Consider the following 72,089-nt stretch of genomic DNA (forward strand, 5'->3'; position numbering starts at 1 on the left):
TCCTATGCAGTTGTAAGGTGTCAAAGAAACGAGCAGGTAAAAGTTACTGCTACTTTATTACAGATCCAGGCAGCTTATATTGCGGCCGACTGACGCCGGGCCGCGAGACAATGGAATTGACTGTGACCTGAGGTCGAAACAATAAACAATAATATGCAGTGAACGAGTACAAATTACAATACAAAACATACAGAGCTACAATATGGATACAGTCTTGATGCCTGTGAATGAAGAAACATGTGATATACAATGTGTGACATTTGTATAAATACGCATAAAGTAAAAATGATTAAAATGCGTGACCTGGCACGTTTTAGGCGTGACTCAATTGAGCTTGAAGAAAATGGGAAGTCACCAAAGAAAACAAGCTCAGCGGAGACTTAAGTCAATGGCGCCGCCGAAACACTATCCTGGCGCCGATGTGGTGACTTTACACAGTCAGATGTTAAAGTGGACCATAACACATTGCGTTCGGTATTAGGAGCTTGCCATGTTTCAATATTTTTTTTTTAATGTACAGCAACGCAATACTTGACAGATAAATAGATAGAAGTTTACTGCCACAAAATAATACAATTAAAATTACAAGCTCTTGGGTATGGTCCAACAAAAGTACATCAAAATGGACATACAAATCTTTAGAATCAAAAATACATCTGAACTAGAACGCTTGAAACCATGCTATATAATATTTTCAGCATATTAATTTTTACAAATGAAACTGTAGATGAAGCTAAATAAACGAAAACCTTATAACCATTTAAGCAGAACCTTATAACTACAACAACTTTCCTTGCAAAGTATAAAACTAAATATTCTCTAGAAAAAACAAAAACACGGAAAACAAAAACAAATCATATCATCCAACATGCGGAACAACACCTTCTAACAATTCTCAGTACTTTTCTGATACACAACAAGACAGAATTAAATGTATTATTTTATTGTGAATAACCCAAATCAAACTCGATGAGGTTATGAAGGGCTTTTGTTCCTCAGTAACTTGGTTTCTTATTTCGAATGACTAGACGTGTTTATAGTTGTTCCCCTTTATTATCAGCAGTAAAGTTTTATAGGTACATGTCTGTGACTGCTGAATGATTTAACCTTAAAATATACTTGGCAGATTTCGATGTTAAACCGAAAATTACTACGGCGCCCTTCAGGTTCGGTAACTATCAGTTGACGTGCAAAATGGGCCCCCCGTGTTTAGTACCAGTCCCTCGGGGATGAACGTAAAAACGTAAACAAAACTATTAGGATCATAAACACAAACAAAAGGCGTTAACATGAACAAAAACATAAGCAAAAAGTGGTAACTATTACGCAGGCCTTCCAGCGGGAGGGGGACCAGGCTGCGGCTGTAGTCTTCAATTTTCCGATTTTCGCCTTGATACCAGGCTCCACGAAAAGCCGAGTTTGCCCTCAGGTTTCGCTCACACGCGTTCTCTCCGAAACGTAAACTGCATGGCAGGGTATTATACTGGATCCTGTCGCCTGCAGAAATGAATCCATCTTTTTCTAGTTTCTGGTATTTTGGAATAGAGTGGAATGCAATGCCCTTCTCCTTTGGTGACGCTTGAAAAACATCCGTACGCAGCACAGACTCGGCATTTTTATAGTCACGCAGGAAATCGGAACTGGAATTAAATCAACAGTGATAGCCATGAAAACTGAAATAACGCGGGAGTATTTCTTGCTGATCTCTACACTGCAAGTGTTTGTAAACAAATGGTGACTCAAGCTTTTCGTATAAAGAATATTAATCAGAGTCAAGAAAAAGCCATATAAATAAACCTCCCAATATCAAGAACTTGTTTTGCAAAATAACACCATACAGTTCTTGCTTACTTGTAAACTGTACGTTTACGTGGCCCACGTCCAAATCTGGTGATATTTTTCAAATGTCTGTACACTCTAAGGCGGAACCTCGTGGTCAGAATGAATTTCAGAATCCCATCCTGAGCGTTCATGTTCCTAACAATGTTGTACATTTCTCACTATATTTAACTGTTGTTTTTGTTAATACTTCAACACTGAACTTACTGAACATTAGGAATGCAACGGCCCATTTCAGGGCAGAGAGATGGCGATGTTTACCTACACTTTGTCGAGTCTTGGATGCCCGGGCGGATGCTTATTTAGTTTCTAGTAAATTGAAATCGGATGATCTACAACTTCAGATCTGCTGGTACCTGGCCAGAGGTAATTTTGGTGAATGGGTTAGATCTGTGCACTTATAATGAGTATCATGTACTTTATGTAATTCAGGTAGTTCTTAAGTTAGGAATTTTGTCCTCATGCAATAACGTCTTGGAAGTTCTGCCAATCACAACATTCTTGAATGAACAAATAAAAAAAAACTTTTCTGCTTCAGTGAACACAACACGGCATTCCTATTCGACTCGTCAAAAATTAAAAACCGTGGCGGGATAATATCACCTCTAGGGATACAACTGCGAATCCAAGAATTGTAAACTGGCAGTGAAACGGGGAACACAGTTTTCTAATACCTTCACAGCCACATAAGTGACTGCCGAATTAAATGTTCCCAAATGATGATGCGAATAACTTATTCTCCCACAACTTCTGCGATATGGTCTCCAATTTGTTATCTTACATTGGACGATGAATGATTTTTCCTATCAAATATATTTTACGAAGGGACTGTATCAACACAAGGCAATAAAGCCTCCTATCAATGATAGTTTTCATAACAGGCCTCTCAATAAAAATCACTAAAAAGGCAAGTTCCTTGTAGCTTAAGAGTGCCTGTGGCCGCCTACTGAAGTCACCTCTAGTCGCCTCCACAATTTCGTGTTACTGTTGCAGTTTATGGATTTGTAATTCATTCAGAAATTGCTTGATCGATTTATCTAATCTTTGGATGAATATGTTTTCCTGACAGCTCAATCAAGGACTTGTCACACTGACAAATTTTCAAAAGCCTAAAACTTGCATGCCTCAACTCTTAGTCGTCTTGGTCATACAACTGGGAAAAGAGATTTAAGTTTGTATCTTACATAACTCAGAACTTACTGTGATGTTAATATTAAGAAACGTCTTCTCTTTCAGTTGGTTGAATGAGACTTCAAAAGATAGTCCTAATAGCAGACATTAAGGGTATAGACTACCAGTTCAACTGTGTATGCCAATGCTGATGTCTGGCACTCGAAGGAAGTAAGAATTAAACTGCCAAGTCCTGTGTGAATAAGGAAACCTATTTCGGTGCCGAATGTTAATTTTTTTTCTAAACTTATTACGATTTCGAGTTTTCTTCCACGAGTGAGAAACGCATGAAATTTTAGCGATCTTTCGTGGTCTTTTTGTAAACTAGTTTTTGTCAGATTATTCACTGGGGGGCGACTAGAGGTAACTTCAGTAGGCGGCACTGGCACTCTTTTAAGCTATAAAGAAACTTGCCTTTATTAGTGATTTTATTGGGAGGCCTGTTGTGAAAACTATCACTGAATAGGAGAGGTTCTTTGCCTTGTATTGATACAGTCCCTTCGTAAAATATATTTGCCGGGAAAAATCATTCATCGTCCGATGTAAGATAACAAATTGGAGACCATATCGCAGACGTTGTGGGAGAATAAGTTATTCGCACCATCATTTGAGAAATTTAATTTACGTGGCTGTTAAGGTATTAAAAACTGTATTCCTGTTTCGCTGCCAGGTTACAATTCTTGGATTCGCAGTTGTATACTAAAGTGATATTAGTCGCCACAATTTTTAATTTTGACGAGTCGAATAGGAATGCCGTGTTGTGTTCATTGAGGCAGAAAAGTTTTTATTTATTGCAGTGGTCGTACACACTTGTCTGTGGACAATATTTCTGCGACTATTCCTGCCAGTTGTACTTGAAGTTTATTGTGCCTTAGCAGTTCATTTCAGCCACATAATATTCGTTTGCCTCCGGATTTGCCTCTTTTTGGTGATTGACACTCGGTGTTAAAATGATTGTTGTTGTGTAAAACAAGCAAAGTGCCTAGTCTTGTCAGTCAGTCTGCTGTTTTTGTTATTTGTTCTGTGTATGCAGTTATGAGTAACTTACAAAAGATTCGATATTAAATACAGAAGCTTAAAAAAAAAAATTAGATGGAGATCATTCTAATTCTCAGCTGAAGTGTGTAAAATGTGGATTTTCTCGATTCCCAAATTTAAGTGTCGGCTGTATCTAGTAAAAATGTTAAGAACGTTCCCGTGGCACCAAGTTTTAACATTGTCATTGCTGTAACAGCGGCTGAGCTTTCATGATTAACTGGGCCGCGCTCCCCAGTTTCTAAAGGAATCAGACTAACGGATGAGTATCATCCTAATTATGATCTGACCTACTGTATATGTGTATGAAAAAAGTAGAGGTTAGCTATCTCCCGTGTCGTGGTTTTGTTTCCTTTGGGAAAGTCACAGACGAACCATGATTAAATATTCATAATGATATTTTAGTTTTGAAGCGATTATGTAGCATGGGCAGAGAGAGAGAGAGAGAGAGAGAGAGAGAGAGAGAGAGAGAGAGAGAGAGAGAGAGTAGCATGGGGAGAGAGAGAGATGCCACTGCAGAAGGCTTTGTAATGATGTGAGGTCGTTATTGTACTTAATTCGTTTTGCCGGCTGATGATTTTGCATTCGGGTCGTTTCGGCCGTAAGCACGTTTACGTGCAAAATGGGCGCCGTGTTTAGTACCAGCCCCTTGGGGATGTACGTAAAACTTGAAATAATAATGGTAAATAACATAAACATAACGTCTTACATTGTTTTGGATGTTACGGCCTAAAGTGACTTACGGCCGAAATGACCAGACCGATGATTTTGATGTCATCTTGTAATCTCATATATTATGAATACTTTATTTTTGTTGATGTACGATGCATTTCCGAGTGTAACCTCCTGCTGACAACATTTCATTGGACTGAATAATTTTCTTGGCTCAGTTTAGTCAGCACCTCCCTCTGAGACAGGATTCTGTTTACAGCTTATGCTGGCACCTTATCACATTAGTTGAGAAGTGGAACTGTTGTATTAATATATTATGATTGGTAGTAGCGTATCGACAAAGTTACAACGTAAATTATTTTTGTGTATATATTGCTATTTTTCTTTTGTGTACTTAACGTTAAAATTGGCTTTTGTGACATTTTGTACATAAAGTATTCCTAAACGTCATTTGTGAGAACAATCGTTGGCAGATTGTTCCCTTGTTGCCGCTCTATTTGTTTTTTCTCTTGCCATGAGCTGACGTCTGTCATGAGGTGTTCAAAGTGTCAGTCAGGTCCAGGGCAGCAAGTGTCAGGTATGTGCACGTATAAAAAAAAACTTTCGCCTAATAACTAGCGTAACTTTGTATTAGTTGTTAGTACTATCGACTGATTATACACAATGCAGTATATTGTATATAGAGATAGTTATTAATTTAATAAAGGATAAATTTTAAAAGTATTATTAGTTGAACTGTTGTAGACTCAGAATCAAATTCAACTATCCTCTTATAGACTTTGTTAGTGAATGCAAACCACATCTTATGGGCAGTGTGTGTGGGCATACGAAAGTGATAATGTGGGTCGATAATTGATAAAGGCAATTGACTAATTATAGGAACTGGCCACAACTATTTATCATTTAAACAGCATGCTATAGTCATGTATTCTATTAAAGAATAGATGCATGTTATTCCATCTATGGAGTATACCCGTGACTTCATTTGAAGCTTAGTGAATAAAAAGAAAAAGACATGAAAAAGAAAGAATACACTGCCGTGCTTCTGTATTTAATTCATTATGTGCTTGAGAGAAGCTCTTTTCCGAAATGTCTTGATCAATATTAAAGTTTTCCTTTCCAGGAATTTCTTGAGCATTGATGGAGGTTTACATCGACAATTACGGATTTGCCCGACAGACAATTGACGACAGACCGACAGACAATTGGCCGACAGGACAATTGGTCGATAAGACAATTGGCCGACAGACAGTTAGCCGACAGACAATCAGCCGACAGAGAGGTGGTCGATAAGACAATTGGCCGATGACAGTTAGCCGACAGACAATTTGGCCGACAGGACAATTGGTCCACATAATGCGTACATTAAATTTATTTAAAAAAAAAAAAAGAAAACATCCAAATGAAAGGAAAAAAAATTCAAAGCTAAAACATAATATTCATGTTTACTATACTATACTAAAAGCTACTTATTTTTGAAATCATTATACTAAACTACTTATTGTTAAGATTGTTATTCTAAACCAATTATTCTGATATCGTTATGCAAACTACTACTTGAGATCGTTTGTTAAACCACTTATTTTCAAATGCTTTTCCAGACCAAACTTTCATCTTGTTTTTACTAGGTTTATTTTCCAAGCCCTTCAGTATCAGTCATGGGTTCATCAAAACGGAATCAGGCGGCAAAAAACTTCTTTTCGGGGATACGCCTCACATTACTGACAGAACCAGAGAATCAATAACGTATTGGAATGTGCTAATCGTAATAACTTGCAATGCAAGATTGATACGATCGACAAAGTAATTAGCAGAACCCGCTCTGAACACTCCATCCACCAACCTAATTGAAAATCGAGCTTTAAAGTTAAAGAATTACGATTTAAACTAATTTATTAAAGAAGGAAGAAATAAGCTCTAACCAATTAGTGCAACTTCAGATATCCCTGTGACCATTGCTGGGCTTTGCCAAGGACTCTCTCAAATGAGTGCGAGCAGAAGCTTGAACCCGGTCTTAATTTAGAAGATGAGCTAGTTCGATCCGAAGGTGATCATTTTTATTTTGAAAATGAAAGATGCAGATTTCTATTTCGGACATTTTAAAAATCTTGAAATCTTGCCAAAAAAGTGAGTGGTTCTGCGACAGGACTTTTGACTCCTCATCAAATTAATTCAAAAGACTGTCTGAAACATGCGCTAAGAAATTCTAGAACAGGCATTTTCACTCCTTGCGTGACAAACACGTAAATCTATTTTTTGTTTTCCCTGAAACATCGCCTTAAAATGAAGGATTAGGAATGTAAATGTGCTTGATTGTTCAATAGACTTTGAATTAATTTTGCATTTAGGTGATGGACATTTACTCTTCTACTGAAGGCGTAGGTGCCACCCTTCCAGCTGAGTTGCCTTTTAGTTTTGCAGACAGTTCAGCACTCTTTAGATGACACGACCATAATGAAATTTTAAAGGTTTCTTGTCTTACCACGCTGCACGGTTAGGAATCGTGTACACTAAAATAAGACAAGAAATCTTCCAAAATTTTGTTATGGTTGTGTCATCTAAAGAATTAATAAATTGTTCAAACTAAAAGGTACAACATCGCTGGAAGGGTGGCACCACGCCTTCATAAATGCATCTTCAAAGTCTACTGTAATTGTCCATCACATTTAACTTTAATGAAGTTTAATTCATAATCCGATCAGATTTATTGAACACGCAACAAAGTAGCGGCACTGTTTTATTTTCTAATAGAAAGGCATGGATCGAGATACTGATGTTTCGCAGAAACAAAAAAATACTTTTCGTGTTAAGGAAGATTTTCAAAGACTGAAAAAACTTTTAGGGTAAAAATGATCACCTCTCGGAGTCTTTTAGCAATTTTTAAGACCGGGTCGCTTCCGTCGCTTTGAGAGAGTCCTTTTTTTTTATCAATGGTAAATCGTTTTTCTAAATTTTTTGAATCAATATTTATTTCTCTTTTAATTTAAAGTTCGATTTTATAGAGTTTGGATGGGAGTTTCAGAATTCTACACTACTTTGTCGATCGTAGCCAATCTTGCATTGCAGTTACGATTAGCACATCTCCAATACGTTTTGATTTTTGGTTCTGTCAGTAAATGTATGTATTCGAAAAGAACCTTTTTTAGTTCCGTTTTGATGAACTCCATGACTGGTACTGAAGGGCTTGGGAAAAATAAACTTAGTAAAAACAAGATGAAAGTTTGGTCTGGAAAAGCATTTGAAAAATAAGTGGTTTAGCATAACGATCTCAAAAGTAGTTGTTTAGCATAACGATATCAGGAATAATTGGTTTAGAATAACAATCTAACAATAAGTAGTCTAGTATAATGATTTTCAAAAATAAGTAGTTTAGTATAATGATTTCAAAAATAAGTAGTTTAGTTAGATTTCAAAAATAAGTAGTTTGATATAGTTTCTTGAATTTATGTTTTTAGCTTTTTTTTTTTTCCTTAAATTTAATGTTTTATTTTTTAATAAATTTAATGTACACATTATCGACCAACCCTCCTGTCGGCCAATTGTCTGTCGGCTAACTATCTGTCGGCCAATTGTCTTATCGACCAATTGTCCTGTCAACCGGAAAAACTATCTATGTCAGTTGCTGTCTGTCGGTCGGTGCTTTGCGCATCGATGAGAGCCACTAACAGAGCGACGTGAAACGACGGGCATGGCGCCTGGAACCGTTGTAAACAGAAGCTGGAAGCTTATAAACACCACGGATGACTTTGGGTGAGGAGGGCTTTTTGCATACGGGGCTGAGGACCAAGCTGTAACGCATTATTTATAACACCATAGACAACATACAATAGAGCATATTAGCCGAAAAGGTCTGTGAGAGGTGCTAAAGAAAGAGCAGAAAACAGGTACCAACACTAGTTTATTGATATTTGTAGTTGACTGTTTCGAATTTGGCTGGCGCTTGTGCCAGCCATAGTCTTGCTCATGAAACAGCCCGTAGCTATGTTGATGATCTGCAAAGTGGGTGGTTAGATGAAAACCTTACCTTGGTCATAGAGAAGGGATTTTATTGGGGTAGTTTTATCTGATAAACGACCGCTTATAAGCGGCGTCTTGGGGCGTCGGCATACACACAGGCGTCGGTACAAATTTTACAAGTGACCGAGGTCAAACTATTTCTCTACACAAAAGGACAGGTACATATAGACGACAGCATGATTAACAACAGCTGATTGGACACAAAAAATACTCTTGACACATATACTATGTATAAGGGCAAATGAACAGGTAATAAATGTACAAATCACAGTAATGATAATAAGGTTGTGTACTGCGACCTCGGGTCAGCTGTGAAGGCGCCGTAGAAAACGGGAGGTTCATCAAAGAGAACCCGTTGAGCGGGGACTTTACAGGTCCATCAGAGCACGGAGTGGGATACGCTGCAGTATCCCCAGAGAAAAGGTACCAGTTCTCTCCATCTGACAATGCCTCAGTATTTATAACAGAAATTATGTGCTATAGCATCAACCATAAAAATATTTAAAGCGTGTAAAGTCCGCTCACTTGCGTTCTCTGTGTTTATCCATTCTGATTGCCTTTCCCGACCTAAATCGTCGAATATATATTTATCACCACAACTGTAAGCTTCCTTGTATATGTCGTCTTTCTAAGTAATCATGTGTGTGTACAGATGGCAAGTTATTTATTTCGTGTAATCAGGCATTGTTTATCACTATGGCCGCTGTGTGAACCTGTCCTGTTTTGAAGGAACTAGTTTGACCTCAGGTCACCTGTGAGTCTTTGTACGGCGGTCTCTGCAACTACATGAGCGTCCTCCAACAATAAGCAGTTATAGTTTTCATGAATAAATCAGCAGTACTTGTCCCCCTGCTCATTACTTCGCACCTCTCTCACAGCCTCGTGTAATAATTATGTGATTTTTAGAAACTTTAGAAGCGCCACTGAAGCCATTCGAAGTGACAATCCAAAAAATAATGTTGTACAACAAATTAGGTTTTCAATCCATAAGTTGAATGATAATGGAAAAAATACTGAAATATGTTGGATCCCTGCCCACGTAGTGTGGCGGAATTTAAAAAAACACAAAAGCAATACACCGAACATATAACCACATACAACACTCACTCTGATCCTCGGCTGCTGGGAGATGGATGAAGGTGTCCACGGTCGCCAACACAGTTGACAAAATTACACGAACAAAACCGAAAAACGAGCAAAAAGAAAGAGACGCATGCACAGACAACAGTGACATCCAACGGAAAACACGCGACTCGCGAAACATACAGTAATCCACCATCAACGTCCGCCTTGCACGGAACTCGGCTCGAGACTCACTCAAAACCGAAAAAAAAAACTCCCTCGACATTTGCACAGACAGACAGCACCGTAAACGAACTAACGACCTCATCCCTCTTCCAACAACCGAAGCACGCACTAACGACAATTACACTCACTCTCTCTCTCTCTCACGAAACGTTGGGAAATGCTAAATACAAACAAATTTATTCATCCCTCTATAGTAGGGATCAGAGGAAATAAAGAGGCCGATAAGGGAGCTAAAGAAGCAGAACGTATGACAAGATCAAATATGAATATACCTATTAGTTAATGATTATATAACACATAAAAATAAGTGGCAAAAAATATGGAATGAAGAACCCGAAAGTAATCAATTAAAGCAAATATATATATATATATATATATATATATATATATATATATATATATATATATATATATATATATATATATATATATATATATAACTCTATATATATATATATATGTTTAACTTTTTCAAAATTTATAAAAAGAAGACTTGTCCAAAAAATAGGAATTCTTTATTTCTTTAATAAGTACAGTTCATTGAGAAGGGAAGTGAGTCACAGAAAACTACTTAAGGCTTCTGAATTCAGGGGGTGGGGGGAGATCGACAGGCACATCAGCCTGTAGGCTTGATCTACTGATAATATATATACATATGTATATATATATATATATATATATATATATATATATATATCTTACAATCTTTAGTCTATGGGTATTATCAACAGATAATTCTTAATATTTTTCTCACGTGCGAGATTCCTCTAGCACATTGTGTTCAGTTGTCAGGTTCCTGCTCCCCCGCCCCCAAAAACAACCCAACCCCCGCGCTGCCTGAGGGGAATACTGTACTGCTCCCAAAAAAGGGGGTAGAAATTCCATAGCAGCACAACCTAATATGGCGAACGAATCCAATTGTCACTTATTCTTTTCACAGCTCTTTCTACATCTGTTTGTTGAAGGAACAACGTTCATTTGGCACTGGAGGCGACTGACGACGATCCCAAGAGAAGACGAAGCGTTGAAGTCTGTTATATCAGGCTCTCACCAGCTCCTTTCAAAGCCTTCCATCCATTGGCCAAAGGTTCAAACTTCAGCCAATGAGAGAAAGCGATGGAAATGGGTTTCTTTCTTGGATGTGGTGGAGGATTGGCCAAGAGAAACTCTTGGTGGCTGTGCCCTTGTTGTCTCCTTGAGCAGTTAACCTCAGGCAGCCATGTTGGAGAGATGATAGTTTGATCTGTCTGCTGTTTTCACGGTGACGGCTTCTTCTAATATTTTCTAGTAAGTGGCCTTTCCTTGTTAGCAATTCTGCGCAGCTTTTTAGGTTAAAACCTGGTGAGTTAATCCGCCTGAAGGTTAATTAATGAGCAAGGTATTTAGAATTGACTGGGTAGGGCTCCCTACCCCCACAGTGCTCCACAGAGACCAGTGACTGCTGTCGTTTCTGGCTGGTAAACTGCAATCAAATGAGGTGAAAATCTGCTTGAGGAAACCTTTAAGAGGCATGAAATTCCGACCGTGAAATAGAGTAATTTGCGATTTAAGGCTGATTCATTGAATCAGTCTGTGCTTTGAAGTAGTCAGTGATTATTGTCAGGACTTTGGTCAAGTGACAGAGAAGTAGATTTCGTGTCCCAGTGCCCTTAGTTTTTTCCTTTTATAAGTACGTTTACACGAACTGCAAGCACTCTTCTGCATTCAATTCTTTTTTGGAGCTTGTCTTTGCGATGGATACAGTCAGCCTGTACCACGAGCCTGCTGTTGGCATTTCCCTCTCTCTTTCTTCCGCTTTTTCTCTCTTGAATGGTTTCGGTCATTTTTCGGAGGGCTCCAGCCACCTCCCACTTTATAATTTACATTTTTCTTGGGTAGAACACATCAAAACAACAAATTTCTTCTCGCATTTCAGTTGCAGCCAAGATAAAACTCCCAGCAAACAGAGTAGTATCAAATCTGATGCTACAAAATGACCCTCTCTGTAGCAGCAGCCTACCTAATGTTGTGTTATGAAATGCTTTAACCAGAACACACTGCTGGTTCATGTAACTCTCATAGGGGCTGACCAGCAGTTAAGCCAAGTGGAAGGGTTCAGTACTGGTTCTGACCTGATCAGAAGAGTGGCTAGCAGAGCTGGTGAATCTCAAGAGGGAAATTCTGACGATACAAAGGTGATCGTAAAATCTACACAGACAACACAAAAATCTACACTTAACTACTGTATGACAGTAGAGCACAAAGCTTGTATCACACAGATGGATTGGAGGCACAGCTATGCACAAGGATAATAAAAGTAAGCAGGGGGTGCAGGAGGAAGATGGAAATGTCAAGGGTATAAGGAACAACACTCCCAGAGAGCCAAGATCATTAGGTGATAATTACTATTACGACTATCATGTTGTTGGACACAGGTTTGCCAAAAGACATGGGAACCAGATCAAGTTCAAACTTCTTGCACATTTATGCAAATTGCGAGGATTTGTTTCGATTCAGTTCTAAAAATGTAAAGAACTTGACAAGATGTCTGCAGGTAAGAATAAAAACTAAGATTTTTTACTTTTAAGATATTTATACAACTGTACAGTATTACGAAAAATGTGTGCACAGTTTCAAAGCATAACATCACGAAGTTAAACTCTACAGGTACTCACCTTACATGTGATGGTTATAGATCCTGGTGGTGGATGACGCTCGTGGCAGGCATTTTCAAAAACTATTTTCTACTCTGGACAGCAGATGTCACCCATAATGGGTGCCCCTATCTTCCTGGACTCTAATCAGTCATGGAAAGTCGCTGAGCTGAGATGGAATAGAAAAACTTTCAGACACACACACACACACACACACACACACAAAAAAAAAAAAAAAAAGATTAACCTTCAAAATAAACAACAGGGAATATAAAGAATTTTGGTTCAGTTCTTAATCTAAAATTTATCCTAATCAAACAATTTTGTATAAATCCTTCAAATATGGCTTTGGAAGCTGTTCGGAACTTGGCTTGGTCTCCATAACTGCAAATTTAAGCATAAGCACAAGGGCCTGCACTGTGTATGAGCATGCCACGTCTATCGTACCTCAGCCTGGAAAGCCTGGACACTTAAGCCTGTCACACAACTGGATACCTACCAGAGGAGCTGAAAGAACACTGAACACCACTGGCTTCTAAAATCCTGCCAGTTACTGAGGCTTTCATCTAATCTTAGCAAATTAGGAATATAAACTGGAATATAAAATTTAGGCCAAAGGCCAAGTGCTGAGACCTATGAGGTCATTCAGCGCTGAAAAGGAAATTGAGAGTAACAAGGTTTTAAAAGGTGTAACAGGAGGAAAACATCACAGTTGCACTAAGAAACAACTGCTAGGAGAGGGTGGACAGTAAGATGGAAAAAAATATGAACACAGGTGCATTACAAGGACTGACACTGGTTGCAGCTAGGGGCTTATAGGGGCTGAAAAGTAATGCCTCAAGTGAACCTGAAGCAGGTCACTGATGGCACTACCCCATATGGTTAGCAGACCGGGGACATAACAATGGGATACAACAGAGCCCTGAAGAAAGCAGCAAATAACCTGTACACCAACTGCACGACAATCGTTTAAAAATCTGACCCGCTGGCAGCAGCAGCGGATAAAACGTTCAAGATCTTGGAACCACAAGACCCGATCAAATAACAAAAATACGTTTACTTGTATAAAATGTTGGAACATCATTTGGTAACACTCTAAAGAGAAGCTGTAATTGAAAACATTTCCTGACATTGGCAACTCTTTTCAAAAAGTTGGACAAAAGCCAGATGACTATTTTTTCAAATTCCTTCAAACTATTTCAGGATGCAACACGGTTTTGTAGCATGTCTCAATGAATTTTAACCTGGCGTATGTCTTCAGGTGACAGAAATCAAATCTACTGTAACTTGTAGAAAGTGATGATACCTGGGACATATTTGATGACAGAAGTACAAATCCTCCATGATGAGGATATTGAAGAAACAAAGGTTTTCTTCCAATGCATCTGGTCAATTTAAGATGCTTCTCATTGGGGTGACTGGACTCAAGAAGAGAAGAGAAAGTTCCTTTCACTTTTTGCTGATTCTCGTCGTCAAATTTTCAGTTGACAATCATCAGTCCATTTTTTTTGAGAAATAATTTGATGTTGAAATCATTGATTACCTCTGAAAGAAACAAACAAGATTTTAAATCAGTTTCTAGATGAGAATGTAGAACATTTGTCTCCACAAGGATACATAGATGGATTTTGTGTAGCTCCCTGCTTTATGCAACATTGGCAGCTGTGGGCAGAACCAGAATAATTAGTGCATGTATTAAACCACTTTTCATTCAGTATTTTTCAGTCTTCATGAAATAAAATAAAAGTCAGTAGTACTATTTTTTAGTCCTATCATTTAATAAAATTCTACTCTTAACTAGAGAGAGAATTATAAGCATAAAAATCAATATTAACTTTGAAAAACTATCATCAGTGATATGACCGCTAATTGCTGAAATTCAGGAGACGTCAGCGTAAAGAACACAAATCATTTGCTCCTCACTGAACAGGTTTTTTATCAAAGACACCAACTGCGACAATGATAAAAATCTGATTCCACATTTTAGCAGCAATGAAAACAAAAAGATCTTGGAACAAAACACCAGATCAAATAACAAAAATAGCAGATGCCATGCTATAAAAGACGTCTTTGTCATCAAAGAGAACCAAACAGTGTTCCCTAATTCAAGTATCTAACAAAACCCTGGACAAAAGCAGGAAACTCCTTATGGGCTGGCTCAAATTCCTTCAAACTGTTGGAAGGCTCAACATTGTAGCATGTCACAATACAAAAGTTTTTTTAAGCTGGGCTGAATCTGATGAGGGGAAATGATACAAATCTATTGTAAAATCCAGACAAATTGATATACAAAAGTATTTTAATGCATCTGGTCAGTTTAACAACAAAATGGGTGGATTGGAAAAGAAGAACAAAAAAAGAAGCTTTCACTAAAGATTCTTGTCATCAAATACACTTGACAATCATCAGTCCTATTTTGCCAAACAGGTTGATCCAAATTGACTGTTTTCATTAAGATAACCAAAACTGAATTAAATACAACTCTTAAGATGTTAAACAGTCAAGGGCTGTTGCTGTTGAAAAGGGATCCTGGAAAACATCTTTGTTACTTTGCTCAAGTATAAATCCATGCAAGATGAACATCATTCCCAGCTGTGGGCAGGAACCTTGAACCAATTATGTGGATTAAACCACTTATCTCTTTCTTTCAATCTTCACACTAAACACCTTCTGGAACAAAGTCAACACATGGATACAGTAGTCCCAAGTGAGCTACAAATAAATCAGCCTGCACATGAAGAGGCAGAAGCTGTTATCCTCTTTTGCAACTAAATACCAACGCTGATGAGCAAAAGTTAACCTGAGAGCGAGACCCACGCAATAACACGCGATGCGATCTACTCTGAAATTCAGGCGCCTTCAGCAGGATAGAACACAAAGAATTTAACTCTGCTTTTTTTGTCAGCCCCGCAATAAGCACGCAAACTATGGAAAATTTTAGTTGGAACATCATTTGACAAAACTCCCAGTGAACTAAGATGTACAGTGATGACTTATTAAACCTGATGGCAAATTCAGTTGGTCGCTTGCAGTCCTAGATGACTATTTTTTTCATAAAACACTCTAACAGAACAACACAGCTAATTTATGTAACTCTCATGAATGTCACAAAGGCCAGCAGTTATGTCTTCAAGTGGATAAATCAAATTGGAGGTGTCTGATACTGAAGAATTTGATGATGAGCTGAGTTCTGAATCATGATGAGGAAATTGATGAAAAAACTTTTCTTAAAATAGACAGGTGAAGAAAACTTCTCATTAAAGTACTTGACTAGCACAGAGAGAGATCACACAACAAAATGGATGGATTACTTTTGTTGCCTGAAAAGAAGAAAAAAATCAGTTGAAGGGGGCAAAGAAGAAAGATTAGAATTTTTGAGAAATAATTTGAACAAATCATTACCAATTAGCCATGATAAAGAAACAAAAGATTTGCAAATCAGTTTCTAGATGAGAAACTCTTATTTTGTCTCCACAATCACGAGTTTACATGATGAAAATTGTGTTGTACAGCCCCTCTTTAAGATTGGATCAAAAGAATAAAGTCATGTTTGTAAAGACTTTTCATTCAGTATTTTGTAGTCTTAGGTGAAATAAAATAATAGTAGTATGCCTTCAGTTTTTATCTTTCATTTAATAAAATTCAGAGCTATTAACTACAGTCCACGAATTATAAGCATAAAAACTTATTAATTTGAAAACTATCATCAGTGATATGACCGCTAATTGCAAGAAAAAGCTGTTATCCTCTTTTTGCAACTGGCGAGCTCACCAACGCTGATGCTTAAAAGGTTAAGAGACCTCTACAACATAACTGTCTTTGGGAATCTAGCCTATGTATTTGGTAGCCATTAATAATCTTGATAATTGAGGTTAATACATGATACAGACACCACCTTACTTACAAACATTCAGATACAAACAAATGGGGCCACAAATTAAGATTGTGTTCAGAGCGCTCCCCTTTGCCAACTGTAAGTTCAAATTTTGTCCTGCGCACCTATTCTATAAAATACAGTACTGTACGTACAGTAAACTGTTTTTAGGATGAATAAACGTACAGTACTGTATTGACTTTATATCATACTGTACTTACATAAGTGTGAAGATGACGGTAACCAACTTAAAAACAATTCAACACACAAACGGCTGTTCGGAACGCAACTCGTTTGTGAGAAGGGTGGTGTCTGTGCAAATCCTCGATACAGTATAAAACCATAAATGGAACTTACTCCTCATGCATCTGCAAGTTTCTCACGTTCCCAGAGTCCCTGGCTTCTTCGTGTCCTCTCAAGGGAGGACTTCCACAGGACTTCAAAGGTTGGGCTTAAAACAGGGCTTCTTCCATGGCAGTTCCTGCAAGAGCAATATTCAAAATTACTACAGACATACAAAGCATGGCCTTAGAACTACAAAAATGTTGTATTTATCCTATAAATTTGCAAAGCACAATGGTCAGTGATGGGAGAAAAAATGGAGAGAACAAATGTCAAACAGATGAAAGTAAGAGAAAATGGAAAGAATAAATATCAAACAGTTGAAAATAAAGTATTCACTTCTTTTAACACTGGGACATCTCCCTCAATTACCACATTCATCCTTGAACTGCTGAATCCTGGATGGAATGGACAGGAATACATAAAACTGAGGTCATTATGAGGTCACTACGAGGTCATTCAGGGCTGAAAGGGAGATTAAGAGGAATAAAAAGGTTTGAAAGGCGTAACAGGAGGAGGGGACCTTTTGCAGTTAAAGCACTGAGCAACAATTGTCAGGAAAGTAAGATGAAAGGAGGAGAATATGAATGGAGGTACAGTAAAAGGAATGCAAGGGGTTGTAGCAGCTAGGGGCCACTTTATAGTCTGTGCATTGTAGAAGTATATTGAAGCTATGTCATTCAGTCTTTGGTTCATTAAATATCCCCAAAAACTGACAAACTACAGCTGTAGGATTCTGATGCTATAAGCCAGTAATGTCCACAGACCCAGAAATCAGATAAAACTTCAAACTTCCTTCACATCTAAGGAAGTTGACAAGATTGGTTCCAATTCATTTAAAATATATTGAAGGAAGTTGACAAGATTGGTTCCAATTCATTTAAATTATATTGAAAAATGAAGTTTTCATAATAAACCTAATATTGTAATACTTACCTGAACACCTGAATTAGCCCTGGTCACCTACCAGCCCGAACTACATCCCCATAGCTTTTACCCACTAAGTGGGTAATAAACTGTCAGCGTTACCAACGCTTACAGGAAAATCTAGTCAAATGAGTTACCTGAAGTACCGTTGGCAACACTGCTGCAAGTCCCGGCCGATTGAGGCCAAGATACCCCAATTGCGTTATCCACTATTCAAATTGAAGTGGGGAGGAGGGTGGGAATCATTCAGGTGTTCAGGTAAGTATTACAATATTAGTTTTATTATGAAAACTTCATAATGCAATACACTCCCTGAACACCTGAATTAGCCCGATTAACAAAATTTAGTGGAGGTGGGATCAATCTAATTCAGCCCGACCTGCCAACAGGGAAAGCAGGTAACTCATTATTCGAATGCCTACTCTGTATAAATGAATGTATCCTCACTTGGTTATCCCACTCAGCAGGTGAGAATGTCTGTAGAGAGAGTACCCCCGACGTCAGTCTCCTGTCTAGGTACTGTCTGAGTCGAGCTACCTCTCATGTGGTATTCAAACCTCCTCATGGAGAGTGAGTAGCAAAATAAAAACCAACCTACCATTTGGCTAATCACAGCCTCCCATGATTAGTGGAGAACGATGAACCTCCCATGTGGCTAATCAAAGCACTCTCATTTATGGAGGGTCTGAGCCGAGCTACCTCTCATGTGGTATTCAAACCTCCTCATGGATAGAGAGAGTAAAAAAAATAAAAACCAACCTACCATGTGGCTAATCACAGCCTCCCATGATTAGTGGAGAATGACGAACCTCCCATGTGGCTAATCAAAGCACTCTCATGTATGGAGGGTCGATGAACCTCCCATGTGGCTAATCAAAGCACTCTCATGTATGGAGGTGCGAAGAACCTCCCATGTGGCTATTGTAGCCTCTCATGTATGGAGGAGAAGTTGAGTGTGCAGGTCTTCAAGTTCTTCGCTGTCCGTTGCCGCCGATGTCTGCACAGAAGAGGTTGAAGAAACCAAACCTGTCCACTGGAACTGCCTATCTTCACAGCACTAACGTTAAACGTAATATTCTCACTATGAACCCCAACTAACAGAGAATCCAAAATTCCAAATTTCCTCAGACTACGTTCATTACCTAGAGTTCCCCCGACCCTTAACATTACTACGTAATTATAAGATCGAGTTGGTCGTCGCAAAGGGACCAAGCGAGAAATTTTTCTTCGAAGAAAACTGAACGTCTTTTAGGTAGAAAATCTTGAAAACCGACACCGACTTCCAAGTGGCCGCCTCTAAGAACCTCCGCACTAAGAGAGTACCCCCTTAGCTAAATGAACGCACCCACGATAAGAGGGTTAACGGCTACACACGAACTAAGAGAATAACTTTCATGTAAAAAGGAGAACGATGCATCTCCCAAGTGACTATTCAGAGCCTACCCATTAGGGAGGGAATGAGGCAGTGTGCCGAGCCGATGACCCTCCGCCCTGCAGGTTACGGCAAAGGCCGACGAGCGCAGAAGTATCCCAGCGCCGACGAAACAACCTAGGCTAGCCTACGAGAGCACCTCTTTGGACTCTTGTAGGGAAACTATCAAAGACTAGGATACTTAATAAGTACTAAACTTAAGTTCATGTGATTATACTATCACTATTGCTTAAGATTCTAAAGCCTAGAAGGAATTTCTCTATCTAGTTAACCTAATAATCACCGCACTACGTGAGTAGTACCTTAGCTAAATGAGCGCACACTAGATAATAGACTTCGCCGTTAAACGTGGACTAAGTGAATAATGTTCCGAGTCTTCGCACTAAGAGAATACCACCTCAGCTAATTGAACACACCCTAGATAGGAGAATTTGCCACTATACGCGGTGGGGCGAATTGAACGTCTCGTAAGTAAAGGAAGAAAACAAAGACGGACTCGCAAGTAAACTACCTCCAGAATAGAAAGCTCTGAACCATTCCTTAGAAAGGAAGATGAAGTGGACATACTCCGAATACTGTGCGGAAATAAAAAAAAAAAAAAAAACTGTTAAATACTAAATATAATGTCACGTCAAATTAAATTGTGTTCAAGGGCATAAACCTCGCACCACACGAGAATCGTGAAGTGTGCCCGCAACTGTGTTTGTGTAGTGAGCGCTTATGAACCAGGAATCAGGAACCCTTTTCCGAAAGTAACTAATCGCATCCTTGACAGCGGACGGGAAGGATTCCGCGGTGAGACAAGAAGTGTACACAGAAGCGGACGGAGTTTATCAACCTTTGATAAATATTCGCATCGGACATAAAGACATCCCCGTTGATGCCGGAACCGAAAACTTACAGATGAACCTTAAACGAATGAAGCAGAGTTTTAGCCTCGGCTACGACTTCCGGAAGAAGAGAAATACTTATCATTTCCCGCCTAGGAAACTTCCCGAAGCTAGCCCATTTTTTTTTTTTTATCTGCAGCTAAAGCCGAAAGAAAGAAATAAAACACCTAACCAATTATCTTAACACTAGAACTTCCGACAAATCTCACGAGAGAGCCCGAGGGAACGTAACAAGTCAAAGAAGATCTTGCTATTAGAAATTTTCGGGAAGATAGAAAAATGTACTGCAAAGTGCTGAGCGGTAGCCAGCAATAGCCGAAAATGGAAGAATCTTGACTTTCCGAAGGAATAAAAGAAAACCAGCTATTTCAGTTATGGCAGGCCTAAAGATGGAATGACCTTCCTTACGACACAGACTTCCCCATGTCAAGTTGACCTGGTAAAGCTTACGGCATGACTTCCTTCCTTACGACACAGACTTCCCCATGTCAGGTTGACCTGGTAAAGCTTACGGCATGACTTCTCAAGCTGAAAGAAACACTGCCTAGACATAGCTTTAGAGTGTCTGGACTGTCTAGCTGTTCGCTTGGCAGTCGCCCACAACTAGGTTCATCACGCAAGAGTTTGGATGATAATGGTGAAAATGCAGTTGTTTAAAAGATCTTCCGCATGAAGAGGAACATCGGAACTTCCGTAAGGAGCATTAGGAATTCCAGAACTGCGGGCGTTAGAGCCAGCAAGGAGCTAGTCATAGACGTCTTGACACTACCGCAATTCCTGATTACCTGATGAATGAGACCGAACGGCGGAAAGTATACACCTCTAAGTTCTAATGATCTTGTTCCCCCCATCCCCCGCCCCCGCCCCCCGAGTTCTCTGATACGACACGGCAGTTATGATGTCACAAAGCAGACCCACTACTGTGTTGCACTCTAGGACTGAGAAACACCTGAGGGCTTCCTTTACAGCCCTGAGGTTCCCGAAGGTTATGACTCCTCTCGTTCCCGATCCCTCCAGCGGCCTGAAGCCTGGGTTCCTCCAAGTTTGCTCCCCAACCTTGATATGAGGCATCTGAGTACAGATGCACTTCTTCTGACAATCACAGACGATCCGACAAGCGAGAATCGTTCCAGATTATACCTGCATTCTCGATGTGGAAGTCCCAGCGATTCCTGAGACATACCTGAAGAGAAAGCATGCGGAAACACAAGACCCTGGAATATGAGAGAGAGAGAGAGAGAGAGAGAGAGAGAGAGAGAGAGAGAGAGAGAGAGAGAGAGAGAGAGAGAGAGAGAGAGAGAACATTCTCCCTAAGTCTTCTTTAAGTGGGTACCGGCTGTTCCCTGTTAGACAGGAACCCTCTACTTCCGCATTTGTACCTTCAACGATGCATAATTGCTGACACTGGAGGCATGAGTTAGAAGCAACAAGTTCGTTATACTGGCCACATCCCTTGAACCTGGAGCAGCCACACTAATCATAGCTTGCTGTGACGCTACTGCTGACGACGGCTACACAAAATAGACCATGGAGATATCCTCCTCCCTAAAAGACTGTTGCAGAGCACAAAAGGCGCCCTAAACAGAACCCTCTCTGAATGTCCGGATAGTGAGGCGAAAGCTTCAAAAGAAGCCCCTCCTCCTCTGCCAAAGAACGTTGTACAGTCAGGCGACATGTTAACCTGGTATGCCAGCAGTACCGGACCGGAAGGAGTATCATCTTGTTTGAGTAACTACCGGTTCTGTCGCATATAGCGACTCGAACATCGTTGCTTCAGTAGTGTAGGCTCCTCAGGAACCTTGGATTGAGGATAAATGTGGAAGTCTACTATCAGCTTATACTCATTCTCGTTGGCTGAAGGAGAACTAATATTCGGTACCGGATCCTCTTCTTCAAATGAACAATCCTTGTCGGACTGGTTTGACCGAGCCAGAGGATTGTCGGACTGGTCCGACCAAGCCAGAGGATTGTCGGACTGGTCCGACCAAGCCAGAGGATTGTCGGACTGGTCCGACCAAGCTGGAGGATTGTCGGACTGGTCCGACCAAGCCGGAGGATTGTCGGACTGGTCCGACCAAGCCGGAGGATTGTCGGACTGGTCCGACCAAGCTAGAGGATTGTCGGACTGGTCCGACCAAGCCTGAGGATTGTCGGACTGGTCCGACCAAGCCAGAGGATTGTCGGACTGGTCCGACCAAGCCGGAGGATTGTCGGACTGGTCTGACTGAGCCGGAACAGGAAAGAGGCAGGCCGATCCCTAGCAAATGCCAAACTCGAAAACCCGGAACTTGCTACACCTGGGGGCGTGAGAAGGACACCTGACGTATCAATCGCGAGCATACTGGAGGCACCAAAGTATAGGTTGCGCAAACCCCGCACCACCCAACAGGGATGACGCAACACCTGGGCGGACCACGCCCACTCCTGAGAGCGAAGAGGCCACAACACCCGAACCACTCAAACCCGGATGTATCAAAACCGCATGAGAATGGGAATCCGGAACTGAAGACCCGGAATCAACCCCGAACCAACATGGATGCCTAGACGGAGGGCCAGAGAAAACCTGCCGGAAAGTTGACAAAGAAGAAGCCAAAGGAGGGAAGAAGGAAGAAACCACACTCGCAGTAACCACTGGAGCGCCCAACACCAACGTTGGACAGATGGAGAACGTCCCAACCGGACCGAAACTCAAAGGAGTATTGAAGGGGAAGTTACAAGGTACCGAACCAAAGGTAACAGAAGTAGTAGTTACCAACTATCCTAGAGAATGGAAAGGCTGCAGAAACTATTGGTGCTGATACACTGAACGCTGGCGCGGGCGAATCGCGACTGCCGTAGCATCCGCAAGAATCGTGGAGGATACATTACAGTTAGGAATCTATCGGTGCTGATACACTGAACGCTGGCGCAGGCGAATCGCCAACTGCCGTAGCATCCGCAAGAATCGCGGAGGATACATTACAGTCAGGAACCCATAAAGAATGAAATAAGGAGTTGCTGACGCCTCTGCAAACACCTGAGAAGCAACTACACCGGATGCCTGAGAAACTACCGGATTTGCAAAAGGTGATAAGACGACGGATCCGTAAAAAGTACCCCTTCCCTTAACCCCGAAGAGAGAGAGGGGGGCTGCTGAGCTCTAAAATACAGGGTTGAAGCAAGAAAGCCTTGCTCTGCTGAGTTAAAAGCCAAGAAAACAGGATGCACAACAAAGACCCCGAGAGCCCTCCAAAGAGCGGACCGAAAAGAAGATTGAGAAGGGTAATGGAAGAAGGCTTAGAAGAAAAAGGGGAAAAACGGGAAATTTCCGTAGCGGCCGAAGAGGCCATAGATTTCAAAGAAAATAGACTGGTTCTGCTCCCCCCGCCCCTGATAATCTTGATAGACATTATCAAATCAGAAAATTCTTTAAGACATGATCATGAATATTGGAAAAACTCGATCGCCAGAATTACCACCATCGCAAGACGAACGAAATTTTAAACCCCCAAAGGAAAAAAGGGACCTTCGAAGGAGGAGTATTCAAGGAAAAACAAAAATTCAGAACCAGATACATCAGAAACCAATCTGAACTACCTCCACGGATCTGGAAACCTTTGTTGCACAGAGCAAGAAGCAGGAAATAAAATCGACAACTGATCTAAATGAGAGACCTAAACCCAAAGAAGACCAAGCTCAACTACTTTTCCTGAATACTTTCTAATTAGAATTCCTACCCTTCTGAGTGATTCCTAATTCTAAATCCACCTTAGAACTTACGCTTTTAGAGGGAAGGGGGGAAATCTCTTGCCAACACTGCCTGCTCCGCACCGGGGGGGGGGCGCAGATCCTACCTTCGAGGTTTGCGGTTCTCCATGACCCCCGGCACCCGTTAGGGCTGGTTCTGGAACAGGCAGGGGGGCTGAAAAAGAACGATTAGTATTTACAGCACTATTACTACTATCCTTATCTCTAGTGTCCGTTAATTTAGTCATAAAGCTAGAAAAATAGACTAGACATACTCAGCTAGTAACTTGTCCTCTAACTTTTTGAATAATTCTTCCATCTGATCTACTGACCAAGACCTGCCGCCTATCTGACTGATACTACACTGTCTTCCTACATAAAAACACAAACAGAATGTCGATCGTGCTTGAGGGTACTCATCCTACGTTTGCAGGACGTGTAGGGACGATGAGCGTCAGCATCTCCAACAGTAGAAGGCTCTGTTGTCGAAGATGTAAACGAAGTTGAAGTATCGGCGCTAGCAGACGGCGACGTCTTCTTGTTTGACTTATCCAATCGAATCCAAAGTACTGATCCCAAAGTCAAAATCGGGAGAGAAATTCCAAATCCCATCAATAAAGTATCCATCCAGGAGAAAATGCGTTGAAAACAGTCCAAATCGTGATCTGATGTCCAAAATCTTGAATGGGGGTCGGGCTAAATGACCAAAAGTTCGCCTGATGTGGGACACACCCACACAGCATGGCGAACAAAAAGCAATTGGGGATCTCAGCCTCACTCGGCCGGGACTTGCAGCAGTGTTGCCAACGGTACTTCAGGTAACTCATTTGACAAGATTTTCCTGTAAGCGTTGGTAACGCTGACAGTTTATTACCCACTTAGTGGGTAAAAGCTATGGGGATGTAGTTCGGGCTGGTCAGTGACCAAGGGGCTAATTCAGGTGTTCAGGGAGTGTATTGCAATACCCTAACTCATATAAATCATAAGAAAGATTTCAATTTATGAGGATACTCACAACGGCAGAATGAGGAGACTCTGTTAAGTCTGAATCAAAGTCTGATACTGTAAAGATAAACAACTGTAATGGAGGAAGGAAGCAGCACGGCTCTCTTCGCATGGCCAGCGATGAAAGCCACTGTACTCTCGACTGTTTCTCTAGTTAGTCTGTGAAGTGGCATTGAGCCAATGTCTCTTGACATTGTAGCTCTAAAATGTCTTTCATATGGTTGCTCATCAGCCATGCCTTTGTGGAAGTTGGTCCAGTCCATACGAGCATAAGTGCTTTGGCTGAAATACTGAAAAGTAAAGTAACAAAATATTTTGACTTCATCCTTGAAAGCTTTGAGGGTTCTTGCAAAAGACCAGGGTTCATTACCATGATAAATTGTCTTCCCTTTTTCAAAGAACTAGACTAGTGAACAATAATTAAATATTAGTTTATATTACCAATAAAAACTTATACTGGATCTAAACCATACACTTATTTAGCTTTCCTTTGGAAATGAAGTGATATGTATGTTCCTTACCATGATTAAGGAACAATTGGCCACATTATTATACTGCTGTAGAAAAATCTCAGCTTCCATCTCCTATATCGTGGATGTGACACCCGGGGACCTGAGGAACGAGAGAGTTATTAGTGCTGTAAAGTGTTAGTTGAATCCAATGCAAGCCCTAACAGACAGATTAGCAATTATGACTTGGACCATTGACGGATGGTCTCTTGTTTGTCACTTTTTCATAAGTTGTATTTTAAGAGCAGCACCAATATGTGGTAAGTGTGCCTCACTGTCAAACTTCTCAATTCCAGAAGTCCTTTATTCCTCACACCACTGGACTGTGGAACAGTTTCCACGAGGATGTCATACAACTGGAACTTCGTCAGTTCAAGCAAAGATGCGATGCACTGCTACCCTAATACAATTCAATTTGCATTTCAATATTTTACTTTCATTCTTATTTATTTATTAATGTGCTAATTTATGTTTTTCTAATAACTGACCTTTTTCTGTATTTCCCATTAATGTACTTTCTATTACTTCTTTCAAATGAGCACCACATTCTTTGAAAGCCTGGATTTCAAGTCAATGGCACCTTTCGTGGGTTTGTTCTATATGAATAGGGTTCATCTTTTGAATAATAATAATAATAATAATAATAATAATAATAATAATAATAATAATAATAATAATAATAATAATAATTATAATAATAATAATAATAATAATAATAATAATAATAGGAAAAAGACCTTCTTTAATACAGGTTTTGTTAAACAGAATGGCAGTTTCAACAGCATTTATTTTATATAGTAAACGCTCAATTCGTCTTATCAACTGCTTTTCTCGAGTTCCATGCTTGTACATAAGAAATGTATATACAAAACCAGACAGACAGCAACTATAGCAAATACTTTTGCAATTGCATTGACCCTTAATTTATTGATAGATTACCGAGCTATTTTCAAGATTACCAAACCAGAGAAGGAAAACAAAGTTCATATTCATCAACAATATTCATAAACTTACCAATTTCAATGGCTGAGTTCGAAGGTCGAACATAATACTCTTTTCCTCGACATCAATCTTCTTAGTTGAAACAGCAGTCTGGTCACTATCACCAAATTTTAAGTCATTTCAGTACAACCACAAAACCCATTTGATACAGCCCAAGTTGTATCTGAACATAATATAATCTGATTTCCTAAAAATTTGACAAGATTTTTGTTTTTCGTGTTAGTAGGCTAATACGAAAAATTAATTGATGATTTTCATAAAGGCAGAAAGAAGTTTACAACATTATGATACTTTATATACATTTTACAATTACTCAACTGCCAGATTTTAAAATTAATTTGTATTTTTCATAGCTAACAACCTGCAGTCTTAAACTTAAACTATCAATTTCATGATTCTTACATACTACCTAACAAAAACATAACCTAAAGTGCTTACTTTGCAATTCTGAATTTCTAGCACTATGAGTATTTTGACTTCCTGATTTTGCTATCTTAATTCACTATCAAAGCAATATGTTATTTTTTATGATGTTTACTACTGGTTACCTCAAAACGATACATATGAAATAATAGATCACTTAATAGTTCTGCTATGGGCAAGTTCTTATCTACGTTGTATGTTAGGGAACTAGCTTTACTAAATTATCAAATGCCTTATCTGAATTTAGTGATACGAAGGTAAAAAAAAGCTTTTGTTACACACAGTGGCATCAATATTATATCACTTATTTCCTGTTTTAGAAAGTAACTCAGAAACTGTAACTCAGATGAGCCGTTTCCATCTATATCAAACTGTATCAAACTGTCTTTATGGATCTATAGAAATGACTTAAAAGCTAAACAACTGTAGGTCTTGAAGTATGTCGTGTCTGTAAAAAATGAATCTACATTAGTAACTTATTTTAAAAAAGGATTCTATACAAATCATTACAGATAAAAAGTCTTTGATTGCCACAAAACTGTACAGCATAATTCCTTATGTTGTACAGCTGCTATGAGGCAATAAAAACTACACAGTGCAGTATGTTGCATTGCAGTAATGAACCAAATTATTATTCAACTCTGTATTTAAAAAACAAAACAAACATTACCGCTGTGGCCTGCCACATATAAAGACATTTACTGTGGTACTACATCTAAATTTCTCATGTAAAAAACCCACATATAAAGACATTTACTGTGGCATTACATCTAAATTTCTCAGGAAAAAGGTTTTAAACACCCATCAGTAATGTCCAATGCAACTGATAATAATTATTCTGGTACAAATGATGCTAAACACAATCTTGAATTTATTTCATAGTTTAGAATCTCTAGACGACAGACAAGTCTTGTGGAATGGTGGGTAAAGTGTCATTTCCTTCATACAATATCTCTTAGTCATTTTTTCCCACCCAGCGTGTTTCTGTTTGACAGAGAATATTTCACCTACTTAATACAATGAAACAAAATACAGAGCAACATATCAGCAGCAAATTAATAAGTTAATGATAAAAATTCAATTCACTAAATCTACTACTATTCTGCAATGCTTGTTGTTTTCTCCTGAAACATTTTTACTGTTATGACTTTACCCTCTGATATTTTCCTGTCATAATTACTTGCATGTGAGTAGCAAATTACAGTTCTTTTGTGGGAAAGTATGGTACTGTAAGCTTTTGTGGAAAAGTATGGTGTAGTAAGCTTTACATATCCATAATTGGTAAGCTGGCCTACTGTATAAGGACAAAAATGCTAATATAACACCTGATAAGCTGATTTACTTTACACCTACGGTATTGGAAGCTTAACCTTTCTTCTTTGAGCATCTATGAAGTTAGTTTAATGTATCAAATTCTGACACATTATTCAATACTCAGAAACATTTGTGTTTTATCATTAACATAATACAGGCTACTTCAAACATCAATATTATATTTTACTCAAAAACTATAAAAATCCATTAGTAATTAGCAAACAATTTTTTTTTACCACTTCCGAAACTAATACCAAGATAGCGAACTGAAGTTGGAAAACGATATAAATTTTATAAGGTAAATACCTTGATATGACATTTAACAAAGCTTATAGGTTGTGGGCTAGACTCTTCTATATACAAAGTAGCAACTTAACTAACCTGCACTCGGATGTATCTAGCCTATAGCCTATAAACTTTAAGTTAAAAGTCACATCAAAATCATATGATAAATACCTTGATATGACTTTTAACTTAAAGCTTATAGATTATACGCTGGATACATCCACATACAGGACATGCAACATAACGACCATTGCTTGTCAATGAAAACCAAAACATCCTTAAACATAATGTGCTAAATAACTAGAAATCCTGTGGAATCCCACATTCATATCTTAGTGGCTCATTACTCAGGTCTAGCTTACCAGTACCCCAATGAGACATAAACTTGGCTTTGTAATTACAAAAATAAACTACCAGAAGAGGCCCAGGTTTGCCTTGACCATACCCTGAGGGCTAAAACTGCCCCAACATTGTTCCATTACTCAAAATTGTCCCGAATTCTTGATACCCTGGCCCTAAGGCTTGTTACTATGCTCACTCACCAATAGCCCAGGGTAAATATCTGCCAAACTAAATGACCATGGCTAATCAATTGCTATTAATTAACCAGGACTCGGGTATTTCTATTCATTACTATTAGACTTTTACTATTAATTACTATAAGTATATTAACTACTCTACCTAATTATAATTGACGTCCACGGTCATTCCAAGATATGGGCATTAAGCCCCAAAGGTTTCTAGCCACACAGCCTCATCTCGGGCTAATTAAGTTAATTAATGGTAATTAAGAAGGAATTAGTTCAAATATTTAAATAAAAAAGCTCAAATAAGCTTTGAGCTTCTCCAACCAGTATGACAGGTAGAGAAAAGCAGCCTTATTTAACTACCATATTTTACGTATTAAAAGTCATTACCCTTCGGTAATTACTATCCTAGATTAAAACAGCCATATTAATTAATTTATCTTTAGGTTTCCATTCGCTTTCATCCATTAGTTACGTTAATTACCAAGAAAATAACGAAGAAAGAGACGTCTGCCTTACCTCCATTGAGCCTTTCCTTGTCAATGTAAACAAAAGGTTGCCAGAAACCATTTTTAAAGTCGTATTTTATTCCCATCGAGTGCGTATATGAGCACCAGAGCGCGCTTGTGAGCACGCAGTCAGTGAAATATACATTAATGTATTAATTATACGCATTTTTATAGATTTTTATACGATTAATTTGTATATATGAAGGGTTTCCACTCTGCACGGTTTAAGACGGAGCCGATGGTTCTTGTTCCAAAAATTAGATTTTGTAGAGCTCTTTTCAAATATATATTAACAAATAACAAATAAACAATACAAAGCAAGTTAGTAATATATGGTGTAATGTAAATTAAACATGAAAATGTATTTAGTTCCTTAATAAGGATTCGATATATGCTAAAACCGATGACGTCATACAGCCTCTTTTACCTGCCGAACTGGGGTGAGTGATAAGCGTAAAATGACGAAGGCATGATAAAAATAACCCATCTTTACTTAAAAACACGAGTATGTCAGCAGATTATTCCCCATATGGAAGGTTTAAATTTACAATACTGCATCTGTAGATTAAGATGGCCTGCAATTCGTCTAACAAGCCATACATGTGCCTAAATATTACCTGTATTACCTGCAGGCAAGTAGGAACCATTCGTCAGTCCTTTCCTCCTAAATACCCAAACCTTGGCTTCTCTGCTTTCATTCCCTTTAAATATATGGCACCTATATCTGTAAATTAAGCTGGCATATTTATGCCTGTATAATTTACTGGTAATTACAGATAATTATAGGTATTCACATGTTTTTCATAGAATGCAACAGCAAATTTATTTTCCATTTACAGTAGAAGGAAGATTTATACATATTCTTGTGCCTTTTTTGATGTATGGGTCTACCTCCAAACGTCCATATTATCTCCCTACTTCATTTCCTAACAATTACAGTGCCATAACCATAGTTATAACCATTCTGACATCATACATAACTACTGTATGTTCAAGAGGATTGATTGAGATTCAGTTTACTAATGACCATAGCATAAAACTTTCATATTATACCTCGAATAGCCAAATGTTCTGAACATTTCCCTCATATAGTTAGGAGGAGGCAGGCCTTAGGCTTACCCATTTCAACCTGCTCCATGGCTGAGGGAAAGGTCCTTTGAGAGTTATCATAAAATATCTAATTCATCCTCTTCCAAATGTGTTTCATTATTTATTCATCTAACTGTTTAATCTTTCAACACCTTTTTGGTATTGCCAAGGCAGCATTTTGATGAATAATTAAAAGATTATTGTACTTTTTCATGGAGAACAAAAGTTTTGCGTCTCTGCTTGTCACAACCTTTGCCAGCACTGATTAATTTCTCCTTGGTATAGCATGAGAGAGAGAGAGAGAGAGAGAGAGAGAGAGAGAGAGAGAGAGAGAGAGAGAGAGAGAGAGAGAATCTAACTGATTTTGCTCGGTCTAATTTAACCTCAACCAAACCATATTTCTGTGGCTTTTTTTTCTCACTTGAAAAATATGCACTAATATGCAATTTCACAATATGCTGATTAGACTGTAATGTAAACGTATTAATAACAGTTGAATTTGAAATGATAATAGTTGTACAAAAACTATTTCTATTCAATTTTTATCAATATTTTTATATAATTTTCTCTTTACTTAGAGCATTGCTCTGCAAATTTCCTTTGCAAATCAAACTTTAGTATCTACTACATACTTTTTCACTTTAATGATGGATTCCCTGTTACTGCTTCATTTCTCTGCATATTTATGAATATATATATTCAAGATCATTCACGCAATTAACAGCGGCTTTACTCTAGCAGCGATGGACCCAATAACAATCCATTAAGTATGAAGTTAGCATTCCATTTCAAAATGCAATGTTACAAGTGAATTAAAAATAGAAAATTACCTGGAATAGCACTCGAGTACCAGCTGAATTTAGAAATTTTGTATATTTGTTAATTCCACTTTAACATTAGAATACTAAATGTCAAAACTAATAGCCGACAAATCTGATGTTCACCTGGGGCGTCTATGGCTGCATTTGTCACTGCCTATTTGGTGGAAGTGCATTTTTCTCGAGGCCGAAAACACCAGGTGAAACCAGGGGTCAAGGGAGGGGGGACGGGTGGTCCAAACGGCCGCCTCTACGACTGGCTGGAGATGACTTTCGCATTTCTGGAGACTTCTCAGTCCTAAGGTAAGAGGGACTCCCTACCTCTGGGCTATGGTCCTGAAAAGAGACTGACGTTAATACTCGTACCGATTTAATGCAACCCTGCTGTATACAATCCTAAAAGTGGTTGTGCAACCCTGCTTTACAAATGCAACCCTGCTGTATACAATCCTAAAAGTGGTTATTAATGATAAGCATGTGACATAAGGTTCAGCATCATTTTAGTTCAAGAATACTGACCTGCAAAGAGACTTTTTACCTTTCCGTATAGAATACAATATAGAAATTCGTATAGAATACAATCAAGAAATTAGGCCAAAGGCCTACTGCTGGGACTTATTTGGTCATTCAGCGCTAAAACGGAAATTGACAAAAAAGGTTTGAAAGGTGTAACAGGAGGAAAACTTCAAAGCAGTTGCACTATGAATCAATTGTTAGGAGGGGGTGGAAAGGAAGATGGAAGAAAGAACATGAACGGAGGTACAGTTAAAAGAAATGAAAGGGGTTGCAGCTAGGGGTCCAAGGAAGGCACGCTGCAACCTTAAGTAATGCCTACAGTGCACACCTTTTCATACAAGACCTTTTCTTCTATATTGTATTTTTATATTCAAGATCAATTATTTGAACGTTTTGAACAGGTGGTCAGCAAAAGTTCTGAACAGGAAATTTCGTGATTCCTAAGTAAGGACGAATACTGGGTTCTTTTTTCAAAACAGTCTGGCGAGAACTAAACCGTCTATTGCGAACTGTTCAATGTCCAGAAAATGAACTTGGAAATGTAAATACCACACGTTATGTTGAAAAGTGAGGAATGTATTTACAAAAAGATATAATATACAAACATAGTACTTTATTATTAGAATATAGATATATAAATGTGAGTGTAAAGAACTGTGAATACATAAGTATTAAAAATATGAACCCTGACAGATTCATGTGAATAAAAATTTAAGGAGCTATAATGAGCACACTTGCATTAAGAATAAATTTAAGCCTACAAATGTATCAATGAAGCTGAGATAAGAACCTACAGTTTTGGATATAAATATTTAGAAAACATGTAAACATAAAGCACTTTGGTCAATATATTTAAAAATGAAGTATGTTAAGTCTTAATTAGAAATATATTGAGATAAAAAACAAAGAAGAATAGAAATGCTAACCAAAGTATGAAAATTTTTAATATATAGAGATAACATTATTATGAATTTATGATATTACGTAATGAAAAGATACATGCCTGTAATAAAAAAGTAAAAATACAGCAATATGAAATTACAATGAAAATATGCATACTTATATAAAAAATCAAAAAGAAAAAAGACAGATAGCAATAAATAATCGTTGAATGAAAAAATAAGATAAAAACAAAAAGTAATAAAATTTTTAGTTACAAAATTTAAAAAATTCATACAAACAAAATTAACTTTATACGATGTATATATAACAAATATAGGCACATGCATGAACTGAATGTATAGCATAAAAAAAAAATTAGAAATTTCCAATTCAAACATTTCCATTTACGAGCATTTAACATTTAAGAAAAGCGTAAATGAAAATTTTTCGTGTTAGAGGCCACCTCTACCTCGCTGTTTTGACAAATATTGACGGCTTGCGTTGCTACAGTTCCAGCTTTCGGCAACTATTACAATGTATTATCGGAAAAGCAGTTTCACCTAAGCTAGATTATTATTTTGAATGTCTTTATCGGGATCTGAGCCTTTCCCCTTGGTATTTCGTCTGAAGACCAGCTACGGTCATATAGCACTCCGTCCACAATGAGCAATGAAGGCTTATATTTAGTTTTTAACTATTGGCTTATTTTTCTTGACCTTGTACAAGTAGTGATTTCCTGTATTGTTAGGGAAAACTAAGTTCCTCATTGGATGGGTCGATATCGTACTCGGCCAGCACTCTCCTAGGCCCGCGTTCGATTCTCCGACCGGCCATTGAAGAATTTATTTCTGGTGACAGAAATTCATTTCTCGTCATAATGTGGTGAGGATTCCACAACAAGCTGTAGGTCCCGTTGCTAGGTAACCAATTGGTTCTTAGCCACGTAAAATAAGTCTAATCCTTCGGACCAGCCCTCTCTAGGAGAGCTGTTAATCAGCTCCTCAGTGGTCTAGTTAAACTAAGGTATACTTGACTTAACTTGGGGAAAACTGCATGCCGCGGAGAACGGTTGAGTTACAAGCGAGCAAGATAATGCAGTTTTCATTTTAACACGTCCACCTTAAGATATCAAAATCTTTTGTGTTTACATGTCGAAAGAAAGTATATTACCTCGTACATTTTTTCATGAATTGATTAGGGCTACTTGTACTGCCTATAGCTGAAAATATCTGTTGAATGTGGATAATGATAATAATAATAATAATAATAATAATAATAATAATAATAATAATAATAATAATAATAATAATAATAAACTCAATTAAGCCGCAGAGTAAAAAAAAAAAAAAAAAAAGACACTGGCGCCCTTGCTAAGGATGTGTCATTGACCAAGAGCATTATGAATCCTACCAGCATCTATTATCAAACATAAATGCAAGGAAAACTATCTGAGTACAATTATTCAAACTCTGAAAAGACGAAACAAATAAAAGACAGGAGATAGTGACAGTCACGATAATGAGGTCAAGTTCTTCTACGAACTAATAAGTCCAAAAGCCTAAGAAACAAATAGAATAATTGCTGTAGCACAATTATTAAAACATTTATCACGTAAAGTGGAAAATTATCATTATCAGAACCTCGCTGCAGAAAGGTTTTTTTTTTTTTCCTACATTCCCGACTTGGCCACAGAATCACTAGGAAAGTCCGTTCTAGAGGTAGACCTAAGAAGATTTAGACCTTTCCAATCCCCGGAGTCCGTAACTGGGGGAAAGAAAGAGAGAGAGAGAGAGAGAGAGAGAGAGAGAGAGAGAGAGAGAGAGACTCAACCTACATCAAAGTGTTATTGGGAAGAAATTCCCCGGGACCAAAACTTGGAAACGGGGAGTCACAGAAGTCTCCCTGTGGATTAGGTTGGATATAGAATTTAGGCCAAAGGCCAAGCACTGGGACCTATGAGGCCATTCAGCGCTGAAACGGAAATTGACAGTAAAAGGCTTGAAAGGTGTAACAGGAGGAAAACCTCAAAGCAGTTGCACTATGAATCAATCGTTAGGAGAGGCTGGAAAGTAAGATGGAAGAAAATAGGAAATGAGGTGCAACACGCTGCAAAGAACCTTGAGTAATGCTTACAGTGCACCGCATGAGATGCACTGACGACACTATCCCCTACGGGGAAGACTCCCCGTGGTGTTAGTGGAGAGGAGACAGCGATCCAATGAAAGTTATAAATAATAGCTGGTTTAAATTGTTCGGAAACTCGAATGATAGGCTCGGTGGAGCCATAATTGTATTAAGAGGCCAGAACCACGAAGTCGCAATGGCTGCTGAATGTTGCATAATCAGAAGCAAAATCTATCAGTGTTGTTCGTTCTACACATCACTCAAGTCTCTCCTCACGATTACAAAGGCCTGGACCTCTACCACAAGGCTTGGCCGTTAAAACTCTTACCTTGTTTATGTTACCATTAGAAAAGTGATGCGTACCGAATGTTGATTCGCTTTCGTTAAAAGACTAGCAACGACCCGCTAGATAAGCCCCAAATATAAAATATATCTCGAGTTAAAACCAGATGTTGAACACATAATATTAAAAATTTTATTCCTGGTAGGCTACCGAGTGTCGATTCGCTTTTGTTAAAAGCCTAGCAACGTCCTTATGTTGGCTGCGGCCCAAATGTAAATATATCCTGAATTAAAACCGGATGGTGAACATTGAATATTTGAACTTTCATATTACGGGTAGTGAAATACTAACATTCAGCATCTTTCTAGAAGATTTGCGTTTAACATATAAAACTCAACATTCCTCTTGTCATTCAAGTTAACCCTCTTTTAAATCATGTTCTGTTCGGTAGACAAACTTTGTAGGGAGCTTGTTCTCATTCACAGGAGGTAATTCTGTGCTAACATGAAATGCGATTGTACAGGTGGCAAGATGCAGTTTGGTTATCGTTCAGTAACAACCCACCCTCCCCATCTATAACCAAAAACCTAAACCGTATAGCTTAAACTGTGCTGAAGCTAGTTATAACTATAACTACCAGTTACGCGTCTAATTCTCCTTCCTACCTTCTGTGTAGGGGTCTTGAACCCAAAAGGCGCACTCGCTTTAGATCAGTTTATGTCCAATAATGCAAATCCCTCTCTCAAGTTTCACAAGGTAGAAGTTTGAGTGTTACGTCATTTGTTTTCCTTAGGTCTAGACACACCATTCTAGTATCACAAGTAATTTGGGAAAAATAAAACAATTGGGCAGCACATGTCAACAACGCCACCTGACGATTCTACAGTTTCAAACTCTAAAACGAAGATAAATTCATGAAAGAATAAAGGTCTGTGAAGTTAAACCCATAAAAGCAGGAAAATCAAAATTTATCTAGCTTTCGGAGGGACAAAAATCTCCTCCCTCCTCAGAATGGAGGGAGATTTTGTCCCACCGAAAGCTAAAATTTAAATTTCGTGCTTTTATGGGTTTTACTCAACAGGCCATTATTCTCTTTCATGAATTACCTCCGTTTTAGAGCTTGTGTTTAGGATTGTGAACAGTGATTGGTGACATATCACGCCAAATCCTTTTGTTATCGAGAGGAATTATCAAGTGCAGTATTTGAGAGTGTGGAAAAAGATATACAAATTCCTTCTTTAGTCCATATTATCTGCAGCAGCATAGAATATGGAATTAAGGCCAAAGGCTTACCGCTGGGACCTATGAGGTCATTCGGCGCTGAAACGGAAATTGACAAAAAGATCACAAAGGTTAACGGGAAAAACCTCGCAGTTGCACTGTGAAACAAATGCTAGGAGAGAGTGGAAAGTAAGAGGGAAGAAAGAGAATATAAACGGAGGTACAGTGAATGAAAGGGATCGCAGCTAGGGGACGAAGGGACGCTGCAAAGAGTCTTAAGGTATGCCTACAGTGCACCGCATGAGGTGCACTGACAGCACTACCCTTATACGGGGTAGTCTACATTGTTCTTCTTACTCAGGTGGCACAAACGACCATAAAAGAAAAATTAGGACACCCTTAGATCACTCTCGGTTTTGGAAAAGGGATTTGAGAACATCCATGCAAGCTTTCATAAATAAAACAAAAAATATCTGCTCAAAAGAACAAGTCATCCGGAAAGCGTTTCGAGGAAAGTAACACTGATGACAGAGGACTGACCAGTCATTCAATTTGCACTCCGGACTGGTTGCAGGATGCTGGCTCGTGTAACCACTGATTGGGGAAAAGCTTCCGCAGAAGATCAAAGTTTTGTCAGCGGCATTAAAACAGAGAGAGAGAGAGAGAGAGAGAGAGACCTTACAGACCTTACAGTTCGTTCGGGTTGCCCCAGGTCCCTCAGTGTGAGACACCTTTGATGTCTACCAGAGAATTGCTAACGCATCTTCCGGTATATTTTGCATCTTCCAGTCTTGGATGGTCTGGGATGCATCTTAGATATTTGTCGAGCTTATTCTTAAACACATCTACGCTCACTCCTGTTATGTTCCTCAGATGAGCTGGTAGCGCATTAAATAGACGCTGCATTATTGATGCTGGTGCGTGGTGGATTAATGTCCTGTGTGCTTTCCTTAGTGTTCCTGGTATAGTTTTTGGCACTATTAATCTACCTCTGCTTGCTCTTTTTGATATTTTTAGCTCCATGATGTTTTCGGTAATTCCTTCTATCTGTTTCCATGCTTGGATTACCATGTAGCGTTCTCTTCTCCTTTCAAGACTATATAAATTTAAGAATTGTAGTCTTTCCCAGTAGTCAAGGTCCTTAACTTCTTCTATTCTAGCTGTAAATGACCTTTGTACACTCTCTATTTGTGCAATATCCTTTTGGTAGTGTGGGTACCATATTATATTGCAATATTCAAGTGGACTACGTACGTACGTTTTATAAAGCATAATCATGTGTTCAGCTTTTCTTGTTTTGAAGTGCCGGAACAATCCCATTTTTGCTTTGCATTTTGCTAGTAGAATTGTGTAACATATTCCTATTCAACATCACACCAAGGTCTTTAATTGCTTCCTTATTTGTGATTGTTTCATTATTAGGTCCTTTATATGCATATAGCATTCCTACTTTATCACCATAGTTCATTGATTCAAATTTATCAGAGTTAAATACCATCCTATTTATCTCTGCCCATTTATATATTTTGCTTAGGTCTCTTTGTAGCGAGTTCCTATCTTCATCACAAGCAATTTCTCTATTTATTCTTGTGTCATCTATTGAAACTTCTTACTACTGAGTCCTTAACATTGCTGTCTATGTCTGCAATCATAATCAAAAACAGCAATGCAGCTAACACCGTACCTTGTGGTACACTGGATATTACCGTAGCTTCATCTGATTTCTCATCGTTTGCAATCACTATCTGTTTTCTGTTTTGCAAAAATTCTTTTATCCATCTTCCTACTTTGTCAACAATGTTATGTTTTCTAATTTTTTTCGCTAATATATTATGATCTACCTTGTCAAAAGCTTTTGCAAAGTCTAGGTAAACCACATCTGTATCTTTTTCATTTATCATATTTTTATATATGCTTTCATGGTGGACTAACAGCTGGTTTTGTGTACTTTTTCCAGGTACAAAACCATGTTGTCCTATATTGAACAATCTATTTTTCATTAAATGTTTCATTATATCTTTTTTCATTACCCTTTCATAAACTTTCATAATATGAGATGTCAGACTCACAGGTCTATAATTACTTGCCTCTAGTCTTGAACCACTTTTGAAAGTAGGAGTAATATATGCTAATTTATGCTCATCATAAATCTTGCCTGTATCTATACTTTGTCTTAATAATAATGCTAGCGGCTTTGCGATTGAATGAACCACTTTCTTTAACAATATGGCAGGTACGCCATCTGGTCCTGCTGCTGATCCATTTTTAATTTCATTAATAGCCTGCACAATATCGGCTTCTGTAATATCTATATCCGATAAGTATTCAATATTTTCATCTCTTATTTCTGTATCATTATCTTCATTGTCAATTCTAGGTGTAAATTCACTCTTATATCTTTCTGCTAATATGTTACATATTTCTTTTTTTTCATTCGTTAATCGCCCTTCAATTCTTAGAGGGCCTATTTCTACTCTTATTTTATTCATCTTTTTTGCATATGAATAAAAAATTTTAGGGTTTTGCTTGATATTTTGTAGGGTCTTTTCTTCTAGGTTCCATTTTTCATTTTCTTTTGATAGTATAATCTTCTGTTCTGCATTTTCTATCTTACTTTTTAGTTCCATCACTTTCCATGCATTCTTTTCTTTTGCAAGACCTTTTTTCCACTTTCTAATTTTCTGGAACAAGATCCTTCTGTCTCTTGGAATTCGTGACTGATGTTTACTTTTTTTCTTCGGTATATATTTTTCCACTATTTCCTCTAATATTTTATATAATATATCGGTATTTACCTGTATATTATCACTTACAAATATGTTTTCCCATTCTTTGTTTAATTCTTCATTTATTTTTGACCAGTTTATATTCTTACTCTAGAAATTGTATTTTCCAAATTCTTCCCATTTTTCCGTCTCTTGCTTTTCTCTGTTTTCATTTGTTTTGGAACGGACTGTTAGTTCTATGACATTATGGTCCGAAATACTCGTGTTATAAACTATTATTTCTTTAATATAGTTCACCTCATTCACAAATACTAGGTCTAAAATATTATCCTTTCTTGTTGGCAGGTGATTTATTTGCTGAAAGTTATGTTCTAGTAGCATATCTTATAGCTTTTCAAATTGCCTCTTATCTTCTGCACTACTATTGCTCTCTTTTTTTCTATGTATAAATACAACCACAGTCTCCTATTCGTTCTTTCCATTCTACAAAAGGAAAGTTAAAGTCTCCGGATAGGAGTATAGTCCAGTCCTTGTGATTTCTACATATTTCATCCAATTTGCCAATTATTATGTCAAACTCTTTAGTATTAGGGGGTCTGTATATTACAATGTTCACTAATTTTTCGGATTCAAATTCTACCGCTATTAATTCACATTCTGTGTTACTATATTTCTCACAGATTTTTCCTTGATTGGCATCTCTCCCATATATCGCAGTTCCCCCTTGATTTCTATTTTTTCTATCTGATCTATAAGTTTGGAAACCCTTTATCTGGTCATCATTACCAGTCTCTTGGGAATACCAGGTTTCACTTATATTCAATATTTCTATTTTTTCATTTTGGGTTAGTTCTTCTAAGAACTCTACCTTTCTTTCTGAGTTCCTCGAAACTAAACCCTGCGTGTTCATCACTATGATGGTTTGCGTATTATCTCCATTATCTAATATGGGTAATAATATTGGATTTTCCCATGTCTCTTTCCTGTTCTGATATGTTGATCTTTTTTTCATTTCCAGAAATTCGTACATTAAAAAATCCAACTTTTCCATTATATTTGATCTTCCAGCTTCATAATTATTCATTTTGTGCATAAACCTGCATTTATCTCCAAATCTGCACCATCCCCTAGCATCATAGATACATTGCTTGTTCCTTGTGCTATATCTAGGAGCTGATGCCTCATATCGTGGTGCTGACTTTTCATAATGTGTTGTTGGCTTGCTTTTTGCCTTCATCACATGATCTTTGTTCCTTCCTTTATTTGTTTCATTTTTACCTTGATTTTTTATATGTATTTGATTTTCATTTTGGTTTTTCATGGCTACAGGATGCATGTACCTACATTTCTTATTAAACCTACATCCATTTCCTTCTTTCCAGTTTCTACATATTTTTGGATGTAGATCGCTGCATTCCTCTTCATAGCCATCTAGATATGCACATTTTCCATAGATCTCATAATTGTGACATATCTTGGGATGTTTATAATAACATCTTTCACCAAACCTGCAATTCCCTCTTTTCAAAAGGGTGCATACTGTGTCTTTCTTTTTTTTTTCTTGTTCTTTCCCATCAATATGAAGATCCGGGTACAACCTCTTTGGGATTTTATTTTGATTTATCATGTCATAATTTATTTCTTCATATGTATGTTGCTGTATTGCCTCATATGTAGAATCTATGAGTTTCTCTGCATCCATACTCTTATCCTGTTCTTTGTTTTCATTACTCTTTTCTCTCTCTTCAGTCTTATTTTCTTCTTTTCTATTTTCCTCTTCTTCCTCTTCATCTTCTTCATCCTCCACAATCTGTACATTAAGTCTTTATTTAATAACCTTGTCTATCCATACTAGACATGTTGAGCAAAATATTTTTGTGTCCTTATTTTTATTTTGCATTACTTCAGCACATGAAGGATGCGTAGGCACATGGCAAGCATAGCATTTCCTAATCAGGTTTTGTGGATTTACAATGCTATACCACACTCTACATAGTTTACATGCTTTAGGCATCCGTTTGCCTATTGCATCAATCAATATATTCACTAATTTCACCATACTTATTTTCTTTGATGGTATGTGTTGATTTTTGTAGATTTTCTTTATAAGTCTTTTGATAACTTGAACTTTCATTGGTATCCCTTCCATTATTTTCATTATATTTTCTACAGATTTGCTCCAGTTTGAAGGATCGTATCCTTTCAATATGTCTGTGAATGCTTTTGCATCTTTTTGGTCGACGTAGCTATTCATCTTCACGATAAGCAGACCGAGTTCCCTGCCTGCCAATTCATCATACTGAATGTCACCGATGCAAGCAAGGTTTCTCCATCTTTTGCCACTGTTAGTCGACTCCTCCATGATTTTCAGATTTTAATAATTCACTCGAAAAAACAACTTATTAGACTGTTTATCACTCTAATCTGATATTAAGCTAATCACCGATAGTTCATGAACACTTTTAGCTATATTTCATTCGCTAATTGTATGTTAGACGCGTAATATTGGGTAGATTATTCAGACCAAGAATGACTACGTCTCACTGAGAGAATGTCACATCACAGAGAGAGAGAGAGAGAGAGAGAGAGCAAAACAGGGAGAGAGAGAGAGAGAGAGAGAGAGAGAGAGAGAGAGAGAGAGAGAGAGAGAGAGAGCTAGCAAAACAGGTTGAGAGAGAGCTAGCAAAACAGGTCGAGAGAGAGAGAGAGAGAGAGAGAGAGAGAGAGAGAGAGAGAAGAGAGAGAGCTAGCAAGCTAGCAAAAAGCAAAACAACAGGTAGAGAGAGCTAGCAAAACAGGTAGAGAGAGAGAGAGAGAGAGAGAGAGCAAAACAGGTCGAGAGAGAGAGAGAGAGAGAGAGAGAGAGCTAGCAAATAGCAAAACAAGAGAGAGCTAGCAAAACAGGTAGAGAGAGAGAGAGAGAGAGAGAGAGAGAGAGAGAGAGAGAGAGAGAGAGAGAGAGAGAAAACAGGAGAGAGAGAGAGAGAGAGAGCAAAGAGAAAACAACAGGAGAGAGAGAGAGAGAGAGAGAGAGAGAGCTAGCAAAACAGGTAGAGAGAGAGAGAGAGAGAGAGAGAGAGAGAGAGAGAGAGAGAGCTAGCAAAACAGGTAGAGAGAGAGAGAGAGAGAGAGAGAGAGAGAGAGAGAGAGAGAGAGAGAGAGAGAGATACAAGGATTAGGATTTCTCAAAGACATTAGTCCATCCGAGGAGAAATCATGTGCTCACTTAAGTATCTCTAGGGGCAGGATTTACTGTTCATTCACAGTGTTCTAATGATTTTCTCTAGCTTTCTTTTAAACTCTTCCACACTGTTGCTGTTTACAACTTCTGGTGGAAGTTTCTTCCATGTGTCACATAAGTTGTATGTAAAGAAGTTCCCACAATGAGATGTGTTGTGTCTCTTCACTTCTAGTTTCCATCCATTATTTCTTGTCTGGTTTTCGTTAATGTGAAGAGGTTACTGTCTACTTTTGTAATGCCTTTCAGTATTTTGAATGTTTCTATTAGTCGTCCTTGCAATCGTCGTATTTCTAAGCCATACATGTTCAGGCTCTCTAGTCATCTTTGGTAACCTCTTTGCCTGATGGAAGGAACTAACTTTGTGGCTCTTGCATGTACCCCTTCTTGTCTTATCCAAGTTAAAAGGCATTTGCCATATTTTTGACCACTATTTTCCTTTGATCATTTCTTAAACTTTCCACCATATCTGGGTCTGCTGCATTTACACCTAGTTTGGGTCATCTGCAAATTTGGCTATCCTGCTAGTCAAGCCTACATCAGTGTCATTCGCGTAAATCAAAAACAAGAGCGGGCAAAGGACAGAACCTGAGGAACTCCGCTTGTCACATCTGCCCATTCTGATTTTCACCGTTTATTACGACACTGTTTTCTATTAGTTAGCCTGTCTTCGATCCAGTCTGCTATTTCTCCTACAATTCCTTTTGTTATTAGTCTCTTGTGTGGAACTTTGTCAAAGACCTTTCGGAAATCTAAGTAGAATATATCTATTGCTCTACTACTGTCGTAAATATCAAGCATGTTTTGAAAAACTCAAGAGGTTTGATAGGCAGGATATGTTTTGTCTGAAGGCGTGTTCACTGTTTAACAACAGGTTGTTTCTATCAATGTGACCCACAATTTGATCTGGAATTATGGACTCAAAAATCTTACAAGGGACTGGCGTTAGACAGATTGGTCTAGAATTTCCTGGCTCTTCTCTTGGACCTTTCTTTGTAAACTGGGGGCACATTACCTAGTTTCCATCCTTCTGGTGCCATTCGTTGTTCTGCAGTTTTTCTGTAGAGTTTATGTAGGTGAGGAACTATCTCCTCTTTTAACTCTAATTTCTCTTGGGTGAATCCCATCCGGGTCAGGAGATTTGAAGTAGTTTTTGTTTTGTTTTTAACGTCTTCTTCTGTAAATATTATTTTGACAAGCGGTTCTGGCCCTTCACGTTCAATAGCTGGTTCAGGGATTGAGGCAGTGTCTTCAATTGTGAAAACACTAGTAAAATACTTATTCAGTAACTCTGCCTTTCCCAAGTCTGGGTTCACTGGGTTTCCTCTATTGTCTCTTAAGGGGCCTATACTATTTTTTTTATTGCCTTCCTACCATTAACATGCCCAAAGAATTCCTTTGGGTTTTCCTTAAAAACTAATGCAACTCTCTTATCCTCATTTATCTTTGTATTTCTTACTAATTTGTCCACCATTCTACAGAGTTCTTTATGCCTGCTTGCTTCTTCTGGTGTTGGGTGTGGAGTCATTGATTTGTGCAATCTGTCTCTTTCTCTTATTTTGTTTTTAATTTCTTTGTTGAACCACTTAGGCTGAGGGTTCCCGTTTGTTAGTCTTTCCTTTAATGGTATACATCTGGAGTGTTTTTCTGTGTATTCTTCTTCAAAGGCTTCCCAGTAGTTATCTATATCTGTATTCTTATCGTACTCTAGATTTTTAACATACTACTCCAGTTTTTTAGGTCTCCTCGACGGCAGTCGAGTCTCTTTCGCATCTTTTCTTTTTTATGGTGAATATTAATATAAAACGTAATCATTTTATGGTCGCTTTTGCCTAGATTTGTACCTACTGGGATGTCGAACACTAGGTTATCTTCTGTTGATAGGACGATGTCTAGTATGTTGTTTCCTCCAGTAGGTATGTCAACCCATTGGTGGAGAAATTCATTTTTGACGAATTCTTAAAGTCTCTTTCCTTCTAAGTTTGATGTGGAGGTCATAGTGTCCCAGTGTACTGCTGCATCGAAATCTCCTATTATTATGCAGAGTTTGTTGTTTGTTTCTTGTCCTATAGTAATGCACACAGCTCCTCGTCGGACATTTGTGGTTGGTGGGGAGGTCTGTACACTAGTATTAGAGTTAGCTTCTTCCCTAAACTGCTGATTTTAATGCCAATTACTTCTTGAATGGTTGTAATTTTACTCTCTATATTATTCTATAACATAACTCCACTTTTTTTATTCGGTCTATCTTTTTTGAACAATTTATACCCTGCTATTTGGTGCTCTCCTACAAAGTCTCTTGTTGCCCCTTGTATCCATGTTTCTGTGACACCCATCATGTCTAATTCTTCACCTGCTATCAATGCTTTGAAGAGATCTGCTTTGTTCCGAATAGACTGTACATTAAACTGCGCCACTCTGAGGGACTTTTCTATCTTCTCTTTTGTCCTCAGTGGCTGTATTCGTTTCCTTTATTGTCACTGTTTCCTGCAGTGCTGTTACTAACCAAATTCTGGGAGTTTTCCGACTTCTTCCCTTGATCGTTCAGTCCACTGAGGCGTTTCAAGAAGTTTTCGTTAAGGTTTCCTAGTAATTTTGCTCCTTCCAAATTCAAGTGAGTTCCATCTTTTTTTATATAGTTTTTATTCTCTACAAATCCGTCCCAAAAGTCTAAAACCCTAACACCTTTTTCTTGGCATATTCGCCCCAGTCGTCGTCGATTCCAACTGCCTTGCTGAGGGGTAGTGGCTTACATTGGTTCCAGGCAGAGGTCCTACAAGAATGCCGTTGTCGGTTTTCTCGCGGATGTTTTCCACAACATTCCTCAGGTCGGCTACAGGACCTTCTGTCTGGCCAGTTTCTTCCATCTTTTAGGAAGAAGAAGTTTCCTCCTCCCTGCACCATGAGTGCACTTTTTCCACTTTTCACTTTGTTCCTGCACCTGGGTAAGAATGAACTTTGTCTCGTATCTTTATTTTTGGCAGTTCCTCATTGGTGGGATGGGTACCGTTCTCAGCTAGCACTCTGCTAGCCCTGCCTTCGATTCTCCGACCGGCCAATGAAGAATTAGAGGAATTTATTTCTGGTGATAGAAATTCATTTCTCGCTATAATGTGGTTCGGATTCCACAATAAGCTGTAGGTTCCGTTGCTAGGTAACCAACTGGTTCTTGGCCACGTAGAATAAATTTAATCCTTCGGGCCAGATCTAGGAGAGCTGTTAATCAGCTCAGTGGTCTGGTTAAACTAGGGTATACTTTACTTTTTTATTTTTGGCCACAAAATTTGACCCCTGATCTTTTACCGACGAGTCTCCAATTTGATGTTTTTTTATTCTGGGGACAAGCACCCTATTTGATGTTTTTTTCGGGGGACAAGTATGTTTTGCTATCACTCTTCCACCAGAGAGAGAGAGAGAGAGAGAGAGAGAGAGAGAGAGAGAGTGTTACAAGGAGTTACAAGGATCAGGAATTCTCAAAGACCTATTAGTCCATCCGAGGAGACATAATATGTGCTCATCATCTCTAGGAGCAGGATTTACTGTTCATCCACAGTGTTCTAATGATCTTGTCTAGCTTTCTTTTAAATTCTTCCACACTGTTGCTGAGAGAGAGAGAGAGAGAGAGAGAGAGAGAGAGAGAGAGAGAGAGAGAGAGAGAGAGAGAGAGAGAGAGAGAGAGACCGTATGAGTAAATACTATATTCTTAAGCTCGTTTGTACTAATGTTAACTTAAGTATCATAAATAAACTAGGCAAATTGTTCCACTTAACAATTACCAAAGATTACCTTCATGATCCATGCAGTACCCCAACTTCAGGTAAAACTTCAGACAGCCAAGGGTGACGGACGTCAAGCTTTTCAGTCACTCTAACGCCGGTGTAGCCGTGCCTTACTTATTGCACCATGTATGGTGCCTCTTCCTCGAATTTGGGGATTGAAGTTGCTGCTAATCAAATGGATATTTTGGGGTCTGATGGATGTTTAATTGAAGATGATCTGGTTTTGTCAAGTGACAGTGATCTGGATCAGCGGCCATTCCAGGAAGTGGGAAGACTGAAAAGGAAAAGTAAACACGACAAAGGTGTAAATAATGTTTCGGTTTCTCCTACTGATAAAAAGAGGAAAAGCGACATGTGCACCAGAGATAGTAGTGACAATTCCAGACAAGAGCATGGTACGCAATATGAAAGGAAGAGGGTGTACTTTCCCAATGATGTGGAAATGGATTATAATGAGGAGGGTGTACTTTCCCAATGATGTGGAAATGGATTATAATGAGGAGGGTGTACTTTCCCAATGATGTGGAAATGGATTATAATGAGGAGGGTGTACTTTCCCAATGATGTGGAAATGGATTATAATGAGAAGATCCAATGGACAGTTAAGCTGTGTAAGCAGCACAGGGAAATGGAAGCTTTGTTCAAGGAAGGGAAGAATAGACCGTATGTCACAGTGAAGAATGATGAGGCAGTAAAGTTTTTAACAACTACAGGCTTTAACAACATTAAAATGGTGGAATTAGATGACAGAATTAAAAGTACTAAGGTAATCATATTTGATGTCCCCATATTCTTAGATCCTGATGACTTCTCATTAGAGGAAAACTTTTGTGGGGTTAAGCGTCGTGAGGTGAGGGTAAAAGGAACTATTTACAAGAGACCTCAGTTGATAGCCTTGGTTAAAGGATTAGTTCCAGAGAAAGTCTTTCTATCTGGAATTGGTTATAGACATGTTAGTGTTTATAATGAGACGTCAGTGATATGCTATAAATGCAGTAAATGGGGTCATAAGCAGTATAAGTGCCATGGTCACTTCCGATGCAGATACTGTGGGAAGAATCATGATTCGAAAGAATGTATTGCCAAGATCACTGAAAACGAAAATGTTGAGCCAAAATGTTGTAATTGTGGCGGAAAACATAATGCTAATTATCATCTGTGTAAAAAGAAACCACAAACAAGGCCAGTAGACACTCCAGACGGTCCAAATGTTGGGCAGAACGATCGTCCAGCAATCAACGAGCAAACGACTCCAATCAACGTCTGGGAAGAAAGGCGTAAGCAGGTGGCTCAGCGGACAACAAACACCATTAAGGAAAGTGAACAAAAAATTGAAACTCGGCGAGGAGATTGTTCTGAAATTGAATTGATGAAACGAGAGTTAAATGAACTTAGGAAGCAAATGGAGGACTTGCAAACATCATTTGTTTGTTGGAAAAGTAATCAAGAAGGTGAGAATGTATTTGGTGATAGCAATGCAAATACTGTACCGAAAGACACATCCCTTAGAGGTGGTAAGGATAAAAATGGGTTGTTAAATGAATTTATGAATATGGCAGATTTGGTTCTAGCTTATGTTAATAATCCTTTGGATGATTTAAAATTGAAGTTGTTGCAGTCTGTTCTTATATTGAAGGATAAATGTGTGAATAATGTGTGAATAATGGAGAAGAAAAACTTTAAGGTTTTGTCTTGGAACGTTAATAGTTTAAAAAATAGGGTAACCGATCTTCATGCGTATATTCATTCTAACGATATTGATGTTATAGCTCTGCAGGAGGTTGGGATGAGTGGAATAAATTTTAATTTGAAAAACTACCAGAGGTTTGAGTTACCTGCAGATATGATTATGAACTGCAGGGGTTTGACAACCTATATTAAGAGCAATATTCCCGCAACATTTCAGTCTGCTGAAAAGGTTAATGGTACTGAGTATGTGTGTGTTAGTGTTACGCTTAAAGATGCCATTTTAAATTTGATTAATATTTATGTCCATCCTGATAAATTAGTTATTGATGATTTTCCAGATGTAATTTATGTTGAAGAATGTCTTTTAATAGGTGACTTGAATGCTAGGCACAGAAATCTTGGCTCCAAAGGTACTCAAAATCGCAATGGGATGGTGTTAAACACTTTTTTGGATTCTATTGAAGATGCTAAAGTTATTGGACAAGGTGATCCTACTCATATTAAGGGCGGTAGGTTAGATTTTCCAATTATTTTCAACATGCTGGATATTGAAGCAAGTTTGGATGTTGTAGGCACACTTTTGAGTGATCATTTCGCTATTGAAGTTAAGATGCATATTAACAAAATGAGTTTCATCAATAATAGGAAAAGATATTCACTTAAAGATGGTCAAAGCAGTTATTTTGTTTCTAAAATTGGAACTTGGTATAAGGAGTATAAAAAGCTTAATGTAACAGATGAAAATGTATTTTATGAGAATCTATTGAGTGGTGGATTCTATATTGGGTAGACCTAAGCCGAGGAATTTAACGGGTTTTAATGCAAAATCTAAAATGTATTATAATGATAAAGTAGTTAAGGGGTGGACCAAGGTGTTAAGAAAATGTCACAGTAACTGGAGTAAGGATCCTACAAATGAAAATAACAAAGAAACTTTAATTGAAGTTGCTGAGTCTACAACAGATATAAAAAAAAGGCGAGAAATCAATACTGGGACAATTTTTTGAGGGAAATTGGTAGTTCCAAAAGCTTGAGCCAGGTCTGGAATTGTGTAAATAGAGTTAGGGGTGTTAAAAAGAAATTTAATATTCATCCAAATCCTAAAGATAAAGCTAACGATCTTATTAATAAGTGGTCGTATGCCTCTAGTCTTTCAAGCCTTCCTAATAATGTCCAGAGTTGTCTGAGAAACCTAAGGTCTAGGAGAAGGGAGTTGATTCGCTTGCAAAGCGCTTTGAATGATGATACTTGCGTTGCATTTACTAGGGATGAACTTCTGAACGCTGTAAAAAGGGGAAAATCCACTGCGCCGGGTAGAGATGGCCTGACATACGAAGTCCTCAACTGTCTCATAAGCATGGAAGATAGTCCTATACTAGATCTCATTAATCTATCTTATAGAAATGGGAGATTGCCAGTGGAGTGGAAAGTGGCGTTGATCATTCCTGTGCCTAAGAATAATGAAGATTATAGGCCCATATCTTTAACTTCTTGTTTATCAAAGATGATGGAACGAATGATCTTAAACAGATTGATGTATAAAATAGATGGTCTTCTGTCCAATAACCTGTATGGATTTATGAAGGGTAGAAGCACAACAGATTGTGTGATAAAGTGTCTTACGGATAATAATGTTAGATGTCGATTGTTTGTAGATCTTTAATTAAAGGGGCCTTTGATAAGGCAAATAAAGATGTGGTGTTAGAGAACCTGGTGAGTAAAGGTGTGAAAGGAAGGCTCCTGACCTGGATTGCAGATTATTTAAGTAATAGGAAAGCTAGTGTATGGTTTCAGGGAGAGGAATCTGAACAAAGAGAGTTTGAACTTGATACACCTCAAGGTGGAGTATTGAGCCCTATGCTTTTTAACATACTTATGGACAGTATAGCTTCCTTTAATTTTTTTGGAAATTCTCAGATTCTCGTCTATGCTGACGATATCCTAATTCAATGCATAGATGAAAACTGTTTGATCAAGGTTATTGAAGAGCTTCAGTGTTTGTGTGTTCGTTTAGGGCTGGTTATTAATGAAAATAAAACTAAATACCAATCGAGAACTGCTAATGGAAAAGAATTCTCGCTGAATGGAATGAGATTGGAAAAGGTAACTAGTTATAAATATCTTGGAATGTATATCAGTTTTAGTAATGTTAAGGATCAAATTGCTTATGTCAAGAATATATGCGTGTCTAGGCTAAAACCTCTGAGAGTGTTATCTAATAGAGGAAATGGTGTTGGTGTACCTGTTCTTAGGTCAGTATATCTGAGTACCGTAAGGAGTATTATTGACTATTCAGCCCCAGTTTTATTGTCCTATTCAGAGAAGGATATTAGGCCATTGGAGGTTGTACAAAATGAAGGTATGAGGATTGTACTCGGTTGTGCAAGGACGACAAGAATAGAAATTATGAGAATGGAGCTGAATATTCCGAGCGTTATGCATAGAATACAGGAATTAACAGTGGCCTCTGTCTTGAGACTCGTTAGAAGTGGTGACAGTAGTGTGAAGTCTGTAGTAGATCAATACAGATCTGGTCTTGCTAGAAACTTTAGGATGAATACTTATGGCAAAAGAATTTGTCAAATGTTGTGTCAGTATAATGTAATATGTTTTTGTGTACCTGTACCACGAAATATTGATATAGAGCCATGGCTAAAGAAAGCAGTATCTGTACAAATAGATAAACTAGATGTTAGGAAGAGAAATTGTCATCCTCAAGAATTACAACAGCTATTTATTGAAAAACTATCTAGATATCCGAAGGAAAATGTTATACACTTTTACTGTGATGGGTCTGTAAATGGAAATAGAGCAGGTTCTGGTGTAGTGATAAGAGAATTTTTTGAATATGGTATAAGTGTTGAAAAAAGATTGTCTAAAAGAATTGCTGATAGGAGCTCATGCATGACAGCAGAACTTTATGCTATATATATTGGACTTGAATATGCACTAGAAAAGAAGAAAAGTGTTTATGGTTTTGTTGACAGTCAAAGTGCTCTATTTGCTTTAAATAGTAAAATGACTACTGATGATTTAGTTTTAAGTTGTAGAAAATGTATACACAAATTAAATTCATTTGAGTGTGAGGTGAGTTTCATGTGGATACCGTCTCATTGCGATATCTATTTTAATGAAGTTGCTGACAGTTTGGCTAAGAATGGATGTGACAAGGAAATTATAGAATATCATTGTACATTAAGCATTGCTAGAATAAAATCTGAAATAAGAAGAGTGAGGAAGCAGTGGGAGTTTGACGGTGCACGTATGATACTGAATAATGGCAGTAGGAGCATGAAACATTACGATGTTATCATGAATAACACTAGTTTTACTTATGGTAGAGCTTCACCTCGATATGATTCTTTTATGATGAGGTTACGGTTTGGTTATAGATATATTTGGGAGTACAATGAGGGCTCTGAAGGAATGGTTTGCAAATTATGTAGTAATGTAAAGTCACATACTTTGTATCATTATATAATGGAATGTAATGGTTTGGAAGAATTCAGAGATAGCAATGTAAATGATATGTCTGAGATGGTTTGTTATATGGTAAATAACAATATGGTTACAAGAATATTAGATAAGTTTACAAAGTTCGACATACGTTATTAAATATTTTTGCTCAATGACTGGATAACTATTAATGATTTTTACAACATTTGTAAATAAATCAGTTTTATTATGATTGTGTAAAATACTGTTGAGTGGGCTTGTCAGCATGCTGACATGCTCCTTTGATGTCAAATAATATTTTGAATTAATGTCAAATAATATTTTGAATTTGAATTTGAATTTGAGGTAAAACTTCATTCTTGACAGCGTTATGTCAAACAATTGGCCGAGTCGGACAATTAGGTCGACAGACAATTGACCGACAGACAGTTAACCGACAGACAATTGGCCGACAGGACAATTGGTCGATAATTGACCGACAGTACATTAAATTTATTAAAAAAAAGGAAAAACATCCAAATGAAAGTACATTAAAAAATTAAAAAAATAAAAACATAATATTCATGGTTAAAATTCATACTAAACTACTTATTTTTGAAATCATTATACTAAACTACTTATTTTTGAAATCATTATACTAAACTACTTATTTTTGAAATCATTATACTAAACTACTTATTTTTGAAATCATTATACTAAACTACTTATTGTTAAGATTGTTATTCTAAACCAATTATTCCTGATATCGTTATGCTAAACAACTACTTTTGAAATCGTTATGCTAAACCACTTATTTTCAAATGCTTTTCCAGACCAAACTTTCATCTTGTTTTTACTAAGTTTATTTTTCCAAGCCCTTCAGTATCAGTCATGGAGTTCATCTTAAAAAGGATCTAAAAAAAAGGTTAATACATACACGCTTTATTAAAAAAAATTAAAACTTACATAAAAAGACTTTATGCGTACAAAAGATTTATAAAAAAAAGAATTAAAAGATCAAAATAAAAGGGAACAAATTAAAAGATAAAAACATAATATTGATCTCAAAAATTTAGAAAAACGATTTAATTGATAAAATTGTGTGCACAAGCTCTTAAAAATTGCAAACCATCTTCGATGTCATAGTTGAGTACAAGTTTTTCAGTCTTTCCTTAACACGAATGTATTTTTGTTTCCCTTGAAACATCAGCTCCTGAAAATGCCTGTTCTATTAGAATTTCTGTGCTTGATTGTTCAATTCTGAGCTTTTGAATTAATTTTGATAAGTTAGGGTGATGGACATTTACTCTTCTACTGAAGGCGTGGTGCCACCCTTCCAGCGAGTTGTTGGTTTTCGGCAGATCGTTCAGCACTCTGTTGTGACACGACCATAACAAAATGTCGAATAAAGGTCGTCTACGTCTACCACGCTGCACGATTTCTAACCATGTACACTCAAAATAAGACAAGAAATCTTCCAAAATTTCATCAGTTTGTGCATCTAAAGAATTAATAAATTGTTCAAACTAAAAAGGTACATCATCAGGTGGTACGAAAGCTAGTGCTTGTAGCTGTTTTACAGTAAATGCATTTTCAAAGTCTACTGTAATTGATGTCACATTTACATTTCTTCCTTCTTTAATGAAGTTAAATATTAAATCATAATCCGCTTCAGATTTACTGTTTGTCACGCAATAAAGTAGCGGCATTGTTTTATTTTCAGTAATTAGCGCATGGATCGAGTATAGCAGCTTGCCCAAAGGTGCAGAGTCAAAAGTCCCGTCGCAGAACCACTCACTTTTCTTGGATAAGATTTCCAGATTTTTCAAAGTTCCGAAAATAGAAACCTCTTCATTTTCAAAGAGTAAAAAATGATCACCTCTCGGAGTCTTATATAGCTCATCTTCTTTAAGACCGGGTCTCTTCCGTCGCACTGCACGTTTGAGAGAGTCCTTTTTTGGTAAAGCTCCAGCAATGGTCACAGGGATATCTGAAGTTGCACTATCAATAATAGAGCTCGGCATTTCCTCAGATCGGGCCGCAATAAGCTTTATTTCTTCTTTAACTTTTAAAGCTCGATTTTCAATAGGAGTTGGTGGATGGGAGTGTTCAGAAGGAGTTCTGCTAATTACTTTGTCGATCGTAGTCAATCTTGCATTGCAGTTATTACGATTAGCACATCTCCAATACGTTATTGATTCTCTGGTTCTGTCAGTAATGTAGGCGTATCCCTCGAAAAGAAGTTTTTTGCCGCCTCGTTCCGTTTTGATGAACTCCATGGCTGATACTGAAGGGCTTGGAAAATAAACTTAGTAAAAACAAGATGAAAGTTTGGTCTGGAAAAGCATTTGAAAATAAGTGGTTTAGCATAACGATCTCAAAAGTAGTAGTTTAGCATAACGATATCAGCAATAATTGGTTTAGAATAACAATCTTAACAATAAGTAGTTTAGTATAATGATTTCAAAAATAAGTAGTTTAGTATAATGATTTCAAAAATAAGTAGTTTAGTATAGTATAGTAACCATGAATATTATGTTTTTAGCTTTGAATTTTTTTCCTTTCATTTGGATGTTTTTTTTTTTTTTAAATAAATTTAATGTACGCATTATCGACCAATTGTCCTGTCGGCCAATTGTCTGTCGGCTAACTGTCTGTCGGCCAATTGTCTTATCGACCAATTGTCGTGTCGGCCAATTGTCTGTCGGCTAACTGTCTGTCGACCAATTGTCTTATCGACCAATTCTCCTGTCGGCCAATTGTCTGTCGGCCAATTGTCTTATCGACCAATTGTCCTGTCGGCCAATTGTCTGTCGGCTAACTGTCTGTCGGTCAATTGTCTGTCGGCAAATTGTCCGCACACGATGTAAACCTCCATCAATGCTCAAGAATTCCTGGAAAGGGAAAACTTTAATATTAATCAAGACATTCGGAAAAGGAGCTTCTCTCAAGCATAATGAATTAAATATAAAAGCACGGCAGGCATTCTTTCTTTTTCATGTCTTTTTTTTTTATTATTTTAACGAATTGTTTCCACGTATTGTGAAGTTCACCTAAGCTTCCAAATGAAGTCACAGGTATACTCCACAGATAATAAAATTACATGGCAATAACATGTTGTTTAAATGATAAATAGTTGTGGCCAGTTCCCTGTAATTAGTCAATTGCCTTTATCAATTATCGACCCACATTATCACTTTCGTATGCCTACACACACTGCCCATAAGATGTGGTTTGCATTCCACTAACAAAGTCTATAAGAGGATGTAGTTGAATTTGATTCCTGAGCTGCAACGCAGTTCCAACTAATAATACTTTTTAAAATCTATCCTTTATTAAATTAATAACTATCTCTATATACAATATACTACATTGTGTATAACCAGTCGATAGTACTAACAACTAATACAAAGTTACGCTAGTTATTAGGCGAGTTTTTTTTATACGTGCATATACCTGACTTGCTGCTGCCTGGACCTGACTTGCTGCTGCCCTGGACCTGACTGACACTGCCGAACACCTCATGACAGACGTCAGCTCGCCAAGCCAAGAGAAAACACAAATAGAGGCGGCAACAAGGGAACAATCTGCCAACGATTGTTCTCACAAATGACATTTAGGAATACTTTTATGTACAAAATGTCACAAAAGCCAATTTTAACGTTAGGTACACACAAAGAAAAAATAGCAATATATACACAAAAATAATTTACACTGTAACTGTCGATACGCTACTACCAATCATAATATATTAATAAAACCAGTTCCACTTCTCAACTAATGTGACTAAGGTGCCAGCATAAGCTGTAAACAGAATCCTGTCTCAGAGGGAGGTGCTGACTAAACTGAGCCAAGAAAATTATTCAGTCCAATGAAATGTTGTCAGCAGGAGGTTATATACTCGGAAATGCATCGTACATCAACAAAATAAAGTATTCATAATATATGAGATTACAAGATGACATCAAAATCATCGGTCCTGGTCATTTCGGCCGTAAGTCACTTTAGGCCGTAACATCCAAAACAATGCAAGACGTTATGTTTATGGTATTTACCATTATTATTTCATGTTTTACGTACATCCCCAAGGGGCTGGTACTAAACACGGCGCCCATTTTGCACGTAAACGTGCTTACGGCCGAAACGACCCGAATGCAAAATCATCAGCCGGCAAAACGAATTATTAAGTACAATAACGACCTACGGTATGTCAGTCGCTAATCGAAGCAAGCTGCCGATTCTCACATCATTACAAAAGCCTTCTTGCAGTGGCATCTCTCTCTCTCCCCCCATGCTACTCTCTCTCTCTCTCTCTCTCTGCCCATGCTACATAATCGCTTCAAAACCTACAATATCATTATGAATATTTAATCATGGTTCGTCTGTGACTTTCGCAAAGGAAACAAAACCACGACACGGGAGATAGCTAACCTCTACTTTTTTCATACACATATACAGTAGGTCAGATCATAATTAGGATGATACTCATCCGTTAGTCTGATTCCTTTAGAAACTGGGGAGCGCGGCCCAGTTAATCATGAAAGCTTAGCCGCTGTTACAGCAATGACATTGTTAAAACTTGGTGCCACGGGAACGTTCTTAACATTTTTACTAGATACAGCCGACACTTAAATTTGGGAATCGAGAAAAATCCACATTTTACACACTTCAGATGAGAATTAGGAATGATCTCCCTCTAATTTTTTTTTTTTTAAGCTTCTGTATTTAATATCGAATCTTTTGTAAGTTACTCATAACTGCATACACAGAACAAATAACAAAAACAGCAGACTGACTGACAAGACTAGGCACTTTGCTTGTTTTACACAACAACAATCATTTTAACACCAGTGTCAATCACCAAAAGAGGCAAATCCGGAGGCAAAGGAATATTATGTGGCTGAAATGAACTGCTAAGTACAATAAACCTCACGTACAACTGGCAGGAATAGTCGTAGAAATATTGTCCACAGACAATAGTGTACGACCACTGCAATAAATAAAAAAACTTTTCTGCCTCAATGAACACAACACGGCATTCCTATTCGACTCGTCAAAATTAAAAATTGTGGCGGACTAATATCACTTTTAGGTATACAACTGCGAATCCAAGAATTGTAACCTGGCAGCGAAACAGGGAACACAGTTTTTAATACCTTAACAGCCACGTAAATTAAATTTCTCAAATGATGGTGCGAATAACTTATTCTCCCACAACTTCTGCGATATGGTCTCCAATTTGTTATCTTACTTCGGACGATGAATGATTTTTCCCGGCAAATATATTTTACGAAGGGATTGTATCAATACAAGGCAAAGAACCTCTCCTATTCAGTGATAGTTTTCACAACAGGCCTCCCAATAAAATCACTAATAAAGGCAAGTTTCTTTACAGCTTAAAAGAGTGCCAGTGCCGCCTACTGAAGTTACCTCTAGTCGCCCCCCAGTGAATAATCTGACAAAACTAGTTTACAAAAAGACCATGAAAGATCGCTAAAATTTCATGCGTTTTCTCACTCGTGGAAGAAAACTCGGAAATCGTAATAAGTTTAGAAAAAAAATAAAACTAACATTCGGCACCGAAATAGGTTTCCTTATTCACACAGGACTTGGCAGTTTAATTCTTACTTCCTTCGAGTGCCAGGCATCAGCATTGGCATAAACAGTTGAACTGGTAGTCTATACCCTTAATGTCTGCTATTAGGACTATCTTTTTGGAAGTCTCATTCAACCAACTGAAAGAGAAGACGTTTCTTAATATTAACATCACAGTAAGTTCCTGAATTATGTAAGATACAAAACTTAAATCTCTTTTCCCAGTTGTATGACCAAGATGACTACAGTTGAGGCATGCAAGTTTTAGGCTTTTGAAAATTTGTCAGTGTGACAGGTCCTTGATCGAGCTGTCAAGAAAACATATTCATCCAAAGATTAGGTAAATCGATCAAGCAATTTCTGAATGAATTACAAATCCATAAACTGCAACAGTAACACGAAATTGTGGAGGCGACTAGAGGTGACTTCAGTAGGCGGCCACAGGCACTCTTAAGCTACAAGGGAACTTGCCTTTTTTAGTGATTTTATTGAGAGGCCTGTTATGAAAACTATCATTGATAGGAGGCTTTATTGCCTTGTATTGATACAGTCTCTTCGTAAAATATATTTGATAGGAAAAATCATTCATCGTCCGATGTAAGATAACAAATTGGAGACCATATCTCAGAAGTTGTGGGGGAATAAGTTATTCGCATCATCATTTGGGAACATTTAATTCGGCAGTCACTTATGTGGCTGTGAAGGTATTAGAAAACTGTGTTCCCCGTTTCACTGCCAGGTTACAATTCTTGGATTCGCAGTTGTATACCTAGAGGTGATATTATCCCGCCACGGTTTTTAATTTTGACGAGTCGAATAGGAATGCCGTGTTGTGTTCACTGAAGCAGAAAAGTTTTTTTATTTGTTCATTCAAGAATGTTGTGATTGGCAGAACTTTCAAGACGTTATTGCATGAGGACAAAATTCTAACTTAAGAACTACCTGAATTACATAAAGTACATGATACTCATTATAAGTGCACAGATCTAACCCATTCACCAAAATTACCTCTGGCCAGGTACCAGCAGATCTGAAGTTGTAGATCATCCGATTTCAATTTACTAGAAACTAAATAAGCATCCGCCCGGGCATCCAAGACTCGACAAAGTGTAGGTAAACATCGCCATCTCTCTGCCCTGAAATGGGCCGTTGCATTCCTAATGTTCAGTAGGCTAAGTTCAGTGTTGAAGTATTAACAAAAGTGAGCGTGAATTGGAGAATTTTCACAACACGAAGGCCGATAAAAACAACAGTTAAATATAGTGAGAAATGTACAACATTGTTAGGAACATGAACGCTCAAGATGGGATTCTGAAATTCATTCTGACCACGAGGTTCCGCCTTAGAGTGTATAGACATTTGAAAAATATCACCAGATTTTGGACGTGGGCCACATAAACGTACAGTTTATGGTGTTATTTTGCAAAACAAGTTCTTGATATTGGGAGGTTTATTTATATGGCTTTTTCTTGACTCTGATTAATATTCCTTATACGAAAAGCTTGAGTCACCATTTGTTTACAAACACTTGCAGTGTAGAGATCAGCAAGAAATACTCCCGCGTTATTTCAGTTTTTCATGGCTATCACTGTTGATTTAATTCCAGTTCCGATTTCCTGCGTGACTATAAAAATGCCGAGAGTTTGTGCTGCGTACGGATGTTTTTCCAAGCGTCACCACAGGAGAAGAGCATTGCATTCCACTCTATTCCAAAATACCAGAAACTAGAAAAAGATGGATTCATTTCTGCAGGCGACAGGATCCAGTATAATACCCTGCCGTGCAGTTTACGTTTCGGAGAGAACGCGTGTGAGCGAAACCTGAGGGCAAACTCGGCTTTTCGTGGGAATGAGCCTGGTATCAAGGCGAAAATCGGAAAACTGAAGACTACAGCCGCAGCCTGGTCCCTCTCCCGCCGGAAGGACTGCGTAATAGTTACCACTTTTTGCCTATGTTTTTGTGTGCATGTTAACGCCTTTTGTTTGTGTTTATGATCCTAATAGTTTTGTTTACGTTTTTACGTTCATCCCCGAGGGACTGGTACTAAACACGGGGCCCATTTTGCACGTCAACTGATAGTTACCGAACCTGAAGGGCGCCGTAGTAATTTTCGGTTTAACATCGAAATCTGCCAAGTATATTTTAAGGTTAAATCATTCAGCAGTCACAGACATGTACCTATAAAACTTTACTGCTGATGATAAAGGAGAACAACTATAAACAAGTCTAGTCATTCGAAATAAGAAACCAAGTTACTGAGGAACAAAACCCCTTCATAACCTCATCGAGGTTAATTTGGGTTATTCACAGTAAAATAATACATTTAATTCTATCTTCGTGTGTATCAGAAAAGTACTGAGAACTGTTAGAAGGTGTTGTTCCGCATGTTGGATGTTATGATTTGTTTTCGTTTTTTTTTTGTTTTTGTTTTTTCTAGAGTATATTTAGTTTTATACTTTGTAAGGAAAGTTGTTGTTGTTAAGGTTCTGCTTAAATGGGTATAAGGTTTTCGTTTATTTAGCTCCATTTACAGTTTTATTTGTAAAATTAATACGCAGAAAATATTATATAGCATGGTTTCACGCGTTCTAGTTCTATTTTTGATTCAGATGTATTTTTGATTCTAAAGATTTATATGTATTTTTTTCCTTTATCTTTTGTTGGACCATATCCAAGAGCTTTTAATTTTAATTGTACTATGTTGTGGTCAATAAACTACCTAGTGTTTCTAACAAGCATTGTGTTGCTGTACATTCAAAAAATTAATACTGAAACATGCTAAGTTCGCATTTTAATCATTTTTACCGAACGCAATTGTGTTTCTTCATTCACGCATCCACTTCAACATGAGACTTCTTAGAAACAACAACTGTCGGACCCCACAAAAGACGGAGCGACCGCGCAGGCATTTCGGCTTTAAGCAAAGTTGAACACTTGTAGTCGAGTTCAGCATAAACATGACAAATACGCGTAGTTAAATATTCAGGGTACTGAAATACATATCACACACATGTACATAATAATGTCATGTTTCATTTTGGATTGTTTTACTGATCCCAATGCACAACAAGCAAATAAGCGGCAAGCTTTGATCTTTGAAGACAGACGACTGACAACCTGACACCGCAAATTTCATTAGTGGAACATTCCAGGAGTTATTCCCACTTCAGTCGATAAATTTCCTGCGAATGTTACAATGCATTAAGTGCAAAAACTTATTAAATATACTTTACATAAGATGCACATTTGACCAAATAAATTCATAAAAAGATTTTCGTAGGGCAAATGAGGAGGGAGATACTGCACCGAATTCGGTAATTAAGCCAAAGGACCAATATTAGGCAATGTTACAAAAATACCCTCCAAGACGTATGACCAAATACATTTACAAGGTTACAACAAAACCTACATCACTAACTACATTGCCAAATAAAACGGTTACCAAAGGCTCCCAGTCCTTTCGAATCATAAAACATAGAAAGATTCTTAGATTCTTACCAGCATCAGGAAGCACTCAGAGGAATTTACTCAACGATGATACGACCAATTGAAAGACTCCTTTGCGAGAATCCTTCAAGAAATCAAGTCAGATCCCAAAAGTCCTGTAAACCAGCACCAGTTCACACAGTAACTAATCGTACGAATGCCAGCGAGCAGTGAACAAGACATCGATTCGTCAAAGCCACGGTTTGGACGTTGTGTCAGACAACCTTAACAAGCTTGTTATAGAGAATTGCGTCATAGTAGCCGATGTAAGCCTCAAAAATTATGAATGAATATAACAAATGCAAATGACATTTACAAAATAAATCGAACATATGCCCAGTTATTGTTATTTTACTTTTACGCTTGTTTGAAAAAAATGTATAGGATTTATGCTTGTAAATACAGATCTTGAGATTTTGTAGAAGGCTCCCACATTGCTAAGTGAAATGTTGCTTTAATATAAATAACAATATGGTTCTCGGTTTCATATAAAGCTACAACCAAATATGCATGTGAATGGTTGTAAAAAGTAGAGCCTCTCATCATATTTACAGCAAAATGAATATAAAATAGCAATACTTCTGCTAAACATTCCACACCACTGGTACTATTTTTCAAACTCTAACCGTTTTGCATTTCCTCACATCTTGTGCTGGCGTGTTTGAATGTAGTCTAATTACCATTGCTTTGGTCATAAAAAATTTGCAAATTTCATTCTTAATAAAAATCCCGTTATGATGATTAATAAATCATATTATTAATAAATCATATTATTAATCTGAATGATATAATTAGGGATAATTTTGGGGCGGGATGACCAGTTTTAACAGAAATCATGTTAATTACAGGCTAAAATTAAGCAACATAAATCTGTTCCTTGAGCAAAACATTTTTTTTGTTGAAGTAGACGGTTGCTATATCATGAATGAACAGTCACGCTGCAGTCTTGTTAAGGACTGAGGGATATATAAACAATTTCCGGTTGGTCCTCTGTTAACTGTATGTATACCTTGCGTTGGAGAATGATTTAGTATTCATAAAGTTCAGCGACTAGAGAATATACTGATCAGAGAAACGTGAAAGAAGGAACAGAGGTAACATTATGGTGCAGTAGTAATGAATTCAAGGAAAGACTAAGACAAGGGTTTCTGGAACAAAGTGGCGTGATCATATCAAAGAAGAGGAAATTGCTTAATTACAAAGAAAGGTTGTAAGTCTTTTAAATTTCAAACGAAATGAAATAAACACGTCATATAAGGACGTACCAGAATGTTCACGATATAACAAAGAAATTATAATATATATACATATATATATATATATATATATATATATATATATATATATATATATATATATATATATTAACCTGATTATTGGCGATGTTGAACGACAGTAAATTCCATGGAAATAATAATTGCAGATACATTAACTGACTAAATATCTGGAAGCACATGCTGTGAGTGCTTCTTCAATGCGTCATATAAAAAATTTATTCGATTGAATTTCTTAAAATCACATAATATAAGAAGCACTTATAGGAAGCCTCCAGATATTCAGTCACTTGAAATATCTGCAGTTATTATTTCCATGGAGTTTACTGTCGTTCAAAATCGGCAATAATCAGGTTAATATATATATATATATGTATATATATATATATATATATATATATATATATATATATATATATATATATATATATATATTAACAAAATAATTCTACTTAGTGTTTAATGCTAAGTATTATTTTAACGAACCTTTCAGAACATTTGGATTTTATTAGTTGATTGGTATTTTGGAGCTAGTTCTCAATTAGTCTCATGTTTTTTTGGCTGGCCAAAATCAAAATTCAATATATTGTTCATTCTTTCAATTTTGAAGTTTTAAGAAACGAAGGCAGCCCAGTCAAGCACTGAAGCACCTTCACCCATTCAGCGCTCGAGACAGTGTGAAGAGGGAAAAAGTTGAATATATCTTAGTTTAACCAGACCACTGAGGAGCTGATTAACAGCTCTCCTAGGGCTGGCCCGAAGGATTAGATTTATTTTACATGTCTAAGAACCAACTGCTTACCTAGCAACGTAACCTACTGCTTATTGTGGAATCCGAACCACATTACACCGAGAAATGAATTTCTATCACCAGAAATAAATTCCTCTAATTCTTCATTGGCCGGTCGGAGAGTCGAACGCTGGGCCAACAGCGTGCTAGCCAAGAGCTCTACCCACCCCTCCAATGAAGAACTGTGAGAAGAGGGAGATGGAGTGGTCTGATAGAAGACAAAAAATCCAGAATAAAATGAGATGAAGTCTGAGGATCTAAAGGTAGAACTGGCAGAGAGCCCCACAGATGTACCAGGAAGTAAGAGTGAGAGAGGTTGAACAGCAACACTGAAGGAAAAAAGGGAATGGAGGTAAAGTAAAAGGATAAAAAGTGGGTGCAGCTAAGGGCCTACGGGATGCTGCACAAACCCTTTAGTAATACCTACAGTGCGCCACGTGAGATACACTGCCGGCACTATCCCCCTACGAGTGCATAGCGAAAAGGAGCCACGATCACTCTCGCCAAACAGGAAAAGGAACATGACTCCCCAGAATGAGGCCGCATGTAGAAGATGCAAACACTGGCATTCGCGTTGAAGTCAGAAAACGAATTGGACACTGCGAAACAAACTGCTTACAAAGTAAACACGAAGAATGGGAATGAACGTTACACACGGGAAGCGTGAACAGACAAAAATAAACAAGTTGCAGAAGCAGGGGAAAGGAAACGCGGACGTCAGTTCCCGTTTCACACGACTAGAGAACACGGAAGTATCCAGCAATGGATTAAAACTGAGATACAAAATTTAGGCCGGAGGCCAAGCGCTTGAGCCTGTGAGGTCATTCAGCGCTGAAAATAATGTTGAGACAATTGTTAGGAGAGGGTGGAAAGTAAGATGGAAGAAAGAGAATGTGAACGGAGGTACAGTAAAAGGAGTGAAAACCGTTGCCAAAGGGACGCTGCAAAGAACCTCAAGTAATGCCTACAGTGCACCGCATGAGAGAAGTATCTAGAAATGGAGAAATAGAGGATTTCATTTCTTGAGGGATGGCAAACTTTTATCCTGGAAAGTGAACCTTAGTAGGCTTTTAACTCCATTTCTTTCCACTTCAACGAATGCGTGATTTAAAAACTCCTGTCTCTAGATCAGTGAGAAGGTCACAAAGTCCAGATTGGGTCTTGACTTATCGTTGAAAATACTTAAACACAATTACTGTGGTATCATTATTCAATTGCATGATCGAAGCCTCAGATGAGGGATCTACATCGATCGAGTTTTTGGTGGGAAATAATGTACAAAACAGGAAAATATGACATGGGTGTGTGTGTGAGTTTGTGTGTTTAGGACTATCTATTAGCATATATCAAACTATGAAATGTGTCAGTTCATCTTAGCTAATAAAACGCCCTCAAAACCTTGCTTGCAATAAAATTATGATGCTCTCACAAAATCTTTTCATCTCCCACCAACACCGATCTCTCTCTGCTTCTTATTCCCGTTGCTTGAAGGGCCGGACCGCTCTTTCAAAAGGATGGAAAGCAGCATACGGTATGTAGCCTGCTGTTCATTTCCCCAATGTCTGGTTATCGAAGCGTCTAGATTCCTGTTAATTTATTGTTGTTATGGGATTTCTACCTGTCAGGAAGATTTCCTGTGCTTGTTAAGTCTCTCCACTTTTGCTGCTTACAGAAAAATGAAAAATGTAAAGAATTTTTCCCAAAACAGATAATATTTATATTGACAGAACTTTTAGAAAGATACTTTTCTTTTAGTATAACATGCATTTCATACATAAACATAATCCTTCAGACGAGGTTAAGACAGTTTTAATGATAGTAACAGATTTTTTTTTTTAAATATCCTGGACTCTAAATTGTTGGGTTCTTCATCAAGTATTTGGAAATGATCAAAACTCCCTTTGGAAGCTTTGTTCAGACCTCGAGATTTACGAAATTAGTTTAGCTTTGTGTTTCACTTCCTCCAGCTTCAATTCAACAACAGTTGAATAATACAGAATTTAAGCCAAAGGCCAAGCGCTGCGACCTATGAGGTCATTCAGCGCTGAAACGGAAATTGGCAGTAAGGAGGAAGGTCTGAAAGGTTGGACCAGAAGAAAACCTCACAGTTGTACTTGACATCAATTGTTAGGAGAGGCTGGAAAGTCAGATGGAAGAAAGAGAATATGGACGGAGGTACAGTGAAAGGAATTAAAAGGGCTTGCAGCTACTAATGCCTACAGTGCACCTCGTGAAGTGCACTGACGGCACTACTCCACTGCGGGGGTAGAATGATAGTGGGTATATTAATCTGATAGCAGTTTAATTCTATTCATAAACATAATCCTGGCGCATAATATTTTTAGTATCTTTCTGAATGCTTATTGTGTTTACATAATTACTTTTTATATTGTAAATACACAATTTGGTTTTATCATAATGAGAATTTCATTAAATTCTCCAGGACTAAATAATGACGAGAGCACTCATTCCTTTTTTTAAGCTCATTTTCAATAAGAATTCTCAAAGAGCATTCCCAGGACATTTCATTGGCTTCTGTATGGCCAATTAACGACATTTTCCACGTCCTTGTTGGGGCATTCCACAACAGGATGCCCACTAGTACTCACCCACAACAATTAACATTCCTTCACCTTTAGGGACAATTCCCCTCTTGCTCTAAGCCTCGCTGCAACGTCAAAGTCAAAGGCATACTCTCGAATTCCAAGAGCCATGGATTCGTGAATGTTAACTGCTGTCGTTATCTTAGGGAGGTTCGTTACGAGTTCATTTTGGGACACTTTCTGAAATATGTTGGGCATTAACCTCACTATTAGGGTGTTAGGGACGTCGTGTGGTTTCTGTGTAGCAGCTTGGCAGAAAAGTTTCATTTTGCCGATTGCAAGGCAGCGAACACGCACACACTAACTTTAAGTAAATAAAGAACATACTGTATATATATATATATATATATATATATATATATATATATATATATATATATATATATATATATATATATATATATATACTGTATATATAAAAAGAAATGCCACGAAGAACAGAGTGAAACAACGGAGTGGTTGCCAGGCAGTGGCGTCGTGAGGGTTGCTGGCGCCCGGGGGCAAAGTCTTTTATGGCGCCCCCAAAAGGGGGGCCCGGCCGGGGGAGGACTATTTTCATTTGAGTGTGCTAATCTTGGCAGGAAATGTTTGCCTTTATTATTGTGTTGAAAACAAAACATTCTAATTTGCATGATAATATTCTGGGACGATAGAACACAAACCGAATTTGCAAACTGAAATAGTTTATTTTACTGCAATTAATTAATCATTAGCCCTCATAAATAAATCCCAAAATGTTGATAAAATAGCTAAAATGCAGGTTATAGTAAAGCATCACAGTAACCAGTAACTCTTAATAACCAAAGACAAATGGCAAATTAAATAAATTTGAGTAAAAAAAGGAGTTAAACATTAGGGAATACAGGGGGCTAAGAAAATCATGGAAATCTACAATTTGTTGCCAGCATACAAGTTAATACTAGAAAAAAATAGAATTTGTGGTAAAAAGACCGAATAGTTATAATGCCTGAAAAGAAAACTGATAAGAACTAACTATAAACCTTACGTTTCTTTAAAGAATGTTTAACGTGCGTCAAAGTAATGAAAACAAAAGATTGAAGTGATGGATGCTTAGGATCAACCATATGCAAGGAAATAAGACGGTATAAAGGTATTAGAATGTAAAGATAATTAGATATTAACAGAAAACCTAAACAAAGAAAAGGACTGACAATGAATTGTAGGACATTAAGTATTGATGCACGTTACAATGTGTTTACAGTTTTAACTTTCTAACTTTTACAGCCGCAGATCTGTCTCTCACGTCATCAAAGTTTATTTTGTTTGCGATCTCTTGCTCTACACTTAGTACAGTTAAAGCTGACAATCTCTCTTGCCCCATGGATGTTCGCAGATGCGACAAGATAAGTTTCAACTTACTAAATGATCGCTCACAACTAGCAATTGATACTGCAATGGTCAGAAGTATCTGAAGGGCAACTCGAAGGTTTGAGAAAACACTTTCGTCCCCATATTGTACAATGAAACGAAGTAATTCCTGTGGGTTGGTGATCAGAACATCATCTCGTGTTTTAAGCAGCATTCTGCAATCTACAATTTCGCTGAACAGTTCCAAGCCATATAAGTCAGTGTCATAGAAACTTGCCACATTAATGCACCTTTCTTTGATGTATGCTTCATTGGTTGTAGATAGCAACTCCTTAATATCCAAAAGAAAGCCAAACTTTGAGTGCAAGTTATGTAGTCTGATGAACCGTTCGCCCATTTCATTATGCATTCTGTCAATAGTACCTTTTAGCAGACGTTGCATCTCATTTTCTGCTGAGAATGGGGCCTGCAGCAGTAGCAGCATCATCTCCAGTTTCACCAGGCATTTTTTTTCTCACTCTACATCGTCTGGCAATTTTCACATCCCAAGCATGATAGAGCTCCTTTGCTTTTTTGATAGATGTCTGGCAGATATCCTCCCGATTAGCAAGGAAATAAACTTGCAACGCCTGGGTATCTTGTGCTGCCTCATGGAAATTCAATTTTGGATCCTGCAGCCACTTCTGGACTCTGTCAATCTTGGTAAGTAAAATGTTCCAAAAACTTCTTAGTGCAGCAAAGAAATCAAATGTCAAAATTCTGCTCAATAGCTGTGTTGCTTCACTTCTGGTATCCGTTTCATTCAAATGACTTCCGATGGTCTCTAAAAGTTGGACCAAATCCCCCACATTTTCATGTATGGGTCGAATTGCATCAGCTCTAGCACTCCAGCGTGTTTCAGATTCAGCTTTCACAGATATAGGAAAATTCTTCTTTAATCTCTCCCATCTATAGATCGACCTTGAAAAGAAAACATACACTGCCTGCACAGTTCCAAAAAATTGACCATCACCACCTCATGACTAGCGGAATGAACCCCAGCCAAATTTAGCGAGTGGTTGTTACAGTTCACATATATTGTTTTAGGGTTCACTGTAGCAAGTCTTTGTTGTACTCCTGATTTGTGTCCAGACATGACAGCAGCATTATCATAACATTGAGAACAACGACAGTCTTCAAAAGGCAAATGATCTTTCTCCAGCTGTTGCATTACTGCATTTACCATATACTTGCTGCACCCTTTTGGCGTACTTGAATAAATCCAAGGAAACTCTCTTTCACGCAAACTGTTTTTTCTTTATGGTTTATCTCTACATATCTTATTATCTCTGACATTTGTTCCCTGTGTGCAGCATCTGGAGTGGAATCAAGCATTATACCGTAATACTTAGCTCTTCGGATGTCATTCACTAAAGTGCTTTAACAGTAAATACAATTATCTGGATGAATTAATTTTGAACTTCAGCAGACAAATATGAAGGGGACTTTGGATTGGACACTTTGTTTAAGCAGTATATCGTGATTATGCTAGCCTGAGCATGCTGAGAGGATGGTTGATGGAATACCAGGTGCTGTCCTCACGCAAAACTTACCCTTGTAATAGCCGCTTGAGACAAACTAGCAAATCGCTTCCTAGTCTAGTATTAGTAAAATTGATTTAGTCTACCTCTGGGGCCTGGGCTCTGTGGCTACCGTCTGTGCTAACTTTTTCATACCTTGATTCTCACGGCGTGTATAAAATTGTGAAACTGTGTTGACAGCTTGACAGTGTTGTGACTGACGTCTTTCTCATTCAAGAATGAAAAAAGGTTGCATACATTAAAATTTCTCACTATATTTTTCGTTGCAAAAGATAAATAAATAAAATATTTTATGTATTGATAGTAACATCAGCCTCAGCTTTATGAAATTGCAGAAATAATTGTTGTCAACAGTTTGCTATGCAAAAAAAAATGCTCACGAAAGAAAACGAAACACTAGATTGATGGGGGTAACTATCCAATTCTTTGCACTGACTCAGTCACTGAACCACTTATTTGATAAGTACGTAATAAAATTTGATAGTATAGTAATTAACACATAATGATTACATTTATATGTAATTAACACATAATGATTACATTTATATATAATGAACAATAAAGGAAGTCAATCTTCGTTAAATATAAAATATGTACTGAAAGCTCATAAAAACTTAAAGATTCTAAGTTGCTGGTTTCATCACCCCATTTCCCCCAAAATAGATGTCTTCTCAACTTCAGTTTGGCGCCCCCACAATGCTGCGCCCGGGGACATATGTCCCCCAAGGCCCCCCCCCCCAACCTCACGACGCCTCTGTTCCTAGGGGATCTGGGTGAGCTACACAATTTGTTGAGCAGCCACCACAGTGGCCAAGGAAATACATGTTCAAGCCCTGTGGGCAACGTCCTGAAGGTAAAAAGATGTGAATGTGGATTGTCTAGACCACACTCTGTCCTAATACCAGGAGAACCGACAAGTTCTTTAGGAGTGCGTGGGATGGACCAATGTCCCATACCTCGTGAGGTTTTACTCAGAATGTACTCCTGTCTACTTTGTCAGACGTGGAGTACGCTTGCTTGATAGTCTCATAAGGCCAGAAAGAGATCATGTTCTTGAACACTTCTTTCTTAGTTGAACCAGTACTAACGAAGACTCTCAGGCCTGAGATGTTGAGTCCTCATAAGAAAGTACCACAGCATTCTGACTGGATACAGTAGTATCTTGCCATGATGACTATTAACCATGTCCTTAGAGAGGGGACTGAATGGGATTCAAATCTGGTGTCAGGGACTGATGGATTCTGAGTCTGCTACGAATTCCAGGACAAACTCAAGCGTAACAGATCCTTATCTCCTTGAGTGCTTGCATCGGAGGCCACATAGCTCACCAACTCTTTTGTTGAAGTCCTCTCTTCCTGGTTGTGTGGAACAAAGAAGGATAAGAAGAAACACAGTCTTGATGGTCAATCCCTGTCGGATGACTTGTCAGGGAGGTCAAAACTGTTTGATGTTTCTTATCAGCATGTAGATCTCCCATGAGGAAGGGAGATCGATGCCCTTCAGTAGAAGGACTTGGCTAAGGGCAATTGAACACATGAAATGTACAACTGGCCTCTGTAGCCCAACAAGCTGAGATGGAGAGAAGTTTCTCTTGGCAAAGAGGGACGAGTTAGTCCACTACCTGCTGAGAGCAGCTCCCACCAGAGAGAGACCCCATCGATGACACCAACCACAGGAGACGACCCATTTCTCCTGGTACTCAGTTGCAGAGGATACGTAAGTATCCAGAAATCTCTGACACAGTGTGACAAGAAACCCGTAGCTCACACGAGACGCTGGATAGCCTCCAAGCATGAAGTGACATACCTGCCACAGACTGGTGATATTTCTCTATGTGCTGCTAGTATAGCAGGTTGTGTCAAGGGAAATCTCTTGGTACCTTGGATGGTAGAGCTAGCAGGTCTGGATACCACTTCAACATGTAGCTCCTTGGGAGCCACCAGGATCATCACATTTAGGGTGATCATGACCCTGTTGCTCACCCGATGGGTTAGACAAAATGGAGGGAAGGCGTAAGCCTCAAGATTTTTCCATGGGTGTTGAAAGGCATCTCCTATCAACGCCCATGGTACTGGAACGACAGAACAGAACACGGCAATTTCTGTTGTGTCTATCAATCGTTGGAGGTCCCAAAGATTGGAAAATCTTCTGAAATGTCTGGGTTTAGGGGCCAAGTCCCAATCACCTGACCCAGGTGACTGAGCTTGTCTGCCATTACATTCCAGTCCTCCAGAATGTACCTGGTTAACAGCTCCACCAGTGTGCAACCACCCACTTGTACACTTGCACCACCAACATGTAGAGTTGAAAGGAAGCCAGTTACTACACTTGCTTGCTGACATATGCTACTATCGTGGGGATGAGGGTACTGATGCTCATCAGCACCCAAAGAGTGCCCCATCATTTGATCCTGAAACTCTTGAAGAGCTAAGGAAGCTGTCTTGAGTTCCAGGATATTGATGCGGAGGTGTTTGTTGTTCTGGTTCCACTCACCTGGAGGCAGCAACTCTCCCAGGTGTGCGCCTCACCCCTCAGTTGATGCACCTGAGTACAGGAGCATGATGGGAGGGGGAGTGTAAAGAGACAATCAAAGCTTCCTGTCATCTAGCGACGAGGCTAATTCCCGACTCACTTCCTCCCAGGGAGGAATGGAAAGGAATAAAGAGTTCTTTATCAGAAACCAGAACTCCTGCATTCTCCACTGAAGAGAACAAAGGTGAAGCCACTCATGAGGGCTCAGCTTTCCCAAGGACTACAGGTGAAAGAAAACGACTCTCCACTGTCAAGTTGGTTGTTCCTGTCGAGCAAGGAATAACTGCACTCTTTTCTGACTTGCTGACATGAGACTGAAGCCGTAACACCAGCATGTCTGGACACTAAGTGTTCTGCTTGAGTGTGAGATCAGGCTTCAAACTCGGATGAGGCTGTCAAGTCCCGGCAAATTAGATAAGTCATCTCTTGTCCCCAGACAAATATGCATCCTAATGAGTACTAACTGTACCATCTTCAGCAATGCCTTCACCTCTTCCCAAGGGCGAGGTTGAAGATGAGCCAGGAATTGAAGTCTGGAAGTGGACCGCACATTGAAGAGGGGTGGCTGGAACTTGAAGGTTTCCGGGCAGTACAGTGCCATGTTGCTTCATAAATCGTCAGGTACCCCCTTTTTCAACAGCGGAAGGCAAAAAAGAATGCTGCCCTTATTGTCCTTCCCCTTTCCTCATACCTTTGCCCCTTCCCAGGGCAGACAGGGGGCTAAAAGGAGAACTACTACACACCTTCCTGGTAGGGTAGAAGACTGGGTGTACCTTCGTGGGACCTTAGAAACCTGGGGCTTCCTCAGAACCAGAGAGGAAGAAACAGTCTTAGACACAGACTTCTAAGACTGGCAACAAGGGCGCAGCCTTGAGAGGCTGCGCTCTCGCAGCCTTGAGAGGCCGCGCTCTCGCAGCCCCCAAAACGCAAGACCCCAGAGGAGAATGCGAATCGGTTCCCGCCCAAGGGCGGGAAGAGCCAATGAGAGAAACTTGTCTCCCAAAAGACAGTCAGTCCCTTAGAAGTCCCACAGGGCTCCCGAAAGGAACCCCCTCCCTGCTTCTTCTGGTGTTCACACCGATAGGATTGAGACATCAGGCCAACCAAGCACTGGTAAGCACTCAGGGAGCGCTTGTAGTGCCGGCAGGAAGAGCTGAGACACCTAGGTGCCTCAGCCCTCTCTCGCACTGCTCCCGAACTGGGTTGGGGAGAGTACTCTCCAGACAAGATCGGGATACTCGAAATTCCACAGAATCTTGAGCACTTGGGGTGGCTCTCGAACAAGCGCCCGAAGCAGCACCCATCTTAAAGGCGGAGCCTCTAGAACAAATTGGTTCCTGGACCTGAAGGTCAGGAGGAGCCAACAAGAGACCCACTGCCTCCTTGGAAGGAGGCAGTCCCTAGATGTCCAAGGACATCAAGGGGAAAGAAGCAGCCTTCCTCTCCTTTGACTGACAGAGGTCTATCCGGTTCCTGGGACACCCTCGAACCTCGGGAGAGGAAGGGAAGAGGCAGCAGAAGGCAAAATCGAAGATAAGCTGAAGAAGACGGCAGCTACTTCTACAGGGCGACTTCCTTCACCTTCATTCCGACATCTACAGGATGGTGGACACGAAACATAGTAACCTTCAGGCCAGCTAGGCAGGATCACAATGGAAGCG

The 72,089-nt window shown here is 38.4% G+C and overlaps 1 protein-coding gene and 2 long non-coding RNA genes across 3 annotated transcripts; all 3 read right to left on the minus strand.

Annotated features, from left to right (window-relative positions):
• Positions 1-12,691: 12,691 nt before the first annotated feature.
• LOC136834456 (uncharacterized) lies at positions 12,692-29,672 on the minus strand. Its single transcript, XR_010851816.1, has 6 exons — positions 29,450-29,672; positions 26,394-27,252; positions 25,392-25,482; positions 24,881-25,160; positions 16,906-17,029; positions 12,692-12,843 (listed from the first exon to the last, which is right to left on the minus strand). It is a non-coding gene; the product is annotated as an uncharacterized lncRNA (long non-coding RNA).
• A 1,163-nt stretch (positions 29,673-30,835) lies between these two features.
• LOC136834185 (uncharacterized) lies at positions 30,836-60,447 on the minus strand. The gene is made up of 3 exons (XR_010851668.1): positions 60,333-60,447; positions 46,123-46,389; positions 30,836-31,682 (listed from the first exon to the last, which is right to left on the minus strand). It is a non-coding gene; the product is annotated as an uncharacterized lncRNA (long non-coding RNA).
• A 5,756-nt stretch (positions 60,448-66,203) lies between these two features.
• On the minus strand, positions 66,204-66,725 carry LOC136834150 (zinc finger MYM-type protein 1-like). The gene has a single exon (XM_067096413.1). It carries the CDS (start codon positions 66,723-66,725, stop codon positions 66,204-66,206), a length of 522 nt encoding a protein of 173 aa, XP_066952514.1.
• Between the last annotated feature and the right edge of the window lie 5,364 nt (positions 66,726-72,089).

This window comes from Macrobrachium rosenbergii, chromosome 53 (genome assembly GCF_040412425.1).
Source record: "Macrobrachium rosenbergii isolate ZJJX-2024 chromosome 53, ASM4041242v1, whole genome shotgun sequence".
Taxonomy (NCBI): Eukaryota; Metazoa; Arthropoda; class Malacostraca; order Decapoda; family Palaemonidae; genus Macrobrachium; species Macrobrachium rosenbergii.

What these genes read in the sequence shown, in the direction of transcription:
- LOC136834150 (XM_067096413.1), bottom strand. Translation starts at nt 66,725, where the DNA reads ATGCATAATGAAATGGGCGAACGGTTCATCAGACTACATAACTTGCAC.